This window comes from Pomacea canaliculata, linkage group LG2 (assembly GCF_003073045.1).
Source record: "Pomacea canaliculata isolate SZHN2017 linkage group LG2, ASM307304v1, whole genome shotgun sequence".
NCBI classification, from domain to species: Eukaryota; Metazoa; Mollusca; class Gastropoda; order Architaenioglossa; family Ampullariidae; genus Pomacea; species Pomacea canaliculata.
In genome coordinates, this window is record NC_037591.1 from 17,599,912 (window position 1) to 17,672,000 (window position 72,089).

The window sequence follows — 72,089 nt, forward strand, 5'->3', positions numbered from 1 at the left end:
ACCGCTTTTCTCTTTTTTATCGGCTAATTCAATGTTGCAGGAGGGTTAACAGCAAAAACAAACCTTCCCAGGCCCAGCTTGCGGTAGCTTAGCATTGGCAACATACGGATGCTGTCAGAAGCGAGTTGAGGGCGAAGGCTGCCATCATGCGGACAACACACAGGGCCAGTGGGTGACGTCACGACCACCCAGTGACGTGGGGCGCGAGCTCTCGTGGGAGATAATATACACAACTGACAGTTGTGATTAGGGCATGTGGCTACAGGGAGACAAATTAACCTGTGCTTTTTGTTCGAGATTGGAGAAAATTGTTGTTCTTGGCACTGTGAAGGACGAGGATCGCTTCTTGTCATTTGCACGTCACCAAACTGCGAGCTAGAAATAGCACACATAAAATGCGAAAAAGAATGTAGATGTGTCTCTACCCGCGTTTGTGTGTGTGTTTTCTATACAACAAAAATGAATCTGTGCCTACACATATAATACACAAATGCATACAGACACACAAACAGTTTCACGAGGGCCTACTACCCAGTGAAAGAAATCTCAGATTCATTGACATTCTAGAGAAATGTGTAGATATAATGTTTGACATTCTACAGAAATGTATAGGCATAGTGTGCGGTTTATATGTATATGCTTGCTGCATACATACCCCATGCATACTCAAATATACAACCGTGCCCACATCCACGTACATAAATCAAGACGTGTGTAATGAGAAGAGAAGAAAAAAAAATATGAGAAATGTTTCCCCTTTGACCTCCTGTGGAGAAAGTACTTAAGTGAATGTTGAGTCGATAAATTTCAGTCTTCCACATCAAAAGGTAATTCTTTGTTTTTAGCTTCTTTGCCATCAGAAATACGCAGACACCGGATTTTAGCAGTCGCAGTAAGCCACATTCAAAATAACTCAGATGAGAGAACATAACGGAGCACACAACATCAATAAGGATGCAACTCGGGTACCCTACTGTGAGGATTACCGACATCACTAGGATCCCTGGAGCTGTGTCAAAATACTATTTACATCAAGGTGAACATTGAGCAAAACACAGGAGACTGTAAGAGAAACATGAGTTCATGAGAAGAAAAATGCGTGACAGGTTTATAAACGACGTTTGCAGACACTTCGCAAGTTGTCAGGAAAATGCGAGCTTTTAGCTGGAACAAGTTGGAAAAATACCGAAAGCCGACAGAATGATAAATATCGCTCGGGGGTGCTTCTTGTTAAGGGGAACTTTGAAAAGCACGTGGAAGAGCAGTACGGGTGGCAGCTTCCACTAAAACTGTGGGTATATTGTCTTTACAACACTTTGACATCCTCCCCTTTTCGTTCCAACTCCCCGCAAAAAAAAAAATGACGGCTTGTGCAAACTTCTATCTTGTTGTGAGGGCGAGAAGGGACTGTTTCTTCACCAAGCTAGCAACAAAGACTGCAAAATGACAGAGCAGCCGGCCATGTAAACAGGTGACATATACAGAGAAAGAACACCGTGGCAGAGACGAGATCCGAACCACGGACAGCCAAATTCTTACACTATTGGTGACAGGCGCTAACCTTTGCTCCGCCGGACCGTCTGTTGGGAGTCCAGAGAGAGAGAAGACGTGACTGATAAGGAGTGGTATCCACCCTCAGCGACTGGTTAATGACCGGAAGAAAAAGAAGACCATTCAAGTGCCTGTCCAATTGGGACAGATAAAGAAAAGACTGAAAACCTTTTTTTTTTAATTTAGATGTGCACGATAGCCATCAACTTTGTATGTCAGACAAACATTAATCAAACAGAGTTGTGTGGCCAGCTCCACACCGTGACCGACCCGTGACACTCGCTGCTCCGCACATGAATGATTCAGACGACCTGATGCTCGCCCCTCGTCGCACTCACCGCGCAAACACCGATATGCATTTTATTCCAGTAAATCAGGTCTTGACATTTAACAAGGCCTCGAATGTTCAACGAAGTTTTCACAAAAATATAAAAGTTTCAGGCGTGTAGCTGTGCCAAATAGTCTCTCAACTTCATCCAAATGTTCTACATTTTACTTGCCGTCTGTGTGTGTGTGTGTGTGGTTTTTTTTTTTTTTGTCTGCATAACTGTAAGCAGGTCTGTCAGTCTGTGTGCCGAACAGGTTATCCAGCTTTGACTTCCTTCTGTCTGGGAATGTTTGTAAAGAGATGTCTGTAAAGAAAGTATGTTACGGAATGTAAGACAATGTATGCAAGGGAATACGAAAGTATGATTTCAAATTATACTTCCGTTTGAAGACAGGTCAATCAACAGATGAATTAGTTGATTGAGATGTAAACGGATGAACAAATTAGTGCAATCAGCCTGTTTATTAATTCGTTTGTTTATTTTACAAACTATCTGTAGTTAATAACATATGATGTTGAAGACGAACAAGTCATTGCTTTGGATGAGAACAGCAGAAGAGTTGAAGAAGGAAAATCAAGAGAGAAACTAATGCTGCTTAGCAGTATACCTCCCTTCTTTCCTTTCTTCATGGTGTGCGGACACCCATTTCACATGTCAGCAGCACTGCGCACCGCAGCTGACCCCCAACCTCTCCTCCGGCCTGTGGGAGGAACTCAGTCCCACGTGAAGCAGCCTCCACACGCGCGAGGAAGGCCAGCAACTCTGCAGCATCTTTACTGTCCTCGCCCCTACGTCCTCTTACGTCCCTTTGTAGAGCTTGCTTCTCTGATCATCCACAGAGCGGACTGGGAGTCACGCGCCTATGTGGATGAGAGTTTGAATCCAAAAGCTGCACTAAAGTTTCCATCCTATGCGACAACATCTGTCATTGGAGTTACCGTTATCTGAGTGATGAACAATTTGTTGCATGAAAAGAAAAAAAATCTTGTATAGACGGGCGGAGAGAAAAGCAGGCAGACATACAGTGAGTAAAATACAGAGCGTGTATTATAATTATCACTGTACATATCGTGCAATTATGCGGTCTACATTCGTCTAAAGATGCTTTCGAGATATAATCTTCACATAGATAATCATACCCAACACACACGCACGCACGGTATACTTCTCTCTATATTTTTAATCAGAGGTATACTGATTAGGAAAAAAAAAGAAAAACAAAAACAAAACAAGACAAAAAAAAGATCCTACAGCATTCACATGATTTTTTTTTCATTTAACGAAATGTGGCTAAAAGATATTTGCGGGACAAATATAAAGAAACAATAATCTAATTCAACCGTCCATCTGACGTGGGCCACTGGCAGGGGAGGGACACTCAGGTTCTGTGTTGACTCACTATTTGTCGACAAACAAACCAGGAGTTTGACGGACTCATGCATGTAAGCATCTCTTCATCAATTCTTTTGACACCTCAATGCAACTCGTGCTCTTCCAGTGGTGCAATTATTCCTGATTCCAGAGAGTATCCAATACTGTCCAGGGAACTATCTGTTGGGGGATAGGGGCTGATGGGGCAACGGGCTGCTTTTTATGCCAAAAGAAAACGGGTACACGTACAACAATGAACAGAAAAATTAAATTCCCTCGTCCAATCGCGGTGGCACGACACTGAAGAGACCTTTTCTTCACTCGTAAAGCACATCGTTTCCACAACACCCTTCCTTCGATCAACCTTTCAACCATCTCCATCCACCGTAAGGGTCGCGCTCGACCAGCAGGTCACCATTCTACCAAGCGCAAAACTCCTCCAAAATAGGTGGGGGAGGGAGCGTTCAGGTCAACAAAAGAAACTAAAAGCCTTCATTTTTTTGGGACTCATCCATGTCTTCCTCTGTGTAGGAAGAGTTCGCCAGGGACAGTGGATCGATGGTTCATTTCCTAAGGAGTCCTGAGGAGGAAGGAACAACACGCTCTTCCGACAGGCGTGGTTGGTCTGTCAGTGACACTTCACAGTTCAAGAGGTAATCATCATCCTTCTTTCCTTCTCATCCACCACGTCGTCCAGCGTCGTTTCTGGAACATTGGTGTTTTCACTTTAATGTCCGGTCGCGTCTTTCCTGTACAGGACATTCGGTCAAAGTGTTCAGTGTTCATTCTCAACTTCAGTCTGTGGACCAAAGAATGGAAAATCCTGCCTTCCTCGGGCCGCTTTTCTAACTTGACATCACGTGTGCTTCCGATCTGCGTATGTCTTGGATACGAACCCTGACCAATGTAACCCTAACCTTAACCCTGATCTCACTAACAGACAGATGATTTGACCAAAACAACGGTAAATAGAAACTCTTGAAGAGCTTGATATTTATGAATGATTAGTAATTTGTGTGATATACAGTCCACAAGCTCACGTGCACCACCCCAGGACAAGCAAGTGCACGTGTACCTATCAGTGAGCTGGTACTAATGAGTGGTCACAATATCTACCAACACACATTTGATAGACACTAGAGACACGCCTGATTACAGCCACGGGACATACTTTCCAACTATTGGAGATAATAAATTGCTGATCTCTCAGATCTTAACATAAACCTTGTTTCTATATTTGCTGGGATTGAGGCTATGATGGATGATTATTTTCCGACAGAGCCGCTGGGGGTGGAGAGGTTTTTGGTGACACTGCCGCGTCCGTAGTGAAGGAGAACAAAGCGCATAATTAAAGCAAGAGCAGGCCTTGAGCAGACGATTCATCATGATATTTTAAAAAGTGGACCAAAAAGAATGGTTGTCAAATATTTTTTGTGAAGTCATCGCTAGCCGCTCCGTGACTAAGTCGTGAGAACAAAGTGGAGCTTGTCTTCAAAATGTCGGGAAGTTTCTGTTTCGGGTTTTGGAGTCAGCGAGTCGGTGTACACTGTGTCAAAACAACATGTTTGTGGCACGTGACTCATTGAAGACTATGAAACCCTTAAAAGTGAACATGACTTTTAAAAATTAAGTTTTCTGACTGGTTGGAGCCCTTAAAGGTCTGCGAGAATAATCATTTGATTACTCTTATATCGCCTGACTATTGAAGAAACTATAAGACTCTTAGAAATAAGCTCTTGTCGGAATCAATAATTAATTCCCTCCCCCCTCTCAGTTCTCGAGATACGAGCCGACATGCTTACTGCCATGCAAGAGCTCAGACCGCGACAGTCACGGAGGTCCACGATAAGTCTAATTAACACATGGTCATCGCTCTCCCATTCTCTATAATTTTGGATATAGTCCTTGAAAATGATAGCGAAAACACGAATATTCCTGATGACATGGTTTTGACATCTGCTGATGACTACCACTCTTTCAAGGTTTGTATTTTTAGAAAACGGGTTGGGGGAAGGATTGTTGTTTACTCAGATGTTGGTAAACATAACCACCATAACTGAGTTACACTCTACGTCCAGTCGTTTGACAGAAAAATGTCCTGAACTAATAAATTCAAATGCCCAAGATAGAATCCCCCGTAGCCTCCATTTCATCCTCATTTTTGTCTGCATAAAATCCTACCTGCGTCCGCACAAAGACTGTGCCACCTGTCTGTTACTCGCTAACGATCGTCCATCGTCACCTGGACAAGATACCTGCGGCTGACCTGGATACCGACTAATGATAAAGCAATGCCTTGAAGGCTCTGCTGTGCATTCACCTGCTCGAGGGAACAACAGATGAGATCAACTGAACAAATAGTGTTAAATTTTCAGGTCAAATGGTTGAGTGGTTACAGGCTATAGAGTTAAATGCAGAAGGACTGAGTGTATACTCAAGAAACAGAGAGAGAGCTTCAAATACAGTTTACATACCCGAGCCTTATTACAATGAGTGGACTCGTGACCAAAAAAAATCAGCTAAATTTTTAAACAACTCATCCTAAGTCTGCCGTCTCTCTCTCACTCACAAAAACCTCAGTCTCACTTAAACAATGATATGCACAGACACAAGCAATCACCATCTTTTTACCTCTTTCTGCCTCCTCCCTCCTCTCTCTCTTTCACGTACTCCTGTCTTGCTCGAGCATTTCTTATCTTGCTCCAAAAAGAAAACAAAACAGATTGTTCATTAAGTCAACATGGAGCACTAACATCATCTAGCCGCGAGATCCGCCCTCCTCAAGTCAAGACGAGATGAAAGCAAGCTTCTCGGGTTACTAAACTGCTTGCAGCTGAGGCAAAAAGCTCTTCTTTATCGCGGAAATGGAACCTTCTTCAGCCATCTTAGACAGACTCTCAACGGTGTGGGGACCCGGATGAGAGCCATACGTCATTACAACGGGGCCCACTTAAGTGTCGTCTGCAGCGACGCAGAGAGGGTGAGCACGCGTCCACTGCTGCTGGCAAAGGTGGACACTCCGGTGAAGGCTTACATCTGAAGCTAATGTTTTATATTTGTATATATATATATGTGTGTGTATCACTTTTATATCTTCTTTCATTAAGTTTAACTCTTGTATACATCCACGTCCACTTACAATCTTATTCTACTGCTGATTCTCTTTTTCTCGCCCCCTCCTCAGGTCTTTCTTGTGGCCTTCCATTTTTCTTTACTTTTTTGGACTTTCTATTTTTTTTTTAGTTCCATGCACGTTAGCTGCATCATGCATGCATCCGTTTATTACTTAGTACACTCTGGTGTATAGTACAGTTTATTCAATAATACGTAAGGGAAGAGCAGTTGAGAGGGCAGGTGTCAGCAAAGAAACAAAAACATAGTATGTAGATTTTGTACTGGGTGCGATTAAAGTTAATACGATCTGGAGTACAATACAGTTTATTGTTTAGTAAGTTTTGTGTACAGCACAGTCTCGTGCAAATATAAGGACACTACTCTAAAACTATGGTGAACCTCCGTATACGACTTCGTTGCTGTGATATTTCGCAGATGTCCCTTGTCACACTCTTTAAACATTTAAGTTTAGAAAACGCTGTAGCTGCCGGTCAACTAAAACAAGAAAAAAAAAGTACGAACACGCCATGTAAAGCATGTCAAACAAGACTTTTGACAAAAACAAACAACAGAAGTGACACTGACAGTAATGCTTATTGTTTAATCTTGGGCGTCTGCCACTGTTCCTGGAAACTAAAAAATGTATTTTTTTAAATGTAGGGCCTTCGGCGGCAATGTAGTTGTGATGGTTTGAAGACATCAAGAATTTTGCTTCACAAACTCTTTTTTTGAGGAGGTAGAGGGAGATGAAATTGAACAGGGACAAATCCTTCAATAAGCCTACAAAAATAAATTTCTTTGCTCTGAAACATCAGGAAATCACACCATGTAGTTCTAAGATTCGGGTATATTGCGTGGTCAGTTGAGAAATCCGTGGTATCATTGTAGTTGTCAAAAGGGTTCGTGTAGAGAGAATTTTATTCTATGTGCAAGCTATTTTATTTTGTCACTTAAGATGGCAAATCACAGAAATAAAATGTGATTTATGCAGCTTGTTTTTATGCATTCATAAAGTGTGTTCAACGGTATTTCATCTCCATTTTTTACCTCTGTCAAAAACTGTCAATGTGGAGGACGCCTAAAAAGACATGGAGGAGCTGTAAATAATGTCAGTCGTCAGCCCTATACACTGGACTAAACACAATATTTTCTCAGTAGTCAGCCTATGGAGACAACCATTCTGGTCACTTTGCTGGAACACTCCCCGACTCACATGATGTCAGTGGTCCTCGATGTACATCTGATGTCTTCTTGCATGCGAATCTGTCGGAAGTGGTGGCGAAGTGGTCTCAATGGTCTGTACGATGCAGCTTATCAAGTCACGTGAGAGAAACGTCTCATTAGGTCTCGCCAAATGAAAAGAAAACGCGAGAGGCAGACGTGTCCGCTTCGGTGGAACAAAATGAAAGACAGATGGTGTGACCTCCTTCCCGTGACAGCGAATATTGGATATGGAAGACAACAGAGCAGGATGTGACTGCCTTGTGAAACGTCCTTTTACTGTCAGACCGCCATTATGTCGAATGTAGTTATTAAATGATGGCAGTCAGGACTGGTCATACTTGCTACAAAACGGATCAGAATGTGTCTTACTCTTGGGAAGGTGGCACACACACACACACGCACTTACAGCAGGAGATAATACAGACACATGCGCGCACCACACAACAGCAAGAAAGGGTACATTCACACCTACCATGCATGTAGTTGCAGCAGTCAAGTGTATCCAAAACAGTGGCAGGTCCTAGTCATTGAGGTCCACACACCATCCAGGGGCAGGGGCACCAGGAATGGCCTCTATGAGCTGCAATAAGAAGCGAAAACATGTACAAGAGAGCAAGGTTGTAAGTCGATTATTCTTTGTATGACGATGGATATGATTATTTGATTATATATATAACCGTACGTCCAAGCGCGTGTTATGGATGCATTGCATGCAAGTCAGTTATGCTAAGTAGCTTTGGATGAAAATAGACATCGAATGAAAGTAGATTCATCTTGTGCCTCTTACATTGCTAGAGGAAGCAAACTAACGCAAATAAAAATGTAATTAAACTGTCTATTTTATTTTTTTTAAATTATAGCAAATATACTATATTATTTATATTATTCTCGAAAATTCATGCACTAACACAAAACTAAGAATGCCACCTTCTTGACTCAGGTAAAGCAATAAACTAAAATGAAAAACGTGTAGCCAAGCCTTGCCTGTTTAACTTAATATTAGCAGGTGATGAAGAATTTGTAGAGAACTAAGCAGGCAACAAATATGAGAAGGGTTTCCTTTTAGAAGTTTCTTTCTCTTAAATTTTGCTAACACATAAAGCAGGCATACAATATTCAGTAGAACATATATAAATCAACGCAGCTCCCATGCTTCACCGAGCCCACAAGATCCCCGAGGACTGCGATGTTCTGTACATCGACAGTTCGGTGAGTTTTCCTCCGTGGGCAAGACAGGGGAGGGATCACATGTCACGCCCCGTTCTTCTGTGGAGCTTCCCAGAAGTAATTCAGGCTTGATCAAGCAGCACTGCCTACAGTTCCAGCAATCGCTTCACGGTATCTACCCGTCCTGTCAGTCGGAGAGCCCCGTTGACAAGTCTCTTTTTTCACTGCAAAACTGGAGTGAAATATTCATCAGCTCGCCACGAACCGCCGGCGATGGTGTACAAGACAAGCAGCCATGACCAGCAGACGCCACGCTGCAGTCAGGCGGCACGTGCGTGTAGACATGAATCAGAGATGCGAGCAGACGCTGCTAATTAAAAGAAATGAAAGAGAGAATGAAAGAATAAAAGGGTCAGGTTGATGGATGAATGGATGGAAAACGCTATTCAATTAATAACGTTTTCAGTAAATGAAAAATTTATAAAGAAACTTTTGTCTACATTGTTTGTATATGAACTGATAAAAATCCACATTTTAGGGAAACATTTAAAGTTTACATGTTTTCCCATTTAAGTTAGCTAATGAGAGTTGCCTAGATTATTTTAATGCTTGCTGATCGTCTCAAGGATATGTTTATTTGTTTACTGTTATAAAAGGTGTTCAGACCCTGCAGATGATGATTTACTCCTGGAGCCGTAGATATAAAGCATTGACGAAGGTATACTGAAGCAGTGTACGCAGGTTCTATAACTTCAGAAGCAAGAAGCTTCTCCTTAAATTCCCCATTTTGCTCTGGGAAAAGAGCTCACTTTTGCTTCATCACTATGGACCCTGATGGCAGGCAACAATAGCGACTTGCAAGACCATACCCCTAAAATTGATAGACAAAGCATGACTTACCACACAAACACTAGCACTGACAAGGCCGTGATCATTGGCAACGGCAAAGCAGAGATGGACATAGAAGGAGTACATTTCGAAGAGGTGAGCACTCATCATTAAGTACTCGCAAACCACACTTTACCAATATGGATGCTCAAAGGCAGAAATTGGATCGCAACAACGACAGCGACAAGATGGTGGTAGTTACGAATAAAAATACTACACAGAAGAAATTGCGACACATCTCTGAAAGTAGAACACATTTCACAATCTTGTAATTTGAGAAGTTACAGAAATAGAGACAGAGACAGAAAGAGAGAAGATAATTTGAGAGAGGACGAGGCAGGAGACTGAGCGAGTCTGAGAGAAAAGAGTAGGAGCGAGAAACATATTTGCATGACGGATGGCACCCCAGTAATTTTTATCTCCTTCACACGTCGCCGATCAAAAGCCGCCAACCTGTCAATTAAAGAAAATGAAGGACATGGAATTCCCGAGTACAAGAGCATCACCATATCTCTACACTCACACCAGGTATCAAATAAGTTTGACTCAAATGAAGTGACAGGTCCAAATTTGATAAAATCACAGTTGGAAAGGTTAGCGGTAGAGATCCACCCGGACAAACCCAAGTACCTGGGTAGTTTCTAATAAAACTCGGGCAGAGATTGGCTGCAGTTCATCAGACAAGACTATATCAATGCCTAAAATGCCAGTGTCACTACATGTCACAGTGCCACTGGAAGTACATGTCAGTGTTATTGGAAGAACATCACACTTTATATCACTGAAAGTTCGTCACGTTTGAAGAATGAGCTTTCTGGAACTACTTGCAGCTTGTCAAAGACTTGCTGGACATTTAAATTTAACATTCCTCATTCGGTGGTGTAGTAAGTAGTGTTGGTTGCAGATGGTTTTGGATAAACTTGTCTCAATGAAATTTTACTGTTCCAAGTATCCTCTAAAGCCACTTCGGTATCTCAGCAAGAACTTTGTCTATGATCTCAAATGCCTTAGAGGAAACCAAAAATGTTAACATTTTACTCCATATTCTGTTACAAGAGCGGTCTTTCTGGACAAATTTCATTGGAGAATTACATCAAAGACTTTCCGTGTGATGCTTTTTACTTGCTTGCAGTCTCCGCCAAAAGATTTTTCTCAGTTATTTTACTGATAAGAGGAGAAGAGTTTCTGTGGTTACGGTTGGCCTGTTGTCTCTTAAGCAATGTGTCCACGATCTTCTACCAGCGTAAAATTAGACACTTTCCAAATTATTCAGTAGATTGCACGCAAATTTGAAATCTGTCAGTACAAAGAAATTTACAAACCAGTGACATTCAAAAGTAATTACCAAAGTTCAAGACAAGCTCATACGCACCGCTTCGTCTGGAAAATGATAGGCAATTAATTAATCCAACACGCACTTGCTAGATTCATCGGTAAGACAATGTCACAAGATGGAGACCCTCTTCCTGAACTCAAACACTTCTCGGAGTAATCTGAAGGAAATTGGCTTGCACCGCACGCAGTAAGAATCTCATTGACTTTAATTATTCTTTCTAGACGCGAGGGCTGTGACGGCAAAACTTCCTTTTAAAAAGACTAATAAAACAAAGAAAATGAACATTTTTGTCTTTAAAAAACAGACTAATTTTCTGCAACCCTCTTTACGCAGCTGAGATAAATGACTTCGTAAAAATCTTTGCCTTCCCGTGCAGCAGTTCGGCGGCTGCTAAGTCATGCAAAGAAACTAGAGTGTGTCGTCCGTTTTTAGGTTTTTATTTCCCTTAGTGCAGTTAATCACTGTTGTTTTCTACAAAAAAAGAAAAAAGAATATTTTTCCTTCTGAATTAATACGTCAACTGAGTTCAAAGAGAGCAACTTGAAATATAACCATCACAATCATTCATCGACATTTATCAACAACAACATTAAAACAGATCACTGTAATTTTATTTTTAAGTTTTAAAATAATCTGATGGTATGTGCCAGAGTTTTGCTCGCTGCTTGCTATAAATTTCAGGAGGACAAAAATGAAAAGGAAGGGTGATAATTAGGTAGAGGTATAGAGGGGTAGGAAGAGAGAACCAGCAATGTGAGAGTTTAATATGCTTTGGGGATCTTTCTAGACCTTTAGACAAACAAATTGTAGAAATCCCATTTTCTCCGCTACTTACCTCGTGACGTAGGCGCGGAATTGACAGGCGGAACAATTCCAGTGGCACAGGTCGGGACAACTCTCACCAGCGCCTAATGCGGTTACCTCCCTTATGCAAATGAAGGTTCCCCACCCAGCAAGTGGCTGCTTCTTCAGGTTTAGTGACGTGACAGTGACAGCCACTCTTTAATGCAAGGTGTGACCAGCTTCTCAATCAGGACAAGGACAAGATCGGGGTGGAAAAAAGAGCTCCAAGGGAAAGGGAGGTAATCAAGGGGACATTCGTGTTGGCATGGTTGTTGTCGACAGCTGTGTTCGTTTGGATCCACTAACGTAAAACAGTGTCTCAACTACCAAAAAAAGATTATGTTTGTGTTTACGAATGTTATGCTGTGACTAAAGCAGCATATCACAATGACACGTGTAACACTTTATGATGTCACGACTACACTGTTTACACTTTTGTTCATTTAATCTGACGGGCGGCATTTGATCAAACGATTAGAACCAACTTGTTTATGAAGGAAAAGAATAGATTATAGTCACATGAAAACTCAGGAGAAATCTCATTTAGTATCTACAGGCATCATTAAACGTGCCTCACAGATATTTATATACCTGACACAAGAGACAACAATATTTTTCAGTGTCGTGTGCACTTCTACAAACGTTTGTCTACCACAGTCTCACCGGCACCTGTCCCATGTCAGTCAGCTGACTTCCTAGTTGTCTTCCCCCCAACCCTACACCCTTCCCATTCCCGGTCATCAGCTGTCCTCTCCGCTCTATTCTCACCGTCATGTAGACATCATCCGGAAAGGACAATGGTTCGATTCCATTCTCACCTTCGCGCAACAACGTCACTGCCCTCTACACTACCGTCGCTAATGTGAGTCCTCACTGAGTTGTCTGCGATACAGGAGCCCCTGGCGGCGAGCTGACAGCAGACTTGGCTGCAAGCTGTCACGTGACCACCTCACAATGAGTCCCTTGTATGATAATAACAACAATAACAATGCACACGAATGACTACAAATGAACTGACAGTCCAGCACCGACAGACAATAAACATAAGAGTCAGCCAACAATGAACAGCAGGACAGAAACCTGAATGGATGATGAATTGAGGAGTGAGTGGAACTGTACTCTTGATTGTGCAAGATCGTTCTTAAAGAAACAGCTCGTGGGGCTGGATTTGAGGGCTTCAAATGTAGACAAAGTTTGAAGAGAAAGTGGGGAACCTGAATTCTAAACAGCAGAGTCTGAGAATTTTTTCCGTCTGATGCGTTGCACAAAAAGAAATAGAAAAATGGTTTATCGGATGGATTACACATTCTTTTCAAGTACCTTGGACAGAAAAGATAGATTGAAAACAGCTTTGGAGGTTACTAGGATGGAGGCTTTGCTTCTTTACAACTGGGATGACGACAACATTTAAACACCAAGGGTACAGCACCAGTCGACTAGAAGTGATTGATACTGTGTGATAACTGGAATCATCAAGTAAAGGCACTCATAAAAATAGATAAATCGGAATCCAGTGGGAAGCAGGATTTCCTGTGGGAGCCGACGATGCTCTTATTGACTCTACGACAGGAACAAACTCCATTAAATGTGTTCCAGAGAAAACATTGAAACTCGGGATTTGAGGCTGTTAGTCCAGCTAACACTAATGGTATCGCTTTTTGTGCAGAAAGCATTTGCAGAACATATCAAAACATGTCATGCGAGGATGTCTCTGAGAGCAGAGGTCGCTCTTAGAAAATACGATTAGATGTTGACAGCAACATGGCGATGATTGTTACAAGCCTCAGCCAATGGAGGAGCTCTCTCTATATAAATATGAAATAGTGACTTTTGGATTTTATTCAAGAATATCACAACAAACTATACTGGAATGACATTTTTTTTTTTCAACTATGAAGAAAAAAATCACATTTTCAAATTCCAGTACAGACCACAGAAAAAATTTTCGATGAAATGCAACCAAAAAAGGGTAGGAAATAAAATAAAGAGTAAAAAAAAGAAGAGAGAAAAAGGTGAGTCTGATGAAAATAGCGAACTATCGCTTTTAAACTATTTCTGATATAAGGGAGAGGAGTTATAAAAGTTTAACGATGTCAAACGAATGCTTTAGTCTCTCATGTTCCAAATGCCAGAAGAACTAAAAACTGAACCTCTTACGTTCAGATATTTTAAGCCTAATAAAAAGCATGGAATAAGATTCACCATAACACGGGTAACTGTATTTATCCCAAAAAATATTTTAAGCGGAACACCAAATTTCAAGAAATAGAAAATTTTGAAAAAGCAAATCTTCCGGGAAATGATATTAAGCAAAGAGGTTGAGGGAGAGTTTGCTTTTTATGGATTTGAATTTTTGGTATAGAAGCTCCACTAGCTATCTTGCATCCTGCAGTTAAAATAATAAAAAAAAGGAAATAAAGGAAATAGAGAGAGACCGAGGTTGTCCTTTTCTCTTGCATTGTAGTCATACGAAATAAGTACTCTAGTAATACAATCATATAATAATGTAATAATATGAAATACAATTTGTGAGAAAATGTTCAGAGTGTGGAAGTAGTGGACAAAAGGCATTGCTTACATTCATACACATTGCAGAAGTACCAAATATTAAAATGGAAAGAGGATTTCCCTCTGTTGTAGAGTTAGACTTCACACACAGTGCTGAGGTAAGTATATCCTGTAGAGGACTTTTCCTGTCTTTCTGTCAGGCGACAAATATTCACAGTAGAAAATTTCATTCAAAATATACATTGACTGATGAGGTCTTCTATCAAAAATTTGCTCTAGTTGGTCGTGTATGGATCCCAGAAATGGGTTTGTGGTACATGGAAAATCACATTCGCGCAAATTTAGTTTTGTGTGTGGGAAATAATGAAAGAAATATTAAAGACAGTAGTCTTATGTATGAACAGCAATGTACAAACCCAATACACACACACACAACCCCTGCTCGGTGTTTCCAGCAGCCAGGAGCCTGTTGACCCCAGTGAACCCCACACCCCGCCAGGCTCTACCATCTGACACATAATAAACCTCGTGGCCTCAGTGCTGGACATCTTAAGCTCTATGAAAACCACGGAGGAAATTGTGGAAACACGCTTATGTCAGCGGCTGTGGTCGGCCATGCATAAAGAATAAAAAGAGATCTCACCCTGGTTTTTTAAAATTGCTTTTCGTGGCTGGTGTAACTGCTTAAGCGTTTCTATGTTAAATAATATATTTATTTTTTATATCCAAAACAACGAGGGACGGTCATCTGGCAAAACCATTGTAAAATATGTCAGCGTGTATTTTGATGAAAATGTTGGGAGGTGAAGGGAACAAAATGAATCCTTTATCTGTGATGTCCAGTCTGACCATGTGTTCAGAACAATTACATTCGACTTAACAATATTATTCACTAGTATTCACTGCCATGTTCTTCGCCGTATCATGGTTACTCGCATCCAGTCTATAGATTTGTTGAACGCAACAGTTGTCTGGCTAAAGCAAGCGACAAAGTTTGGACAATCGCCATGGAATGTTCATTAATACCCGTGCTTAGCGCTGACGTCATCAAGGGCCGGTAGCCCGGATGCGATAAATAGCGCGGTGATAAAACGGCCGGATGTGGAGTAGACGTGGTCTGGAGCAGACAATGGGTCAAAGTGCAACTCTTTAGAACCCGCTTGATTTTGAGGCTCTCATGGGCAGCAACTGAAAACCACTGCCACGTACAGACTCGGTAAAAAAGAAAAAAAAAATAATAATGAACAAGCTTTTTTTTTTTTTTTTTTTTGTTCCTGGAATCCTGAGTGGTCGATTGGGAACGTATAAAAAAATAATCAGAACGTTTTCGTGTAAAATTGTGTGACCACCATGATTGGAAGCCGTTGCGAGGTCTGTTCAATTATAGATTGAGTAATAAATGAATTAATTGGTTTAAAAAGTAACCCCCCTCCATGGCCTGGCGCGGCTACCTTTACCCATCAGCCCGTGACGAAAGGCCCCACGACCAGCGGCAGGAGCAGCAAATCGATGGCAAGTGTCGGAATAACCAGGTGATTGATTGCTGCAGCGGCCACCGCGCACTTCAGCCTCCCGTTAGCCCCAAGTGAGCAGCACGAGGAGGTGTTGGCTGTCCCTAGTCCCCCCGTGTCAAGACTTCTAACTGCCGTGAATGTGCACACGGGGTGTGTGAGTGTGGTGACTCAGAGCTTACTCTTATAATGAAAACATCTTAATTTTTACACACATACACACACATGGAATAATAATTATGCTCAAAGGCACAGACAGACCAAGAAAGAAACACACAGATTAACGCATCGAGAAGAGTGTGTGCAGTTCCTGTCATTCGATTTACCATATTTTGCTTCCATGTCAACTTAACATAAACAAGCTAAAATGCATTTTGAAATATTTTATGGCTGGTACAGAAAACACTATTAATTACTATTAATAACTGTCAGAAAAGCCTAAGGGTCAATAACATCCACGTTTTAATCATGTTCTAGAAACCATTATACCTTACAAATCCGCCGTATCAACACTTAACGACCTAACAACGGCATATAAGTTTCATGTTTATTTTAATCACAAAGTATTTCACATTAAAATAGAATTTAAAGATATATTGCCATTTATAAATCACGGTGTTGAGATGTCCAGTTTATTTTCATTCACTGCTGTCTTCTGCAAGGAACCTGTGACTGTAGTTCTTGAGAACATTGGGGTGTGTGGTCCTTATTTAGCTATATCCTGCTGGAATAAGTCTTCTTCAAATTTACTTTCGTAGTGGCTACAATCTTAGGGGTAAAGTGGATAAAAGTAATTTAATGTCTATAAGCAGACATTCATCCTGAGAAAATGTACTCATCGAAAAGTATACCACGTCCTCAGTCTTCTCGACAGACAGACAGACAGACAGACAGACAGACAGACAGACCAGACAGACAGACAGACAGACAGACAGACAGACAGACAGACAGACAGACAGACAGACAGACAGACAGACAGACAGACAGACAGACAGACAGACAGACAGACAGACAGACAGACAGACAGACAGACAGACAGACAGAAGACACAGACAGAAACTGTTAGAAGCAGTCAATATCTCCCAGAAAAAAGTTTTTCTGACATGTAAGTAATCGCAAACTGGAGGCAATTCGAACTTTAGAAGAGAAACAGTCTCTTAAACCTCTGATAAAATCTTGTCGTCTTCTGAGTCTTGAAACCGTCTACACATCTGTGCAGAAGACTTTAGTGAATACTTCAAAAGAAAACTTTATTCTCCGCCAAATGTCCACTAAAAGAGACACAAAAAACTGTTAAGCCTGAAATCCATAGGGATATCCCCATTTGGCTGCCTCGTCACTTCATCAGGATCTTAAGCTTCTTAAGCTTTCTCGTAAAAGTTGTTTGCGCGCTCTCCATTACATCTCAATTTTGCATAAAGACAGAAAATCTTCGTTTATGAGACAAAACACACGAGAACATGCAGGTCGGGAGTGTCGGGCTCTCCACGGATTTATGCTTAAGAACGAACTGACGATCTTTCTAAATCAGCGCTTGAGCACACAACCATGAGGAGCCTTTCTCCTCCTCTCTTCTCCTCCTCTCTCTCTCTCTCCGACACTCGTTTTCTCGTTCGCTCTTATAATTACCGATTTAATCTCTTGCGCGCGGCACAAGCAGCTTTGTGTCAGATATTTTCATTATAACACGGAATATAGCATACATGATTGCTATCCAAGAATGGGATTCACAAACACACACAGAAGCAAGCGACCTGTCTACAATCCTGTGAGTGACAAGTTCAAAACTGTCTCCGACTCATTAGGAGCTCTCTCGCCATACTACAGCCTTAGTTTGGTGCACAAAAATAATTGAGTAGGCAAGCTAACACCTGCACTAAACATTAGCACTCTGTCACTCTCCCTCCTTCCAATTCCTCATTTCACACTCACTCAAGCATTCCTCTGTAATGTTAATGAACATGTTTAGAGAGGAGTTTGCGAAGGAAGATACAAACATTTGGCCAGAGAGAGAGAGATGTAGACTCTCAGACTGTGCAGAAGTAGTCAGCGGGAAAGAAAGAAACAAACAAACACAGTTTTGTGTTGGATTGACAAAGCATGTGCAAGGTACTTAGCTGCTTCTAACTAGCTTGTTAGTTGTAATTAAGCTACTTCATGATGTCGCGGTTCCAACCTATCATTAAAGGGTTTTTCCTCACACATTTACGACAGCAAGTGAGAAACAACACCCATTAATGCCTAGTTATTCTAAACGATGCTGGATTTACTGCCCACTATCACTGTAATTTCCTGGACTTGCCTGATATTAGCAGTAGGTTTGAGAAAGGTTGGCAATAACTGCCGCCATTATGTGAAGTGGAGGCTGCACAACACAACAACAGACTGACTGTGATGTTGCATCCTCAGGACAATAAGCAGACGATTTGCGTTCCATGCCAGCTTTCAGAATGAGTAATGTTTGTTGGTTTGTTTACAACTAGTTAATCAGTACATGTGATTAAAAATACAGTTTCCCCCTCCCAAGCATGATAAAGCTGTTCAACCTGTTTACTCAACCCATGCGTGACTGTCGTGGTGAGCTGTCAGTACTGACTACTAATTCCAAAATATTTGCTGATTAATTAATAAGACTTCAAAGCTGATGAACAGATAGTATGAAGATGATGAGGAAATTTCTGTCGCTATGTATATGTGTATGAAGCTAATGAGAAAACATTATTTCCTGTATGAGCGAAGTTGTTTGTCCTCGTGTGTGTGTGTGACACGTGCGTGTACATCCGTGCGTGAAGTGATTGCTAGATAACAGTGTGTGTGTGTGCATGCGTGAGAGAGAGAAGGAGCAGCGTGAGAGACTAGTTATCCTATAAGAACTGGACCCGGCAGCAGAAATTATTTTCCTCGTTTAGAAGTCTTTAATTTCCGTCGAGCTGCAATCGGAATCAATGCACGTGGATTACACAATTCTCTGACCCCAATACCGAGCTGGAATATCAATGAGGTCGGACTAACAGCTTTGCCCAACAATTGGCAAGATGAAATACTCGGCAAATTTCTTCCTGCATTCTCCCTGTCCCCTTTCTCTCTTTCACTCACAAACACGCACACACACACACGTACACACAGAGTTCCTTCCCAAGTATTGTGGTCCATCTCATTCGAGGTGTATATCAGAGTCTCCATGGCGGTGTCTTGTCCTTTAGAAAAGTTATTTTTCCCCGCGTTGTGCCCTCCATTGTGCTCCGTTGTGCCTTCCATGAAAACTATGTCCTTAGGTGATGAAATTGTAAGATACAAAAATAAAATCCTAGACACCTCTAGAAACCAGGATCTTTGAATATTTTTGACTTCCACAGAAAGTGTCCCGTCGAGCAAGCGGCTCCATCCTGGACACCGCCATGTTTGCCAGCACCAGAACCGAGGAGACCGAAGCATCGAGGTGGCTGCATTTCCTTTTTTTATTGAATTATTTGCCCTTGGCTGTCTTGTTTCATTGACTTTCTCATCTGTGTGGACAGCATCATAAACCTCTTTCATGATCCGTCTCGTGAGCTACTGTCGTCTGCTGGAAGCCGAAAGCTTAGAGGGATCGTCCTGTTTCCACAGACCATCCACAGCAGTGTTGGTGTAGCCAGAGCACGGCCCAGAGATTAGCTGGACAGAGTCGGCTGCCCTTGACGGCTTTTTTATTCTGTCTTTTCTATACTTCCTTTTTTTCTACTCCTTCCTATTTCTATCTCTATGTTTTCGATCTCTCTCTCACACAAACACACATGAGAGAGAAAGAGAGAGAAGGAAACGAATGCTATGACACACTCATACTTTCAAACTGTTGAAAAATTTTAGAAAAGAAAATAGAAATTAGTTTTTAGCAAACAATCAAAAACCCATAAATTTAACCTGTTTAATTAGCAGGAAATACTACGATTTATTTATGTAATATGTCAGTCAGTGACCTAGACAAACCTGGTATATTCACCTGATTGTACAGAGTTTGATAAAATTCTTATTGTCTTTAAACAAAGGCCAATAACGATTCTCTGATTTGAATCTTGTCACAATGCCAATGAGATATAAAGAACACAAGATATATATCTGACTATAAATAGCTCGGATGAATCACGAAAACCCTGTTATTTCAAGCGTAAAAAATCCCCTCTTTTTCGAAAATGCAATCGCAGTTTTAAAAAAAAAAAAAACAACAACAGTCTGACCTGTAATGTTAGAACTGAAGCCCGGAATGTTTGCGGATGCCAGAGTAAGTGGAGTAACGCTGATTACTATCTCGCTCTTTCCAGGCAAAAATTAACTTCATTCACCACTGCCACGAGTACCACCCTCTTGCCCCATGTTTAGCAAGGGTCGGGTGTGTGTGTGTGAGGGGGAGAGACTGACATTATCACGAAACCCTCTTTCTTCTTCCCCTCTGTCTGCTGGATTGTTTACTGAGTGCCAAGGAAAGCGAAGAAAAGAGGAGATAGAAGCGGAGATTACAAAACACAAATAATTCGCTGAGCAATAAAAACCTGATTTTAAAGCCTTCTTTACCTTATAAATAACCCCGAGTAGTATAAAAATATCTGAGAGATTACACTACCGACGGAAAGAGAACCACGACCATAAAGAGGAGAAAATGTTTCTAAAACACTACAGACATTCAAAAACTTACTCATCCAAACTAAGAAAAATGTTTTAAAATACTTTGTCAAAATTCATTTTAAATCATCTGATTCATAAATTGAATGGGATTTGTCTATGTCAGAAAAATTATGTCTGTTCCGCTGACCTTTCAAGATGTAATGTAAAACTGATTTTATATTAATAACAAGCAAAACATTAAAAAAGGAGTTCACATTCTAATGTCGAGGGCTTAAAGAGGATTCTAGTAATGAAGCCGATGTCACTGTTGTATAGGTTTTATTTGCGACATTGACTATTCTTTAACTCCCTTACTCTCTCCCAGGACTTTGACTTTCTCCCACCCTCCTCCTCCTCCTCCTCATCATCATCATCATCGTCGTCGTCATCGTCGTCATCATCATCATCATCAACAAGCAACGAAACAGCAGCAGCAGTAGCAGCAGCAGCAGCCGTCTGTAAGCACGTGCGCGGCTTTAATCTTTTCATCGATGTGCACAACAGCCGCGGCTATTTTAAGATTTGCCCTAAGAAACCGTCAGTGGTCCTTATGAGCCACACAGATTACGGTCAACTCTGCTTTGTAAATCGTATTTAATTACATGTGACGTCAATAACGGATAAAACATGTTCAGCTTCTTGGACGTCTGCTCAGTTCATTTCCTCGTCTGTCAGTAATTTGGTATGGAACTGACTAATTGAAAGCCGCATAGAAATTGTACATAAGGTAAAGAAGTCTTTATTCTGTTTCACGTAACGCCAGTGTGAAGGACCGGGGTCACGGGGTCATCCGCGGTTGAGTGCTTTCACACAGGAAGGACATCATTGTTGATGACGTCAGGCACACCAGGTCAGCGTCATTGAGGTCAGCATCAAAACTAACGCGTCAAACGGAAACTGGCGCTCGCTATGCTTCAACTGCTGCAAGTCACGTGATCTCCTACATTACGTCTCAAGACGATGGCAGTGACAACATGAAAGGAGCATATTGAACTGACAGTGTCACGTGTGCTTGCTTTTTCTTTCCTTGAAAATGTTATTACGGGTAGTGCTTTTTTTGTTTTGTAAAAACCTCGCTTATTTATTTATGTTGCAGATGATGTGATGTCTCAGCATTAATGTTATTTAGTAAGTAGTGCTGCTGACCTGAGCTTATACGCAAAAAAAAAAAAAAAAATCGAAGTAAATCAATCAATGTCTAGTTTCGCCTTTCAAAGGTTTTAGTCCATTTTGATCTGTGGGATGTAGGTTCAGGGAGAAGGAAAAAAGAAGAGAAAGAGATAGCTACGGAGGCAAACAGAGAGTACGACGAAGAGCGTGAGAAAGAGAAATGCAAAGCAGTGTAATGTGATGGCATTATGACATCAGACTAACGGCATGTGGGGCGCCCACGACTCGCAATCGATTGTCCGGCTCTCCCCCTCCTAGTCTCGGCTAAGCCGCAACATGCACTTCAGTAGTTGGCGGGGCCAGACTCGGCTAGCCCAGCAGCTGCACTCAGCTACATCAGCACCCAGGACAAAACCCTGGATGTATGCATTTGCCTTTTCAATCGATCAACCTCCCAGATACCTCCGCTAACCGTACAGCATGCAGCACCGTACAGCTATGATGTACAGCTGCTGCACACACAAACCGCGCTGACAGACAAACAAACACCCACGCACGCACACACACTGTGTACACACTGCCCACACAGCCACACCCAACATATACTAAACAGCAGCACTGAAAACTTACAGAGATGCTTGCAAAGATTTAATGTCTGTGGCATGAGAGGCTGTTTTCAAATATGATAACCGTTATATTTATTGCCTCACTATACCTGAACATGACAACAACGCGAAAAGTAAAACACAACGATGAAAGGCAAACTTGTCCATTCAATTCACATCGCACGGACACGTGAGAACTGCTGGCAATACTTTCATCGACAAACACACGCTTGTGTCCAATGCGTGCAGTGTGTTTGTGAGTGCGTTGTAAGTCTGATTATGCTTATGTGGTATACGTGTGTGCGCCCGCGCGTGCTTCAGCATGCCCACGTGCCTGTCTGAGAGCTGAGAATGGAGAGTGGGGAGGCATCCACATGTAAAATCAAATGCCGTGGGTATTACATTCTACCGCGGGGCCTTATTAGCCTCTCCTCTGTCTCCCTCCTCCCCGGTCATCAGCAGGCCGCTCACCGCCCTAACAAAATCATTGCACGCAGCGAAAGGCACAGCACCGAGGCCGCACCGCCCCCTACACACAGGCCCCTGTTGCCTTCAGAGTCAATTAGCCCTGGTCGGCGGGCGTTACGCAATCAGAGAAAACTGCATTACTGCCTTCCACAAATACAGTTAAGCCTGCCACAACGGCCATCTCGCCCGCTTCTTCTCCATTACCACACGTCGCGGCGCAGCGAGACTTGCTTCTTCTTTTGTGTGCCAGACTGTGGACTGGCGAGGGCGCCTCTCACCTCAACTTTCTAGACCTGCTGATATGGACAGGCCCTCGGAGAGGTTCTCCTACCGGTATATTATATTATAAACGCATTATCTTTGACGTCACTGTGGATGAAATCCATCCTCAAGTGCATTAAAACCTGTTAATTTTGGCTACTTGCAGACCGCTTCCCAAGGATTGTCGTACGATGAAATGACCGAACTCTACACGTAGAGCACATTATGTTAGAGGAGGAGGAGGACGACGATGACGATAATGATGATGGAAGTACGAGTGACCTATACAATGTCATAAACCTCACCGGACCACCCGACCTGTCGGCTATCAGTTGTCGACAGACCTCTATACCGTCAAGTGGTCTGTGTCTCTGGTGTGTTACCAGGCATGTCCCACAGCACCGATGGGGTTCTGAGATACCGCGTATCTCTGCAAAACATCTTAATGAAATCGCTTTCTGCTCCCGCTTGAGACACAGCAGATTGCCGGCCTGGAGTTGGAGCAGAGATAAGCTGGGGAAGCCTCAGACACGAGACCTAACTCCGACCTGATAATCTGTACAGGTTCCTGAGCATCCAACTTCTCTGCCAGCATCAGCAAGTATGAACTTCATTAGACAATGATGGTGGATGAGAAGACAAAAGATTTTCTTCTGAAGCAGAATCAACCGATTGCATTACTAATACTTTTTCTCAAAACGAGACAGAAAGTATGAATAGTTGATCCTATGCAAAGTACTCCCAGTAAACGTCTGTGACTTGACATTTGCCCTGGTGCCATCGTAGAATTAAAGACAGACTTATTTCTTACTTTCTCTTTCTCTCATATATATATAATAAAGCCAGGTGATAATGCCAAGAGCAACTTCCAGAGGAAAAAATTCGAATGCAAATTTGGAACTCTTGCAACAAACGATACACGCGATCAAGGCACGAGGCATCCGTATCTTACCCTTTCAATTACAAGACAAAAAAAGGTTAGCACGGGAATCAACGAATCCACGTATACACCGATTGGTCCGCAAGCAGCGCAATGGCCAGGAGAGGCGGGTCTTGTCTGATTCCCCGAAGGAGAGACCGCAGGTGGAGCCACAGGACAAGCATGATCTACTTAGCTGCCACCGATGACCTCGTGCAGGTCACTTCCCCAGTATGTCCCCAGTGCGATATCCTTTTAGAACTGCCAGAACAAGATGCCCCCGCTGCTAAACCAATTTTAGAGGAACAATGAAAACCTAACTCTAACAAAAAAAATTAATGTTTTTTAACTTTTCAACAGAACAGCTGTCGTATATTGGTTCTTATCTAACAGTGATGACACAAAGAACGATGATTCATTTCATACCCTTCTACAGCAAACACAATTGTTATTGTCTCGTCATTCTCGTAATAATTTTGTTGTATGCTAATTGTGCTCATAGATTGGTGATGGTAAAGCGTATCAGAAGGAAGAAAAGAAATAAATGCAACAGAAGAATGAAATAAAAACGAGAGAAATGTAACTGAATGAAAGACTAAACAAACAAAAGAAGGTAAAGTATGTCCCCGTGATGGATGAATCTAATACAGGTCTTTCCCATTGCCCGTGTCCCTTTCATGAAGCCAACGGCCTATCTCCAGCACCAGACACGTAGGTGACAAGAGACTGGAATCTTCCAGAAGCAAATCAATGGAAAGTGTGTCTGGACCGCTTGTACTCTCAGATTGTTCTAACAAGACTTGAAATTGCTCCTAGCCTTCCAGACCATTTAAAGCCTCGAGGCAAGAGCTGAGTGAGGCGACAGCACCAGACACTGTTTGCTGTGCACTGGTCAACAGATCGCATTGACCTCCTGCCCCGTGGTGACAATGGCGGAGTGTTTGTGGGAGGGCGCTCTAACATAATACTGAGTGGACCAGCAGCGTGTAGAGGGCGCCTCCGCTTTGTCAACCAAATCATTTTATGTTTAACCCGTCAAAGGTATCAAGCTATATTTTTCTCTTTGAGTCTTCCCGCCCTCAATCACGTTTTCGTCGGAAAAAAATGGCGCGTGGCAGTGTAGGTTGGTTTCTCTGGACGTAGATGTCGCTCCGAGAATACAACGTTCTTGCTTTTTAACCCTCGTGTATTCATGTGCAGACCTGTGCCCCTGACACAACAAACATGTGAAACTTCCACGACTGTCTTGGAGGTGTAAACTGATACTTGTTCTATAATATTCTTTTTAAAGAAAAATATCATTCTGTTATATTTTTTTAATATCCCAGCGGTGTCATTTTATTTGTACACCTCACCTCACATCAAAGATGTTTTGTTTTGTCGGGATCTTGATTTTCCTGCTCATTTGCTGCAGAGACCAGGGTAAATACTGGTAAAGCCTTGTAAAATTTGTGTCTAAAACTGGATGAAAATAGTATTTTTTGATTGGTTTATTATTATTATTATTATTATATTATTATATTATTATTATTATTATTATTATTATATCGTAGAGCAGCAGTAGTGGTGACAGTAATAATAGTATAGTAATGGCGGTTGTGTGAGATACTAGCAACAGTCACCATAACTACCGTCAGTATCATTATTATCAGCAGCATCTTGCTAAATCAAAACAAAGCTATATATAGACTCTCTTGTCCAGTTTGAACAGTACAAAAGTGACACAAGGCAAGACCTGTCCCTTTCTCGTGCAAGGTGCCTCCATGACACTATAGTGCACTCCCTGATGTGGTATGGAGGCTTGCCACTGCCGCACTCCCTGAAGTCGTATGGAGGAAAAGGCAGACAAAAGGTTTGTGTACCAAGCAGCCTAAGTGGAATCTATCGATTTTGAAACCCATCGCCAAAGAATTGTATGTGGCAGCACTGGCAGCTTGTGACGTGCGCCCACATTGCACGCCGCCTCTCTCTCTCCCCGACTTCTCGTGCATTCTCGTGGTGGCGTGAGCGAGCGAGCGAGCAGGCAAGTGAGCCATGAACGTGGCAACACATGCTAGAACATGCAATAACTCGCTTGAGTAGACTGCAGATGGACAAGGACGGAAGTTCCGCCTAATGCGAGCCCCGGCGCCTACAGAGCCCGTTAAAATGAAATAGGCGTTACACGGCGATCCATTCTTATTTGGCCCTGCCAGCCACCGTCCACGTGCCAGTGACGTCACCTGAAGCTAACAATGGACCTCAAACACCCGTCTCCCCTTTCCTTTTCCTCCTGGGTGACGTCACCGCTGTCTATATTGAGGTCGAGGCATTACATCTTAATCATGGACTAGGGAGGGACTGGAAGTGGGGGAGTTGCTGGAGCGAGCGGGCGGACTGGGGGAGTTTGCCGAGCACCAGGCACCGTGAACAAAGGTTCAACAATCTCTGCAGAATATAACAATCGAACTTGGGTTTAAAAAAAAAACGGAAAGATGAAAATGAAAGCATGAACTAGAACTGTTTGTCGTTTTGGATTTTTGAAGAAAGAGAGGAAAATAAAACAATGATCATTAGTAAACACTCATGTCATCATTTGCGGGAAGACATCCACGCGTCGTTTATTGAGCAATGCTGGAACAATCTTTGTGGAAACTTTCAAATTAAATATAAATTAAAACGAAAAGAAACATCATGGCCGTGGGTAAGATGCAATATGCACACATACACCTATGTTAGATATTCTTTAATGGCGACAGGTGCTGATGGTCTTGTGCCAGGCGCTAAACTCTTCCAAAGGTGCAAATCAAATGGCTACTCCAGAGGTGAGCTAAGGTCTCTGGAGAAACTTTACAGGTAGTGTCATTGGAGTTAAAATGATATGGGAAATTTTCAGTCATGAAATCTTGATTTCATCTCCTAGATATATAAATCAGCAATAAATATTAAAGGAAAAAAAAACTGTTCTGCAGTTTCACAACTTTAAACACTCGTCAGTTTTGCCAGGAGTCTTGACTATGTAGTAATATGAAGATAGGGAAATGTAATCCCCTGTATCTACATAACCAGATAAAAAAAGGTTTGCAACAGTCCACCCCTATCCTATGAAAATTGACAGGATCAGTATCAACAACACCTTTCAGCAAAAACTAAACTTTATGAGCGTATCACATGCACCGTACTTGGAGGATCAAATAGTTTTGAACCTCCCGGCTGTTTATAAGCTAAATTCCATTGCTTCAGGTGAACTGCAGACAAATTTCGTAAGGAATACAGTTTAAAAGTGGACTTAAAATATTGAATTTGTTGTCCCCATGGCCACAGGCAGGATTCAAGGTCTTCGTTCTAACTGAACGTGTTTTCGCAGATGTCATGGATTTTCCGCGGGTGATGGGGCTGTATCCGTTACAGAGAATTATGGTACAGGATCTGTATAATCTTCTTTGAATAAAAATCCTTTTCGAGCGAAAATCGATTTTTGTGTCCAACAGTTGGCGTTGGGAGACAGTTGCTGAGACAAAGCTGCGCGTTTTAGTTGCGATAAGACGCACTGTAGCTCGTAGCGCCATCTTACTTTACCTCTGACCTTTTCAGGGTGCTCGCGCTTCCGACAGCGGGATGGCTTCTGATCGTTCGTGTTGTGCTGCCAAAACAGTTTAACTTTCAGTTTTTTCTGTGAAGTTTTGTTAATGCATATCTACCTATACTTCAGATCTCAGAACATTTTTGTTTTTGTTTTTGTTGATACATATCTCGGCGTGATCAAAAGACTTAACTTTTTATATTTTTCATAGCAAGTGAGTAAACAAACAATATCAATAGAGGCATTGATATAAAATCTCATTGAGTTACTGCTTGTATCTGGATGACAGCAAACTGGCAAGCACCACTGACCAGCAGAAGTTCACACCTTTATTTGAACTTCCTTTTGCCTGTACTGTAGGCGAGAAAAACAACTCAGCTTCTTTGCATCTCTGTTCTCTGTGTTGTTTTATCATATTGTGAGTAGTCAAAGATTTAATTACTCAATTCAATTTTGCTGGTCGAATTTGTATTTTGATATTTCTATAATGAATAAAATTAATATTTAACTAATAAGAAACATATGTTGAGCAATGTAAAGACCTTTGCAGCAGATGAGTGAGATATAGTACTACGGTTGTTCAAAGGTTCCATTGTTTACTCCTTACTTCACTTACAGGATACTGTTATGTTACTGCTGGAACTCTAAACCGATGTACAAACGATGTCTACAATGACCAGAAGGTCACAGAGTGACAATAGCTTCAAGGGGTGGATGAATGAACTTCCTGTCTACCCAAGTCATTAGGTCACTCGGACAGCTCACAACAATCATGTCTCAGCCACCAGGCCATCAGGTCAGTTTACATTGGTCACTAGCTCACTGGGCATCAGGTCTCTAGCATCAGGTCACTGGATTATCGCCACCTTCATAGTCAGTCCTTTTTTTTATTCCACCTTCGTCTTTCATGCAACCCTGATGGACATTTTTAACTCGAAACAAAAAAATCTGTCTGTCAAACCAAACTTATTATACATATACATAACGTACGTAAACCTGTCCCACAAAAATTATAATAAAGTGTATCGCTGGATAAATACATTAAAAAAAAGTACTGATGTATTGGTGTGTATTTAAATAGATATATAGTTTGGAGAGATACTATATCAACTATTTTTTCATTTGGTTATCTAATTTTCTAAATATATTAAATAACTTTCTCGAGCTTCTAAACCTTGGTGTACAGCTCTGTGGCTTCCAACCCTTTTATACAGTTCTTTGTTTCTGTTCGCACTGGGCACCTCGTCTGCCCACGGCGTGTCCAGTGAAGCGTGTCGAGTGAGAGTACAGCCGAGAGCTTTGTGCTATTTCCGTCGCGCACCCGACTGCCAGCCCTTCGATTGTTTCATTTTTTACCATTAGTTGGCCGCTTAAATTAACACAAGAAGAAAAATCAATGAAAATATCAGACTTACAGGACTCTTCCTGCAGGAATCACCAGAAGCAATACAAGCATCCACTGACTCTGGAACAAGCGAACAAAAGACAAACTAAATATAAAAATAAGATCATTAAAGACAGAAGAACCAAGATTCAAAAAAAGTTATGATTTAAACGAAGAAGCATGTAAGTACAGTCAAAGAAATCAAGAAAGAGATATATGTACATATGTGTATGTTTTATGTATTTAGATGTGAGTATTCTGTATGTATATACACATTTATATACATGCATTTATTACTTGTACTAGCGACAGTGATATCATTAAAGGGTGTTGCAGAGGACGGACGCCTGGTAGCCACAAAAATGCCGTTATGGTTCGTTACAGTGTTGGTCTGGCATCAGAAACACCATGTCTTACTATTGATCTTCTTGATTGACATTTTCCTTAGGCTCACCGTCTCTGCTTGTTCTCCCTATACACATGCTGCGCTCATGAGGATCGAACAGAAGCCAGCTAACAATACAAAGCATCAGAAGCTTTGGGGGCGTTCATCAGGAGGGAACAGCGAATACTATATAAAATAAATACGAAAATCTATACTTTCCAGTCATGCATTGCGACAGGAGAAAGAAATAATGAGTTATAAATACGCAGGCCTATTCTTTGCAAACACTGTTTACGGCCATTGGCATGTCGGAGCCATGAGCCTGAGCCGCCACCGGCATGTGGGAACCATGAGCCTGAGCCTCGCAAGCAGCCGTCACTGGCTCAGTGTCCTCAACAAACCTGTGTCACTAGAACTACTGTCATCCAGTGTCACTAGAATTACTGTCATCGTCATGGCGGACTTTGCAATCGTACTTTGTTTCCTAAAACCTGATGCCAGACAAGCACGCAATAGCTAAGGGAAGAATGTTTTATGGAGACCGGTGGCACTGCCACCCCACACTCCATCCCCACCCGGAGGAGAGGCTGTGTGCGGCTGTTTAGTTGTGTGAGCACGTGTCGATAGCTTGGCTAGCCGGCCGGTGGCTATGGATCGCCATAGAGATGCACACAGCAGTGAACAAAGTGTCAGCAGCAGCAGACCACACGGTTACACAAGAGAAGTCACTACCAGGGGCTCGATGAGACAGACGTGGCATCATTAACCTCTAACAAAACAAGACCCCGGGTCTCTATATGGGCTTTTCATCGATTTGGTTTGATACAGAAAGCGCCGTTAGACCAGATACAGAATCCAGTTACAAACGGAAACCTGCTGATTCAAAAAAAAATGATTAAGACTGGTATTCATGAAACATGTTTAACTATTCTTTTACTATATACGGTGTGAGTAAATCTCCTACCTTCAAAAAATTCTGAAACTTCATATTTAAGGCCTCCCGGTAGGCCTACCCACAACTTCTTCTCATCTGATAATTTACCAGAAGGGGTCCCCGGCGATAAAATAAATCTAGCCGCCAAAAATGGCTTAGATAAAATCGAACAGAAACAAACACAGAAAGTTTAGAGACCTGATAAACAACCTGGGCAAAGATGACTGAGAAAGTTGTTTAATATACCGCCATTTGTTGATATATTAATCTGAAGTTAACAGAAACATTAAAGCGGAAGTGAACATCGCAGACGACATTTCTCCCTTTGAATTTTTCCTACATAGATTAATCTTGTCTTCAATTATGTTTTCCTGTGGGCCAATTTATTTCAAATGAAAACAAATCAATATCCTTGCTGCCTAAAATTTTTACGAGGGTCATCACTTGGTCAGGAAGAAGAAACTGAAGTTTGTGCAATTTTTTTTTTTTGCGTGTTTTTCCCTTTTATTTTCATTTTTTTTTTGCACCGTTTTGTGGAGTTCCTTCTGTGCCAGACTGTTCTTCACCTCTTCAGCGGCTCATGTTCTCTACCCAGGCTAGGGCAATGTAACTTATGGGTAAATGGCCAATTATCTTGAATACAAACCCACTGCTTTGGCTAATATTTGACTATAGTACGTTGACTAAAGTTCCGATGTCCCAAATATTCGCTCCAAACTATAAACTATAAAATATTCGCTGGCACAAACAACCCTGAAGAGCATGGTCAAACTGTATGGAAGCTCAATCAGTCCTGGTGCAGAGGCTGAATCATGGCAGACAGAAACACCGTCCCATCCACACAGCCCCTATACGACAAATGGTTATTGCAGGAGCAGCCTCCCGGAGAAGTACAATGTCAGCATCACACCTGTCCCACTGGACACGAAGCTTGCTGTCACAGCACAACAACAACAACAACTCTCTCCGGGACGATCACAAAAACAGAGAACCCAGTCTGAAAACGACTGCTGACCATACAAACTCCAGACTACAGCAACACAGCACACAAGGTGCAGTCAATAACATTATCCAGAAACAAATGTGTCCCAGAAACGGAAATCAATCCAATTACATGTATTGCCAAAGTATGAATTGATATAACAATGTAAGGCTTTTTACAGATATTGTCAATGTGTGACCTTGCATAGCAATATGATCATTTGAACAAATATTTTCAAAGTGAGGCTTTACATAACTGAAGGATCGTTACATAGACAGTCGGAGTTTGGCCTTATATATATACTGACAATATTATTATGTTACAGATTTTGTCAAGCACTGGCCTTAAATAACAATGAGATTGTTATAACAGATATTGTTGAAGTGTGGCCATATATAAAAATGTATTTGTTTTACTGCAGATCTTATGAAAGTCTGGATTTATGTAACAATGTAGCTATTTCTACACATGTTAAAATGTGGTTACATATATAATGTGAATATTTTTCACATATTTTCAGATAGTGGCCTTACATGTAAATGTAATTTATATCATTACGAATATCGTCAACGTGTGAATTTATACTAGATGGGATTATTTTACAATATTGTCCAAGCATGGCCATAACTAACAATGAGAAAAATATTACACATATTGTTAGCATGATTATTAATTACAACATCACAAGAAGGCCTTAAGTTACAATGTGAATATTAATTTTGACATTTTCGAATTGTGGATTTAGACTAAAATTAGAATTTACATAATAATTTTGTTATTATTAGGAACAATTTCAAAGTGTTAACAATGTGATTATTGTAAGATATCTTTGAAAGTATGAATTCACAAAAAATGTAATTAATATTATCAAAGTATAGTACTACAGATTAATGGTGTTGTTCTTACCGATATTGTTACACAGAGTAATATTTTAGAGATGTTTTGAGGAAAAGAAAGATTTCCGACAAATATGGAGGGCCAGTTCGTTTCTCGTGAAAGGATCAATGACAGAAGATGAACTTGGACAAAATGTACGAAGTTTTGTCCGAGGAATGCCAAGCCTGAGGGGATCATTAGAGGACTGGAGTCAAGAAAGTACAGTTTGCTTAATCGAAGCCTGACATCTATCCTCAGAATAGATTAAGAAGTAAACAAGACTCGCACGTGAAGTTTTAAAAGGAAGTTGTTTTGATTAGTTGGCAGAAAACTGCTTTGAGATTATAATTGGGCAACGGGTGAAACAAATTCTCATTTTATGTCATAAAGGCTTGCACCGAGGAGAAAAGGGGTTGGTGAGTGTTTTTACCATCAGACTTACTGACTTGGTTTTGATAAACTTGTGAGATTAGGAAACCCCCTTCATAGTAGTACGAGGTGCTTTATTTTGTGAGGTAGATAGAAGTTGATGAAGTGCGTTGCTGGGCTACCCTACCTACAGTAGGTGTACTTGAAACCTTGAAGTGTTTACAGTTCACTGCCTCTGCCATCAGCTCGACTTCTTACACATTTTATTATAGTTGCTTGTCTCATCGATATTAAGTTCCATAACAGCCACAGGGTTGGTTGAAACTCTTGACCTCTGGAGGCCAACACGTGTGCAGTGTGACACAGCGGCCACGACCACCCAAAAAAGGTAGCACTGCAGCGAAATTTGGGGAAAAAAGCGGTCCCGTGTTCAGTGGCTGCGACAGCGGGCAGACACGAGAGGGAGGGGGAGTCTGTTTGCAGTCATGCAAGTGAGAGGGGTGCCGGGGTGCCGGGGTGCCGGGTGGGGTGGGATGAGGGATAGAGAGGCTGTTAGACCTGCGTCCGCGGAGTGAACTCCCATGATGCTCGGCTATTGACCAGAAGATAGGTGGACAGACAGAGAAGGAAATAGGCAACCGGCACTTCTTCGATAAACACAGGCGCTGATTCCAGCGCTGGCGTGCCGACCTGTCCGTTGGGCTGCCCGTTATTTTGAAATCCCGGATCACAACGTCGATAACACCGTAGCTGTAGAGGCATCACAGCCTCCACTCCCCACAGTCTGAGGAGGACATCAAGCAAACTGTTCGTTTCGTGACAAACAATTACAGTCATCCCTTCCAGGTCTGCTCAAAGTTTTGTTTTTGTTTTTTTTTTTTCTTATCCGCTGATTCTACCCACGCCAGACTAGGATCTTCTTAATATTTTCAAACCTTCAAAAGCTACCCCCCACCCCAGCCCTTGATGTGTCGATGACAAAGAAGAACAGACCTGCAGAGTTTTCTTTCGCAATACTGAAGAAAAACAAGTAACAATAATGATATTATAACGGATACAAAAGTGTAACATGACACAGGACAACAGCTTCCTTGAATGTTTTTGATATTTTATGCTTGACAGTTATTTAGCTATGCAAATGTGTCAGGATTGTTTATGGATACGTGTAGGGTGTCGATGTTCTAGCAAGGGGATGAGCAGGGATCGTATGTTATTTAGGCGTGTAGACTGTCGGCACTGTAGACAGTAGACATGTAGGAGTCGTGTATCAGACGGGACCTCGGGCGAGGGACGTGCATGATTGTAGGCATGTATCTCGAGATCGGTAGAGTTTAAAAAATAACACCAACCGTTAGAAAAAAAATCATTATAAAAATATCGCACTTTCTATTGGGATATTTATATAAGAATCATCAGCAAAGGCGTATGCTTTAATTTACATAAACGAAAATGTTTGGATAGAATGCATAGGTCCAGGTATGACTTATGTAATTTATTTCAGTCTCACAAATGTTGATACAAACGAATTTTTGTAATGCCAAATAGTGCCTGCCAGTTCATAAATGTCTTTGTTTTTATTCGCGTTCTCAGACCTTGTACTGACTTTAAAAGACAGTAAGTAAATCAGTTCTTATGACCGCATTGAGGATCCCGGTCTACAAAATCACGACATCGTTCTCGTTTATTTACACAAACATTTAATTTTTCTCCCCGACAATAACCTTCGATTTTGATTTCTGAAAATTTTCGTTCGAGTCATGGCAGCTCACTTGGGAGAGCTTCATACCTTTTCCCTCATTGATCTTTCCGTCAATAAGAAATTTATTTATTTTCGTGCATATGTGATGGATGTTTGACTTGCCTGTTTAAAACTCATATAATTCGAAAACTTTTACTTTGATTTGCAAGAAGTAACAGGGAAGTTTAGTGCAAGGGAGTTTAGTCGATAGTGAAGGGAGAGCACTGCTAGATACTCTGGCCAGCGCCGAGTTAGCCGGAGGACCACTCACGTGCCAAGAGGCCCGCAGCTCGGGGCCCTCGCTCTGTGTGGCTCTCAGCTTCTGATACTGTTGACACACTCGGCGCCCACACACTAGAGTGGCACTGGAGCGAGTGTGTGTACCAAGACAGAAAACTGTGAGATACAAAGTCTACTTTGGACAAGCGGAATCACCTAGCCCTCGGGATAAAGTAATCACCTAGCCCTCGGGATAAAGTAATCACCTAGCCCTCGGGATCGTAGTGACTTCGGAAACTAAGTAAGGCTGAGTGAAGCCATGTAGCCTAAGACAGTAAGGGACGTGACATGTCTGTGACATAAGAAAAACGAACTCATTTGATGGCTTTCACTGCTCAGCTGATGAAGTCTCGAGACTAATGTCCAGGCCTTGAGTGCTTCAGGCATCCGGGCCCTGGTGACTAATGCTAGTGGTCGGCGAATCACTTGGAGAGTCACTTGGAATTACTTGGAGAATCACTTAATACGACCGCGTGTCTCTCAGTGTTTCTCTTGCTGAACCACTGTACCTCTAGAGTACAAAACCGGAAACCGGACAATGACAAGGAGACAGACAGAAAGATTATGGGAGTAGGTAAAAGTATAAATGGCACTGTAGTCATTCCAGTTGACCTCTCAGCATCTTGTAAACTTTAGTGAGAGTAAACTGTAAATATTAGGGGTATTGTATTGCTTTGCATGTACCACCATATCTAAGTAAAGAAAAATGTCTTTAATTGTTCATTTTATGTGTGACCGTGCTAGGTTCCAAATTAAATTTTATTCTGGAACCTTCCGTCTGTCCGTAATAATGGAAACAGTGTCATTGGCTATCGCCTATGAGAAGCAGTTTTCTTGCATAAAACTTTTAATGACAACGACTGTCTCATTATCTTCAAACAACACTTGTCACTGCAGCCAGGCAGCTGCCATACTGTCTTCCAAGAAAACCTCGGCATCCTTGTCGCACGTAAGCCGTTCTTCCAGTGCAGTGCCAACCAAGGTGCAATGGTCCTTGAGCACTGCATTCTGGATTCAGCTTTTTCTCTTGCATTTTTTTTTCTTTTTGTTCTCTTTCGTTCAGGCTATTTTCAGGCTTTTTGCAGAATCCATTTTATGACTCTTTGCGTTGTTCAGCAATTCATGAGGATTATTGTGACTGTAGTACACTAGCTGGTGGCTGTAACTACCTTCGTGGTACACTAGTTTGTTATGCAACTTCTGTATGATGCAGTCACTATCCATTGTAATGTAATCAACAGCAAATTATATTATTAATTTCTATAAACACGTTCTTCCTAATTACTTCCTAAGGGAGAGGGTTAACTGAATGGTTTCTAAATTTCTAATGCATTTAAAATCTTTCTTTTGTATTTTCGTATAACCAACGATTTTTAGCATCTGTTGATTCTTATAATATGATTTCATTTCTTTTCCTTTCTTTCTCTCCCTCGTTTGCTTCTGTACACCTCTATTTCTACTCCATGGTAAGCACGCACACAGGAGAGCTTTTATACATTCCTACTCTGCCTGTGTCTTGGTGAACACAAACTCCAGAGAAGGAGAAAATGGAGGCTGCACAACAGCAATGACCACAGCTCACTAATGACCTAGCAGCCCTTCTATTATCTCATTACCAACATGCTGGGGTGGGGCTGAGAAAGCTCCTCTTCTGTCCACAAATGCCCTTTTAAAGCAAATACATTCCCCATCCCGGACCTTTCTTCCTCGGTTCCCTTTTTTGTGGACAGGACTGTTTCCGGTTTCTAAACGCAGTACAATCTCCAGAAGGGAAAATAAAATGCAGTGAACTTTGTAGAAAGATTTGCTATTTATAAAATCAATAGAAGCATATTCAAATCGCATCGTAAAACACGGCCCAGAAAATTCAAGAAGACAATCTATAATTTTAAAGTTCCCCAGTGAAGAGTTTAGAACACATGACGATGTCCCTTTAACTTGAACATGCAATAAAACTCTGAAAAAATGATGTTCAGCGACAAAGTTCATTTTAACTTTTTTCTCTTGATATGGTGTTCTGAGAAAAGTGTCTAGACTACTTGGGTGCTCTCTCTCTCTCTCAGATGTACATTTTATTCAAAAGTACTGTCTTATTCCTGTTTTCTAGAGTCAGAGTTTTGCAAGAATCAGTAACTGTAGGACTAGACTAAATTATTAAATATTTAAACAGTTTTTTTTTTAAATTTCCTTCTCAGTCGATGTGGTATCGAGTTTGGTTTCGTTAATCTTTTTGTGACTACAGTAGTACAATATCGCACTAAATACCGCTATGAATGTTTCGAATTAAAATGGTTTAGTTTAGTGAAATATATATATGTACATGGTGTTGATGGATGTATTTGTAAGTGTAAAAGTAAGATCGCGGGTTTGTCGGAATAGTGTGTTTGCTACAATTTCTAACACTGAAGTTTATTATTTCCCCGAAGTTTATGTCATCATCTATTATTCCACAATGTAAAATTCCTCCTTTCGTTGCTAAGTGTAGATGTCAATGTGTAACCATTATTTCCACCCCAATGTCTCACAGCTTACACGGGTATGTGTACAGCTGTGTTCGTCTTCAGTCTTTGTTTCCCTTTCTTTATCATTCCCAAAGAAATAATACGCTTATTTCAGATGAATATTTTGCATTAACTAAAACTGAAAACCCTGTAAAGTGATGTAGTGCAAATAACCTATACACACGCCCTGTTCATTCTGAAATGTTCACTCAGCAGGCGACAGGATCATTGCACGTGGGAGGAGGGGGAGGAAATTGCCGCTTGTTGCTTCGGATGACTTATTTGGGTAGGAATGATTACTGTTAAGTGTGATTCACTTTCCATCCACCAGCTCTGAAAATTACTACTATTATTGATTAACTATCGATTTAACTAAGTTACAGTATGTATGCTTATGATTACTAAGTATTGAAACACCGGCACCTTTAAGGGTCAGGATAAATATTATTATTCTTGGCCAAGAAAGGGTGACAAGCATGCTGGTTATGGTTTTCTGAGCCACGCACGGTTAAAAGTGCATTTGCAGAAACAAGAAACACGAGTTTCTTGATTTTGTTCAATTTCGTATGATAAACGTGTTTATCGTCCCTATACACATGTCAGGGCAATTATCAAAAGTGTGAGCAGTGAACGAAAATCAATCTTAACAAAATCAATCTTAACATATTTTGTTTATCGTAAGGTCAGCATCATACCTGTGTAGACTGTCCATACAGACATACAAAATAGCAATAATACGGACATGTCATATAGGGAGGAGAAGGGGAGACAACAGAAAATAAAAATGAAAGAAACAAAGTGAAAAACAAATTATACTTACTTTTACTGTAACTATTCATTCGACGAGATGCAAAGTGTTCTGTTTATGTTCTTCTTTTATATTCCTTCTGGTATATATATAAGAGTTCCAAAAACAGGGAGAACACAGATAATGAGCTGTAATAATCTGACATCAAAAGTCATCAGGTTGCTTGTCCAGGTATCATCTTGGATGTTCAACGTTTTGAACTGTTGAGTCTCAGTTTCTCCCACCTTGCACAATTCCAGGGTAGAGTTCAGATTCAAAACAGTTCTATTTTGACAGTTCAAGAAGTTTCGGGTCCGTCGCACCACGTGGTATGTACGTCACAACATCAAGAAGAGGGTGCTAGCGGCACGTTTGCGGAACCAGGGTCAAGTGCGGGGCTGCTGGGATTTTCAATGACATCAGACACTGCACGTTCTACTTTTTGAAAAATGATTTTTCAAAGAGAAGTATGAAAACAGTACATAGAATACTAAGTTACTCTTCTAGCACATATACACAGTCGTTTCTAGTTTCTCCACATCACGAAGAAGACCGTAAGCGACTTTGCGCGGATGAGTCCTAGATGTGATCACAACAGTAGCTTTAGAAACAGAAATAATCGTAAGATAATCCCTGGGGATGTTCTCTTCCAGTATGTCTCCGGAATAGGGATTCCAGCTTATTCAGCAAGGACTGCCAACATTTCTGAGCGGCCTTTCTCGGGTGAGACATGTCAGACTGTCAGTTGATAAGGCAGTGACCACAGGCGTTGTATGTCAAACATCGTTAGCATGAGTGGAGACAAGACCTAAATGTCGTTATACGTCCAGGAACAGATTTGTCGATCACTAAATCTCGATACCTTCTCCTGGTGGACTCAGTAAGCATGTCTTACAAGCCCAAACAAACCACGACAATATGAAAAATCGTCATCACAAAGAAAAGTTTTAGGCTCTTGGTAGTTGTACAACAAGAGCAGCATCCTTTACTGTGCTGAATATACAATTTAAATTATAACAAATTTTTCTTCAGCAGACTGCAGACTGAAGCACTGTGTTCTGAGACTCACTGTACAAGACAAACGAGTGTTTAATTCATTGTCGTGAAGGAACACGACAATTGTCTGGAACAGTCAGGACAACACCCACCAAACGTTTGCGTAATTCTCCACTCTAAACACAGAAGACAAATCCTCTGAATTTTCTAGGGGCTAGAGGGCGTAACAGGGATTACCACTCGTTGCTGAAGACGCCCACAGACCTTACGAGAGGACCGTTGGCCCGAGCCATTAAATAAAATTCTTCTGTGGTCTCTTGCTGTGGTGACTGACTAGTGACCTCAGCTGACTGACTAGTGACCTCAGCTGACTGACAGTGACCTCAGCTTTTTTCATAGAAGATGCAGATCTCAGCGCTAACGGCTAACCGGAAGTCTGATCATGACGATTTCGTTGACGTCAGTCTCCGGGTCTTCTCCCAGAAGAGTGTCGATTTGTTGGTTGTCTCACGTGATTAACATCTACTTCTGGCTTTAAATTGACTCAATGTCGTTGTTCTTCCGAAATTTGCAGCCCAACAGGCATCGACGTGTATGTCGCTTTAAAATAGGTGTTGACGCTCGTGACAACTGACTGACTGATCACAAACTGATTTCCTCTCATTCCTGAGAACCGAGCTGCGTTTGGATGGCGAATAGCACAGTCACTGTAGCCAGACCTTACCTTTGATATTCCAAAGAATCACTGACCAGCAAGAGGAAACTTTGCCAGTGTTTGCGATGTCAGTGCTGTTACAGTCACAAAAAGCACTTCTTTGTCATTTATTTCGGAAACACTCATCATTTGCACATTTTGCCCAGTTTGTCGTCGTGCAGGTGACGGACACCAGTGTAAGCACTGACTACATTAGCTCTTTGGATACGATGGCATAGGACAAAATGTTTTAGTAGATAACTATATTATCGAGGTTGTCCACAAAATTGTCTCCCTTTCAGCATGAGGGACAGTATATCTCTCTCGAAGAGACAAACTTCCGTCCAACCAGACAGCCAGGACTCATCGCGAACATTCTATCCCGCTTCAACATTTCCGCGGGTGAAGTGTAGTGGTGGTCGTTGCGATAGCTTCAACGGCAGTGCCCGCGGCATCTACACAGTCTGCATGCGGGGGTTGTAGCTGTGCTGGTGGCAGTGGCGGCGGTGGTGGTTGGAGTTATGGTAGTCTAACGGTGAAGACTGCAGCAGTAGGCAGGATGTAGTTGCCATCTGATGGTGTCAAAGCTTTGTCCTCCTGATCCAACTGTCGCTAGTGAAACGAGGATGCGAGGGACGGGGGGTATGATGAGGATAGAAGAAGGGAGGGACTGCTCATGATGTTCACTAAAGCGTTGCGGGGAGGTGGATGAAGAGCTAATCAATGTGAAGGAAGTGCTGACTTAACGTAACATTCCCGCTCCACGCACATGCTTGCGCACGAACTGCAGTAACCGCTTTCTTGGTTCATGACGAAAAGATTTCCTTCTTTCAATAATCCGAGTGTGAAACTAAGGTTATTACTCACTGCCAACGACACATTGTGGCTAGCACCAACGCAGAGCCGGCCCACCGCTGGGCCTGGAACCAGCGACCGAGGGGTCTCCATGGGAGGGTGGGGAGGACTGGTATGGAAACGTAGCCACCTTGTACAAAATGGCAGTGGTATAATTCATCACTCATTCGTTCATCGTATCTTCCGGTCTGCATTGCCAGCTAAGCTGTCGTCCCCTGCAACAGCAGGCAAACGGACAACAACTAGCGTGCGGTGGTGTAATTATCCCAGCTGGAAGGCCTTCCTACCTTCGTCCTGCGTACAGCTCTTTCTACCTTCGTGGTCCTCTCCTACAGGATAATGTTGTTAAAATTCAGCTCCATGCTTCCCTTCAAAGTGTAGATTAGCCCGCTATTCCCGTACAGTCTGTTGTCCACTAGCGAGCAGCAACCTTACTTTTGCCAAAGAGGGCTAAGAGATTTTGCCCGCTTGTGCGGAAGGGTAACTATAGCTCACTTTCATCTGCGGGACATTTTGCACACCGCCATTCCGATACTCGGGGTAGGGACACGGAGGTGAAAAAGCTCTGTGTGGAGAACACTGGCATTGTCGTCTGCGCTTTTCTGGACCTGGACGCACCTCGTCCGCGTGCACGCGCGGCACTGTGGCGTCAGAGAGCCACGGAGATTGGTAAGGTCCCAATCGATCAGTCCTCACCATCCTCCCGGTGCTGCGGCTGCAGAGCTGGGCCCATGCCGATATTCGCACCGCCTGCCACACACTGGAGGAAACCTCCACAGGGAGGCCACAGCACAAGAAGGGAACCGCCCAAACGGGTTCTGCGGGCATTTTTGACAGAAGCGAAATACAGGTAATAAATAAATAATAAATAAATGTTGAGGTCATGGTGGGTGTCGTGGAACGGGGTGATATTCTTGAGGACGGCTTGCATGATGTCTGCTTGTCAGGGAGGGAAAAAACTGTTCTTCCTGCCTGACCACTACATTTTTATTATCATATGCAATAATAAAAATATTAATCATTCTGCTTGGGACACTGTTTATTTTAGTTTGGTTTGTATGTTCGATAATGTTATGCCTTATTTCTGCCACTTCGACCTGAATGTCATATCATCGTCTTATTCATGAAAAAACGATACTCTTTAGAAACTGCTTTAAGAAGTCAATCTACTTTTATGTTTAGAACTCAAGAAGTTTTATTACTTTTAAGAAATATGTTTAGTGTGTCAAATCCTTGTGAAAATGCCGCGCTCTCAAAGTCGTGATCAGGTGTGTCCCCTGTAGGGACTGATTGTATTTGGGGCACTGGCGACTGGTGTGAATGTCCTTGTATTATTATAATAAAAAAATTATCTTGATAAAGGCAATGCCCATCGATTAATAACAGCTTGTCAACGTTTAACGACCTTTCACCTTGATTAACAACCGACATCGGCGTTCAGCCTGTCTCACACAAGCACCCTGGTGACTGTTGGCGGGTAAGTTATAGGATGTCCGCCGTGTGCTCATGCTCTGCTGGGTGTAGTCAAGGCGGGAGGGTGCTTGGTAAGCGATGCTGCAGTCTAACAGAAAAAAAACCTGAAATATAGTTAAAATGGAGTGATATATCTCACCTTAAAAACAGGAATTCATTGACTGTTGGATAGTAACTGTGGGAAGCTGTTTACAAGCTCGTAACACACACACACACACATTCGCCCACGCACATACATACTCGCATGGTCGCATGAGGACGAATATTTGCACAGAAACAAAGAGAAAAGGACCTCTAATACAGGACTGCAATACATTAAACACGACGCGCACATATATTGTCCTTAAATATATATATATCCCATGTTCTAAATAAGTATAATATGTTGAACTTAAGAGACAAGAGCAGTATGCTTTGCCTGTATTACACCTACCTGGATTAAAAATGTTTTGGACTAGGGTCGACTTATATGAGCGTTTCCATGGGTAAAATAAGCCATGCAGGCAACAATTAGACCTGCCCACTACAGTAGTTCTTGTAAGATGAAATCACTTCTAAAGAGTGAATGTAAAATTTCTCTATAAGCCATTTCATTTAGCGTTGTATGAAATGACGGAAGTGAATGTTTGTTTATTTATTTCGTAGAGAAAGGATAAAAAGAAAATCTAATATGTAGCTTTGGTTGAAAGTGTAAAAACATTGTACCCGCGCACCTGTGCACGGACATCTTGCACACGGCCATTGCTATCCAGAAAGTGAACACACAGCAAAGCACCGAGTTAATGCAATAAAGATGTAAAGGTCAAAAGTCGATTTACAGAGTTGGCTTTTTGATTAGATACGTCTGTGTTGCTAGCCAGGGATGCAGGCGCCCAAGAAATTTAATGATAGCTTACTAGTAACAGAACCCACAAATCGATGCAAGACACAAAGCGAAAAATGGCCACAACTCCCAGAAAACCTGGCACTTGACGCAAGGGAAGTAATCCAGTCCCTTGTGCTCTTGGGAGAGAAAAAAATGTCCTCGCAGCTGTTTGCTAAGCCTCGGTTAGTCGTCTGACTTACGGACGGCAATTGAATCTCATCGTTGATGCAAAACATTGTTACTGTATTTCTATAGAAAAATTGCCTGTTCCACTTTCTTTTGTTTCTTTTGTTTCTTTCCTTCTCTATCGTTTATCACTTTGTACAACTACACTCTACCCTGTCCTACTTATCCATTTATGCTCTTTCTCTCCCGGCGAGTGAACGCATATATATAAATGTGTGATGACACCACAAAATGAGTAAAATAATATTTTGCAAATTGTATATGTTTAAAATGTACAGGTCAGGTTTTAACCTTTCTTTTGATATGAAAGTTGTTCTTCTAGTCTTTTAAGGTAGTTATCGCCACTTGAGGTAGGATGGCGGTCGTTTTGAGAAAAGTAGGTTCACAGATTTTCATCAGGTCTACTAGGTTTTTCCTGAGCAACATTTAATTATAATTATTCAAAATGAACAAATTTTGCACGATGATAAAATACAGCAAGCTTCATTATTTCAAGTAACAAAAAATATGTAATCGTGTCGGTGTAATGCAAACTACCAAATGACAGCGCGCTCCATTGCAGTAAGTATTTGTAAGAGGCTTGAGACTGACAGTCACAATCACTGGTTGTACCAGCAAACTCTGTCATCAAAGTCATTGTCTCACCAGAATTTGTTGTTCTCGTTCTTGTCTGTTAATCAAGTAGACATCGGCCTTGTCTTCTGCCGATCTCAGCCTGAGTGTACAAGGAACAGGAAAGGACAGTCTATACACTACTGTAACCAAGGGTAACGCTGAGAAGGAGAATGACCTGAGTATGTTCTGTGTGCATCATACATGTACACCATTATCTATGTCCGTTTCCATATGTTCCCCTTTTCCGCTCAAAATATGAATCGGAACAAGTTTATCCGATTATTCGTCAGTGTGATCATCTGGAACTTGCTCCTCGCACTCAGATTTCTCGTCTTTTGTTATATCGTCTTCTTTCCCGATATCTTCTGTAATTAATCTTCCGAGTTCTGATTGTTTGGAATGCGGAAGAGTTGCAGGTTGATCGCAGTTGAATAAAGCTAACAATGCTTGTCATTCAGATACGTTGTCGTCTTGCTTTCACTTTACACAGCGCGTGAACAAAACATGGAATTGCGTCAGCCAATCAATCATCGCCTTTCTTTTCGTTACCAATGACGTCAGTGTCTTATTCTCCCATTGGATAGCTTCGAGATCAATGACCAGAGTTGTTTACTCCTAAGCTTTTGCAGATAAAAATGTTGATTATTTTAATATTTCAATCAGTCATTAAAGACATTGAAAACTATAGACTGCAGACTGTGGCAAGGTATATCACGATGGGCTTCTGACAGGTAAATGGAACCGAAGCAGTGTTTGAGGTTCCTAATTTTCCTGGGGAAATCGGCACGGATAGCAGTGGGATACCTCGATTAAAATGTATTTTAAGACCAAATCTAAGTTTAATTTTAAAATAGCTGTGTATTTTCCTGTTAGTTCAGCAATCATTTTTAAAGAAAAATAAAACTGCACCAAGCAGACCCTAATCACCTGTCAGCCTCTATTACGAAACTGATCTGTGCCACTTAAGACTCATTTCGTAGTGGTGGGTCGTATTTATATATAGAGAGAGTATTTTGTGTATGTAAATATGTACACACATGCATTTACATACACAAAGACGTATGCATGTTTTTGATTTCAATATCTTTGTGGACATATTTAAGTACTTACAAGATAATTTCATGTTCTTTGTCCCTTCCCCCTCTATTCGTTTTGATTTAGACGACCATCGTCTTTACTTTCACTTTCGACCTCGTTATCATTATTGTTTACTGTGTCCTCTTTCATCTTTCTGACAGTGTCACGATTGCGTGACTACATCAACGCCAATAAAACCTCTTACTTCAAGTACAGGTTTCATAAGTTTCATACTTAGCTATTTACTTAAGTAAATGTTTTTTTAATCGTTTAATTATATCAACACTGTGACTTTTGACTGGTATTTTTAGTGAAAGCTGAGTATAAAGTGTATAGGAAAACCACAATGTGTAGGACGACTTAATAGATTCTCCAGCACATCGCACACAACACACTATACACTACATACACCACACTACATATACACAGCACACATCACACTTTTGTCCCCTGATTTCTCAGTTCAGACTATATTAGTTCAAGTTTATAAGCAACAATCCAAGCGGCAGTAGAGGATGCTAAGTGTAATCATAAGACCAGTGTTTCATCATCGCAAAAGCTGTAATATTCAGGACCTGAGCGGCTGATGCTGCTGAGGGTTAGTCTAAATTTAGCTCAGTTACCTCCCAGTGTACACAACAGATTGTAAAGTACAGACAGAAAAACCGATCACATTCCACTTTCTTGTCCCTGGGCATTTCCACTGCGCAGTATTTCAAAGGTTAAAAGCCAGCAGGCTTTCTCAACACCTCCCTAGTCAATGACTACTAATACCTCAAGTAGACAGCTAAATGAATAGCTGCTTTTACACCCGCCCATTACTGGTGTTATGTCGAGCAATGCTCCTGGTCATCTCTGGGATTGTAGTGTATGTGAAAATCAACAATGGAAGACAGGACTGGCGCCTGTGATGTGAGAAACAGAGGAATGAAAGACAAATATTCCGACAAAAAAACCTCACCACATTCTTATTAGTTCCGCAGAATTCCGCGATACATTCATTAAAAAATGGAGGTGCCAAAAAGAAACAAGAACCTCTTTTGCATTTCAAGGCTGGTAACACTTCTTCAGCTTCTCTGTCTTTGGGAGATTAACAACAAAATGATCCATGGCCTCCTGGTGGCCTTTTGTGATGGAGAATGCATTTGTTTTAAATTTCGTCTGGTGCTCTTGGAACCGTGTGCATGCGGGACGTATTTCCAAGGAAAATCTTGGAGGGCCATTATGACTGTGTGTATCCAGAAGTATAAGAATGATTTTCTCCACAGAAAAGTAATTAACCAGTCTCTATGACAGGGTTGGAGATTTTGTTAAAATGTGAAATAGAAAGTCAGTGGAACGATTGCATGTGGGCACATCTCTTTTCAGTCATGATCTTTCCCAAAGTCCTAGCTCCGATAAAAAAATTGAAGAAGGAACAGCTGGTGCGAGGGTAGAGAACGCTGGCCACAAAATTACAAAAAAAGGTTAGCCAATAGGAGACAAAGAAGCAAAAGCCACCGTACACAGTCTCTGAGCATGACTTCCAATTTTGCATGCATTTACTTTCAAAGTAGTTGTGCTTCGCGTCCACAAGATCGGATACTAGTTTCTTTAGGATAGAAAATTAATATCATTTTGATAATCATCCGTAGCAGCAACAATCGGAGTATTCAATCCGAATCAGAATCATAGGACACACATTACATGTCATTCAAGCTTGAGTTGTGTAACCAATTATTTCTGTTATGAACTAAGTGTTCACTCAAAATGTTAATCCTTTTTTCTATCTAAATACAAGATTGGATATGATTTATCTAAGTGGCAAATGTTTGTCCGCTAACATTTTCTTTTGATGTTAGTGACTTTCATCTCTCGAGACCAGCATTCCTCTCTCTCTCTCTCTTGCTGCCCGACCTCCTCCATCCCCCGGTGCCAAGACTGTTGCCAGCAGCCGAGTCACTGATGCATGGGGAGGGATGTTCTTTGTGCCACACTGGTACCGACCCCGACTCACCCTGTGTTCAGACGCCTGTGTTATAACCACTCATCTTTCCCTATCTCCTCAACAAAACCCTTTTTAGATGCCTTTTTATCTTTATTATCTATTTTATCTTTAACTATTCCTTTACAGTAACATCTGGCACAAAGGTTTCGTCCTAATTAGACGTCTAAATGGCTCACATCCCGTTGGTAATGCCTCCTAAAATCCCCATCTCCCTTTATGCCACAAAGTCAGGGAATAGGATAAACCGAGAAATAGTTTTTAGTCCAGCAGGCATCCAGTATCAACAGAAAATATAGTGCCCTCGACGACAGCGCTTCCCCTGTGGGAGGAGAAAGGACTAAGATGTACTTATTGCTCGGCTGGCCTTTCACACGTCCTTGCGTCTGTCCATCAGCATGCTGTGACCTCGCGTGCCACGTCCCTTGTGTTCCTCCTATTTCTGCTGCCGCAAGTTCCCAACGAAAAATAAAATACTGGAAACTTTTTTACGATTAGCAGTAGCTTTTCCCCAAGTGTCGTAATGGTTGCTTGGAATACAGTGCATTCATGTGACCATCCATTACTGGCGTCTTCTGTGAGAAACTTTTGAAACTTTCTTATTGAATTTGGCTTACGTTCTTCTGTATGTCGGATACACATAAACTTTTTGCGTATAAAACTGAATATAGTCTATGTTTTTCAATATTGTACTTTCTAGTTTACAGATTCCTTAATTGTTTTTCTCTGCTTTTTTTCCCTGAAGCCAGCGATTACCCGTTTCTTGATGGTTCATATCAATTTGTCAATGGCTGGCCCCCAAATCATTCCAATCATTGGTCAGCACGTGTGGACTCGGAACATCCTTGTTTAAGTAATAAAGTTTCAGCATGCTGCTGATTACTGCCACAAAGGCTATGACAAGTTTATGTTCTCGCATGTGGCGAAGGTAAATCGTTGCTTTGTCTGTCTTCTGGTGTATTTTCTAGAACCTTTCTGAGCGGGAAATTATGAGCTGTAACTCTGATATCTACATCGGCATCGTTGATTACTTGTAGCACTTAAGCTCTTCAGCAACAAGCTGCTCTAATAGCTGCTTTAATAAAGTAAACGAGAAGTTTGTGATGGATGTCTGCGAGTAGACGTTTCATTCGATGGAGTGATGATTACAGTACACAGCGGGAAACATTTCAATCTCATAACGCAAAGGAGAGGCTAAGTCACGTGACCCTAGTTTCAACCTTGTGTTTATCTGGATTTATTTTACAGATGGTAAGCAGCGTTGACTGATGCTCTTAAAATCTTTTTGGATTTTTTCCAAATTGAAGATTGCTGATACTCATGAGATGGCGGTCTGTCGATGCTCAAAAAAAAAAAAATAAAAAAAGGAGAAAAACTGTTTAGTTTGCAGATAAAAATACTAATTGCCGTCTAAACGACGGTCTAAAGTGCCGTGAGATGCAATTTGTTTTCCTAATGGCTGCTACAAGAGACATTTCTCAAATCTGGTTTGAATCTCCTGTTCTTTCCTTCTTGCGATGCACGCCTACCGACATCGCCACTCCCAAGAAGACCTCACTACTCCATTCATCATCACATGATTACATTGATATTGTCAAGTCGTTAGCCAATGGGAGCTCAGAGACCTCACGAAAACTAGTCGTACAATCGTGACGTCAAGAGTTTGACCTCCTTCTGTGCATGTCTTGTCGGCGTGTATCTCAAGACCGAAAGAAAAGAAAGATACTAAACCAAATTTGTGGAAATACTAGAGGTACATTGCACTGACAAGGTTCCTGGACACCTTGTACACAAACTAACATGTACACATCATCATGCTGTCTGCTGGACATACAGTGTGAACACTCAGCTGTATGCGCTGCAACGTCCATCTGGCGAGCAGTTGAGGCGAAAAGACAAGAGAAATATTAGCATCATATCACGCGATGTCCGTGGCTGGGGGTGAGGGTGTGGAGCGGGGTCAGCATGGACTCACCTTACCGCCATTGTGTTTGCTGACGACGCCGTCGAGACCCTCGGCAGACGCGGAAAGACTCCCCGGGGACGTCTTGGATTCCAGACGTCGGCGGACCTGATATAAACTACCGCCCAAGACAGCGGTATTCTTCAGGTGTCTGGAACTGCCGCGTAGGTGCCCTCTCATGGTAATGCGATTCCTATGATGGCTCACTCTATTTTCTGCTGGGAGATTTTAGTCTTGTCATAATAGAAAAAGATCACTTTGTCTAGGATTTCACATACTGGCGGGTGCGACCGTGCACCGCTGGAGAGACAAGTGCACTTGCCTTGATGGCTGTTGTCATTGTTTCCTTTTGTTGAACTGTGTTGCTGAAAAAAAGAAATGTTGCTTCTTTAAGAAAGAAATAAAGCGTTATTTAATTTTATAACAACAAATATATGGAAAACAAGAAGACGGACGTTAATGTGATGACGATGCCACAGAGAAAGAAAGACAATTAGTAACTTTTTTCCAGTGTGGATACTTTTATAGACATACAATGTATTTTTTGCATGATCTGTCAAAATTTATTGTTATTTTCAAGATGAAAACGTGTGTGTAAAAATGATCTCGTTTTAGGAAAACGCTTATTACCTTTTAATTTACATTCAATATTGTCTACGACTTTTAGTCTGATGCTTGTTATATACTGTGGTGAGTCATAGCAATTAAAAAAAAAACTCTAAATTTTGTTTATAGGCGGATAACCTGGGGACTCAGAAGACTCAGAAGACTGGTGAACCAAAAAAAGAATTCATTTCATATAGGGTCCAATTGTCAAAAAATTAATTGCTTATCTATGACAAACATCAACACTAAACATGGCTGGGAAATGGCGAGCGATGGGAGCTTTGGTTAGTTCTCTTTGCAAACAATTTTTTTTCTTTTGTATACTTTTAATGAGCCTGTTACACTGGAAGTTGAGGATGTTTGTAGACAGCTGAAGAGGATCAATGTTAATAAGTCAGCAGGTCCTGATGGCATCAAGCCTAAGGTACTGTACATCTGTGCTGAGCAGCTGTGTAAGATTTTTCATACATTGTTTTGTAGGTCATTGTCTCTGGGCAAGATTCCGTCTGGCTGGAAGACATCATGTATTGTTCCTGTACCTAAGAAAGCTCATGTTTCTTGCTTAAACGATTATAGACCTGTAGCTCTTACCTCGCACATTATGAAAGTTTTTGAGAGATTGGTGCTACCAGTACTTAAGACCCAAGTTGCTGCTTTTCAAGATCCCTTGCAGTTTGCATACAGAGACAAGGTTGGGGTAGATGATGCTTTACTGTACATGTTACACTCTGTGTATTCTCATCTTGAGAAGAGCTCTGTTTGTGTACGAGTAATGTTTTTTGATTTTTCTTCTGCATTCCAAACCATTCAGCCACATCTCCTTGCTCAGAAACTGCATAGTATGTCGTTGCACCCATGCACAGTGAACTGGGTATTAGACTATTTATCGGATAGACCTCAGTATGTACGCTGGAATAGTACTTTTACATCTAGTATGATCAACACATTCACTGGCGCGCCTCAAGGCACTGTTTTATCCCCGTTTTTGTTTACACTATATACTTCTGATTTTAAGATTAATGAAGAGTTATGCCATCTTCAGAAATACTCAGATGATTCTGCTATTGTTGGATGTATATTTAATGACAATGAGAACTTGTACAGAAAGCACATAGATGAGTTTGTGACTTGGTGCGATTCTAACTTTCTTGTTTTGAACGCCAGCAAGACCAAAGAAATGATATTTGATTTTAGAAAGAAAAAAGGGATTGTCCATCCTGTTTATATCAAAGATGAAGCTATTGAGATGGTTATAGGGTATAAGTACTTGGGAGTATTGTTAGATAATAAATTAACCTGGTCTAACCATGTGGATGCTGTTTTTAAAAAAACACAGACAAGACTGTTCTTCCTGCGCAAACTGAGATCTTTTCAGGTTTGCAACAAGATGCTGTATATGTTTTATCAGAGCATGGTGTGTAGTGTGTTAGAGTTTGCAGCGGTGTGCTGGGGAGGGAGTGCTTCTGTGCGGGACACTGGCAGGCTGGACAAGCTGATAAAGAAAGCGAGCTCTGTTGTAGGTTTGAGCCTGGAGCTATTTGAACCCCTTGTTGAGAGAAGGCTGGCCAGGAAGGCGAGAGTTATTTTGCTCGATGCAGAGCACCCACTCCACGGCACACTGGCTGTACTACAAATGCAGCGGAGTGGAAGGTTTTTAATGCCGAGGTGTAAAACAGAGCGATTTCGTCGTTCGTTCATCCCGGCCGCTGTTAGACTTTTAAACAACAGTACGTCGTCCTATCTCTGATTTTATGCTTTGAGAATGGTTCTGCAGTGTGTGTGGGAATGAGTAAGTGTGTGGTAGTATGGGAATGGTGAAGTATGTGTACTATTTTATTATTTTAATTATATTATTTTATTATTTTATGCCCCTGTTGTGGACAAATTTTATTTCCGCTGAGGATTATAATAAACTTGTCTTGTCTTGTCTTGTCTTGTCTACTTGTAATTCAATATATCTAACCAGACGATCCACATGGCTTTGAGAGACTGAGACAATCGTAAAAAGCTCCAGTTATCACAGGTTGTGGGTCCTGTAAAGTGCAAGTTCCTCGTTCTCCCTGCATAGAAGTTAGTCAAGCTTTGCTGCACTTTTCTGAGAGGGATTGCTGGAACTCGGTCCAAACACATTAATAGCAGTGGTCGTGCAAAAACACGAGAACAAACTAGCCGCGTTTTCCATGACTGCATTAATGATTGATTCAGGCTTCCATAGAAAACAACTCCGGTCAGGCTTCATGATGACGATCGGAAGGCGTGACCGGCCAAAAGGGGATGATAATGTAGATAAAAACAATCAACATGGAGCTGTAAAATCCAGCACGCCCCCGACACATGCATCAGCTCTGCTATCGACTCCTGCGCTTGCCCAGTAAACAATCCGTGCCTGGCGAGCGGGCCTTTCATCTTCCTCTTGTATAAAACATGATAAAATAGTCTACAAACACTGCCATATACTACGCACATGTGTACACATGTCATACATTTTAGCAGACACTACCCACTACTTCTCTCTCTTATATATATACACACACGCACGCTCATGTATACACACGGACACGCGCACACACACATGGGGTGAGAGAAAGAGAAAGAAAAGAGAAGTACTACTATGCACCTTCTTGCAGGCTGACTTGCCAGAAGTATTCATACTCCGAGAGGCCAAAGGGCGCTCGGGATTATTTGCGAGCTGAGACTACTGTGGCTCGCCGTTGTAATGACGTCATTCTTGTACAACCTGAGTCTGGCGAGGGCTGCAAAACACGTGCGCAGCAGGGTGCGCGGTCAATTCATTTAGCACCCGTGCGTAAGAGTTGTTTCGCCTCAGAAGTGTTTTCCTGTTTGCTGTGGGATGTCGCAATATCACCTCCATCCCAAAACTCACAGCGCGTGCTGTCTGCGAATGTCGCTTGCATCCTCGTGGTAATAATTTACTATGCCAGACATAATTATCTAAGGTCTATTTTAAAACCTGCTTTCATAATTTTTAAGAGGGGCATTGTCAACACCCTTTGCTGTAAACATGGCGCAATAATTTTCACAGACTTCGTAAACAGGTCATTCACAGCTTCCGAAAATACAAAAAGCTTTGCTACATACTGTTTTAAAGCTTGTTTATTGTTTGAGTAATCACAGTTTTCAAACTTATTTGTCTCAATCTGTGGCATTTTCTACCATTTATTTATTTTCTTTAGAGTCACTTAACTTTACTGATTTGACAGTGAGTAGTACTCAGTCTATTAAACTCCCATCTACATGGGGGATGAAGAGCTCCCCTCGTTCCTCTTATTTTTATTAATAACAATTATCCACCTTTGATTTTTTTATTAGAGAGAAAAATCTGCTATCTACATTAAACAAAAAAGTCGCAATATTGTGTCTTCGAGTTTATGTATTGAAAGTCATGGGTTTCAAGAATGTTCTTTATTTCAAATAACAAGAACAATCTCTTTTCTTAACATGCTCAAGCTTGTCTACTTTCACTCCAGATTCCATTCCACTGCCATTACGGTTGCTAGTGTCCATGGTAACCGGTGTACTACACCTCACCTCGCCGAGCAACGTTCTAAGAGGTGACAGACACTTCCCACTAACAACGCCATCAACCGCCGCTGTCGACATGCGATGCGCTGATTGCGAATTTGTTATCTCCACGATTAAGCCCAAGACATCCAACAGCAGCCAATGGTCTCCGCTGCATTTGAAGGGCAGCAATTGAACAAATCTGGCGTGTCTTCTCTCCCTTTTACAGCCGCCATTTTCCAGCTTCGCATCAAAGAGCGAGATTGGCGATCTGAGGGGACGCGAGACAATCAGCAAGGAGAGACAGCAAAGTGACTACCGTTTGACTTCCACCAATCAGCTTCCTGCGCGAGTCGGTTGATGGTTGTTAAAAACAAGGCGAAGTGGCAAGATTGTCGTCGTCTCGTTGTCATCAACCATCGTCCATCACAACCATGTTTTCATTACCATTACAGCCATGTTGTCATTATCATTACCACCGTACTGTCATTACCCTTACAACTATTATGTCATTACCATTACAGCACATCTTTTTTCGTGGGCACAACACCGTGTGATCGCCTCTATTCTGTGTTCCTGTGTGAAGGCAGTTGTGCTTTTTCCTTCCTCTTTTCTTCTTTTTTTTCCTTCGGCTTAAACATCGTTCCCTTCTTATATGGTCTCTCCTAATATCACATTATCCTCCCTGTCTACAAGCATTTACTTTGAAGGCAAGTCTTGTATGTTCTATTTGAGAGGCCAGGCCTGCTAATGTTCACATTTTCTTCGCCCACTACGTCTCTTAACAATTTTTCCCACATTATCTTAGACAACAAAGCCAGTCATACATTTGGTGAATAGATAAAGCCCCGATCTAACACAAGTACCTCGGTCCAGTCCCCTACGAAAGCCTTTTCACGTAGAATTTCCATCCGAATGTGTGCTGTCACGTGCACGCATCTTCGGGCCTGTCTCGGGTCGGTTTTGCGCCCAATCTGCAGTTCCAACCGACAAACAAAATGCCCGGATGTGGACATGTTCTGGGAGGGCACCATCAAAGTCCGAAGCACCGCCGAGTGAGGGAGCCACAGAGGGAGGCTGATGGAAAAATCCAATCCGGTCTCCAGCGCAGCGTCGAGTTTCAAAAGGTTGGAAACGGAGAGCATTGATTAACCTGCAAGAAGGACAACTCTTGCTAATTCCCCTTCGCCGGGAATTGCCACCCTTGATGCAGAAATGATGTCGGCGGTCGAGCAGAGACACTGGGCGGCAACGGGTCCATCTTTAAGTTTGTCAGGTGACGACACGAGTCATTCTATCTTTAGCAGCCGACCGGTACCTCCGTGCCAAAGATCCTCCTGTCTTGGACTAAAGTCCGTATTCCAAACTTCGTTAGCCTGAAGTCTTTTAATGTGGTCGTAGCTGACTGGTGTCAGCAGTAAGATCCGTAGATAGTACAATAAATAGTGCATTTGCTTGTGCATGTGCATGAGTGCGGATGTGTGTGTAGTTGTGCTGTTGAGTGTGTCATAGACTGATGCTATCTCTGATTCTAGAGCAAATACACATGATTGCAGTGTTCACTAGTAAACAAGTGTGAACAAAGTCCCTTCCAATGTCACAAGGATACGACGCTGATTGGTTGGTTTATTAAAAGTGTTTGTACCTAGTGAGGATGGATGGGGAAGTAAGCTGGAGAACCTCCCTTCCCTCAAACAGTCTTGCGAACAGGTGTCATAACTTACAAAGGGATGTCCATCAGCTGATTTTGGAATTCTGGCTCAATTCTGTTTTGTTTTTAAATGCTGGCTGACATTTTGTTCTCGTTATATCTTGTCAGTTAGTTGTGCACTTTGCCCCAAGTTTTATGTAACCACGTGTTAGGTTTTCACTTTTGTGATGGACCAAAAGCTCATTACAATTCTCTATCTCCATTTCTCAGTTTATTTCTCTTTTACGTGATATGCGATTTTGAGACACTCCTGCCAATTTAAGATTACAAGATAAAATAATTTAATTATTCATTTACGTATAAAGCTGACCATCTAAAAATGTACAACTGAAGTTTCTGTAAAGCCATTCAACATAAACTGCAATATTTCTCCTGAACAGCGCAAGCTAGTTACTTCAATTTAAAATAAATAAATAAATCTTCAAAGTGTAGTAACTGACCATGCACGTGCACCTACACCATTCTGATGAGTGGAGTCTACAGTGTTGATCGATGGATGGATGGATGTCTGACGTTTTTGTCCCTAATTGGTTCCTGCGTCCGACGTCATCACACCACAGGTCAACTAGTGCAAGTCTTGTGGCTGGCTTGGGGAGGGAGCTAACAGACAAATCACAGCCCAATATTTATTGCATGTGTTATTTTTAAAAAAAATCCGTTGATCTGGTAAAATAAATTATCTCAGCTTTTTGGCCACTTCAGCACATTTGTCACGGCCTTCCCTAAGGGGATGGGAAGGGAGACTGCCTGTATTTTAAAAAGAACTACAGTATCATACGCAAATTAGTTTTTTGCTGAATATGAAGCTTCTCTCAGGCGGAAAGACCTACTTTTTGAGTGGCATTGCTTTGAGGCTTTTGTTATCTGCACATATTGCCATTCTGCCATGCAATCACGCGTGTGCTGTCAGGCATGGCGGTGAGAGGAAAAAACTCGTGGAGGAAATTTAAATCTACAAACTCATAAGTACTACTGTTCCACTTCCCTTTTTATTTCTCCTTCGCCCTTTTTGTCCTCCTGCGTTCTCTCTTCGCCTTTCTTGTTTTTTTTTTTTTTTCTCCGTCTGTCAATGTCTTTCTCAATGTCTTGTTTTTCCCAAATGAATGTGTTTGGACATTTTAGAGTGCATTCTGCGTGTCTTTATGTTTGTTCTCAAGCAAAAAGGTTTTAACCATAAAAACATTTGCAGAATTTACGTCCTCAATAAATAAATAAATTTACAGACAACAAATAATAACTCTGAGACATTGCATAATAAACGAGTCACGTGATAGTGTTTGAATGCTATATTCGTGTGCGTGTAACCGATAATTCAAAAAGACTTTTGTGAATTCAGACTTTTTCTATCTGCAACATAATATTGTGATCTTAAAATATTTACCGAATTAAATTTTCAGCTGTAATTCTTTTCCAGCCAGTTTTGTCTTCTTTTGCTAAACGACATTGTGTTAACAATTAGTTCGTGTCAATGCATTTGCTCACTATCGTAAGAATAAAATATATTCGTTGACATTGATTAGGATCATAGGAAATTTTGTTTTCTGTATAAACCAGAACACAAGAAAGAACCAGTAACTGTTTACATAAACCTTTTCCTTCTCCATCCCGATATGTGATTTGTGCATATTTTTGTTCTATTTTGTCTCAAAGCTCGTATTTTTATCTGCAGGAGGTAGCGATGAATCACGCCTTTTCACTTTGGGGATAAAGTCCAAATCCCCGGATCAAACAAACACAACCCGCCTCTCGGAGTGTATGCCCTTCCTTTTCTATAATCTGTTCTTAATTACCCTGTAAACATTCATCTGTCTTGTCATTTTTCCTGCGAGTTGTGTTTGTCCTTCAGTCGCAGGCCCGGTGCAGGAAGCCGGGGCTTGTCCCCAAGTTATTTTACCAGCAAACAGTTAGCTGACCGCGAGAGCGTGTTGAGGTGAAGAGGACTGCACGGAAGCCAGGAGGGCGATGAGGGCCGATGAGGGTGCTTGAGGCAACTTGTCCATCCGAGCCCACATCTGGTGCCAGCCCCTGCAAGCCACTCTTTGCCTCCGGGACGTCAGGCACTGGGCTGGGGGAGCGACAGGTCAGTGTTTAGTCAGTGCTTCACTGGCCCTGCCATGTCAGATCAATGTCAACAGTTAGCCTTGTCCTGTGGCTTTGCTTTCGTAGTCCAACACATCCCACAAGTCCTAGCGTCCAGTGGCCATCCATTCCCCTTCTCTCTCTCCTCTGTCTGTCGCTCCTGTATCTGTGTGTCTCTGTTTCCCGATCTCTCCTCCTCACATGCAAGCTGTTGCCGTCGTGTAACTGGTGGCGATGAGAAGTTTTAGCATCGATACAAGAGATATAAACAAAGAAATATGCGTATGTCATCGTGAAGGATTCAAAGTATCTATAACATTAAACAAGGTAGATGATTAGTAAGTTGTAGTTTGAAGGCCTTTTTGAACTCTTGATTTATTGTTGAACAATGTATGGCCTTAATAACTGAGAAAAAACTTTTCACTTAAATGCTGCTGGCTTTCTTACTGCCTCATTATTCCAAAAATCGAGTTTTATTACAAATATGCATTGCTAAACAACAAATCAAGTTTTTGAAGAAAAAAATTGTAAGTTGTGGGGTAAATATTCTGGATTCTACATTGTTGCAAGAACAACAGTAACATATGGGGCTTTATCAATATCGAGTTTCGTGACTTTAAAAATTTTAAGTTCATCTGTTCACTGTTCAAAATGTGTAAATTGATATTATACAAATTATTTTGAACATATTACAAAATTCATGGAATGTAAACAATATAAAAACAAAAAACAAACAAACAAATGCGCAGTAGTTTTTATACCTGTTTCATATTTTAAAACATCAATAATTACATATACAAACTGACAACAGTTACATTAACACACTTTCTTACAAACCAGCAGACAATATTCTTATTCAAGAAATGTCCATACCACTTTGAAGTGCCTTCCATAGGTTGACAAGGATAGTAGAGTTTGTAGGGCTGAAAAGCAATTCTAGCTTGAAACTAGATGGCCATCTACAAAAGATAATGGGCATGAATTTCTCTCGGAGAGTGTACGGTGGGCAAACAAAATAAAATGCAGCTCTGACTCTTCGATGTCGAGACAGAACGGGCAGTTAGGATCCATAGCAACGGGGTTGATTACATGCTTTAGGGCATGTGATGTTATCTGTGAGACACTTTATCTAAGTCTAGTCAAGGCACTTCCAACACCATCATTTGGTAAACTAAATAAATGTACGCTGACCGAGAAAGACGATTTAAATGAGCTCCTAGTGTACTTTGGAAATAATTTGTGATCGCGAATCTTGTTGATAACAATCGTCAAACTTTTTTAAGCAGAAACAAGGAGGTCCGGGTCTCCATCTTCTTGGCTCTGACAAACATGTCCAGAGTATTAACTACACAACAGAAAACACACTGAAGAGGCCCATGTCACTTTGTTTTGGTTATGGATGTGTAGCAACATAGTGCATGGTTTATTAGGCAGGCTGTTTACAGGCATGCTTAAAATGCATGGCCAATATTTTGTAGGTTTTACAAAGATATTGATATATATATATAAGGAGAATCCCGACTTCTCACTGTAACCTAGTCTGTTTGGGGTTTGTGCTGTTACTCGTATAAATCGTTTTAGAACAAACAGATGGACTGTTTCAATAGGATTCAAATTTGTCATGATGCCTCATACTTCAGAAGTGTAAGTCGTCACGGATTGTTTTTGTTTATCAAATAATTTTAAAAAATACATCTGGGGAATAATCCCTGATGGACCAAAGCAACCGCAACATTCGAGTTAATCTCTTGGCGATTTCTCTTAAAGTGTGCGAGAAAGACAGGCAAGTAGACACAAACATACTCATTACTAATGACAGGTAGGTAAAATAAGGGAATATGTTTGTTTGTGTGTCTTTATGTGTGCCTGCGTTTGAATGCGAGTTATTTGTGTTATTTGTACAGATGTGCACATTAACAGTAGGCTGGTATCTAGCGAAATGATGGGAAATATTAGCTGGAGTCTAATCAGCCTAGTCATTTGAAATCATGAAATATTCATTCTTGTAGAAGTGTAATCTTTTCGTCTCTTTCTAAACATGGTGACCGTCATCCAAGCTTTTTCCTACCACGGTCGGTATGTGTACATGGTGAAAGTCTTATAAGACTTAAGACTGTGCAAATTATGACCAACAGTTCTTACACATTAATAGAAAACTGAGGGATGCCCGCTGTCACACGTGTCTTGAGCCAGTGACATTATTTTGGGAATTGGTGCACGAGATTCGCTTCACTGATCTCCGATGTTACCACAAGGGAACGAGAGTTAATGCACCGTCAACTCTCGCAGCAAAGAGAGTGGACCATGGCCACCGACCCACCACAACTACTTCCCCTAGAGGCAGCACGTCCAAAAAGAAATATAAACCGCTGCTAGGTCTTCTCCAAGAACTAAACTTCTCTTTTTTAAATACCCTGCTTGGCTTTTAAGAGATCTTGAAATTTGTAGGGATTCTCATTGGTAGCATCACTGATGGTGTGATTTGTAATGAACTGATAGTGTCAATCCGAAGCTTCTTCTCCGCAATTTTGCTAAGCTCCACACATCATAACATGATAACAATCTGCCCTGCATCACGGAGAGAAAACCCCACAGTATTTTATTTCTGTATCTGCCTATCTGCTTGGCTCTCCATTTTTCTGAATACTGCCTACCACCTACCATACTACTTTTATAAAATTTAGTAGCAAATTTTTATTTTATAAACGATTACCAATTTCGTGGGAATAACCAAATTTTCATTTGCAGTTACTTGACTAAGTTTTTGTTCTATTGCTAATTGAAACAACTGTTATAATGTTTTGTATATACATTCCTTCGAGAACCTTCTATGTTGTCTTCACCAACTACCTTGTCCCCTGTCGTAGAGCAGGTCAACAAATAAAGAATACAGACTTCTACTGTCTGTCTTCTACTTCTTTTGATCACCTAGCTTTCAGTCGCACTCATCCGGGCAGTCCACACAATCCACCTCAAGTCCGTGATATCTGATGTTCCTCCGCCTTTGACTCGGACCTCAACGGCTACGTCTGCACATTGATCACCAGTCAATCCTGGCGTGCCCCCTGCCCCCTGCCCCTCGACCCCTCTCCTCCCTAGCCTCATCACCAGCGCGCTCAGCCTCGCAATGTCCGAATAACTGACGGAATCCAAGGAAAGTAAGTTTAGGAGCGACTGACCAGCGTGGGCCGCGGAGCCCCGTGAGAGACGGACGAGACAGACGTCTAATTGAAATGGCCGCTGTCTTGGCGGTGGTACCGATGGTAGGATGCAGGCAGCTTAAAAGAGGATTCCTAATTGGGAACACAAGATGAGGCTCGCCTTGCTTGTTTCGGGACCAGGCGGGGGGCCTACAATGTGGTGGTACAGACACACACCGAGGAAATTGGCAGATCTGTTTGTGAGCTTGAACCCAAACATGACCCCATAGAGTGGTGTTGCTTAAAATAGCATCGGCACCATTTTGTGTGGATTTTTGCTTGATGGCGTGTTCATTTACTGGGAATGTTCATCCTTACTTTTTTAATATTTGCTTTATGCAGTTCAGTAATTCTTTTCACCTTTCTTAGAACATATCATTACGTATGCAATGTCACGTGAACACACGAGCTTTGTTCGATTTCTCTTGACACACATAACAAGCAAAAAATTACACATTGTGAAGGTCTAAATGTCATAATTCAAAAAATGTGAACCAAAGCAAATTCTACTTGTTCTACCTGTTCAATTCATGTTAATTATTTATTGAAAAACATCTCGACACAGAGCAAGGCTGATGTTGTTAGAAGTGGACGACAGACAACAAAATTCAATTTATCCGAAATATTTCATTTCGGTGTGAAAAACGCTGTATGAACAAAAGTGTGTAGGACCATCGAGCGGACCGGCCAGAAGGACAATGGACTGAGTAAATAATTTAGTGGCTGCACATTAGTGAAGCAGGTTTTATTTGACTAGAAAAGTATGAACACTGAAAATATGAAAATATAGAGGAATAGCACAAATGGCGGACTATATTAGCCCCCAGGCCTCCGTCCACATATTCTGAGCAGACGATGCTTGACAGCTATTTATAGCCACACCATTCACACAGCATCAGGTTCAGTGGGTGACTTCATACTTGAAAACCCAGGAGGTACCGCTATTCTCGACCTCCTGTCCCCAATACAGAGTTTACATTTTGGTTTGCTGCTAACATCTGGTCGGGGAAGGGGAGCATTTTCAATCGCACCCTCTCCACCTCCTCCCGGGTCCACTCGAGGTGAGAGAAGTCCTCTCCTGTGGCTGCACGCATTACACAGCGGAACACTGGGCGGGGTCAGGGGTCATTCATGGCTGGCAATATGGCGGACTTGCACTCGGACAGAACTTCTTGTGGTCTGCAGACGTCTTGTACCAGCAGGCGGCTCCTCAGACTGATTGAAGTGCGCAGAGAATCTGGAAGTTGTGGGAGGTGGACGGGGGAGGATTGGAGTGATACGTGGGTTGAACAGAAATCTGAGATTACATGAGAAGTGTTGTGTGATTCTTTTCATATTTTTTGTTTATTTTTGTTTGTGATGGAAGCGTCAATTCTTGATCATTTGGGTACATGCTTTACTTTCTGTGCCCCTGTTTTTCTGTGAAGATTTCGGAAAATATCAACATTGCCTGTAAAAAGCATCTCGGGTATAAGCGACACCTGGTGGTACGTACAAGTTCCTATTTACATCGCAAAGCAACCGATGCGTATTAAGCTTCTATGGCAGATTTTAAACATAAATAAAAATAGAAGTATTTTTGTCTCTGGAGAATGAAGACAAGAAACAAAGAAGATAAGCTGGCTAAAAAGAAAGGAAAAGTACAAAGAACATGTGTTGTTAGGACATATTTGCAAGATGTTTCTGGGATATTTTGTTTGGCATCGTCTGTCTTTTTTTCTCAGTCATTCTACCATACACTTGCGTACACGGGCACACAAACACTGTTTATGAGAACACCTGATGAGAATAAACTATCTTCTATGTGACAAAAGCTGACGAGGAAAAAAAAAAGGACAAAAACTGATGAGAAAAAAATCCTCTTTTGTGGCCCTGCATGCTACCTCTCTTTCTTCATAGTTTTGCAACAACAAACGCGGTTCTTTCTCATCAGCCATCCTCACCCTCCAAAGCCGCGAACATCAGCACCCAGCAATCAGTTGGCCACCCACCCAGCCTGGGGTACAAGTTCTTTGCCGTGTCACAACCGCTAGCCTCGGGCCATAACTCCTGTTTCCAGTCAACAAAGCTTCACGACTTCGTTTATCTTCCTGTCACGTGACGTGTAAAAAGTAAGACGCAGAACACTTCTCACTCTTTTCAGGCCTCACTGACTCACCTTCAGGCTCATGCACAAACCTACGTGTGTTTTGTGTTTTGTCATATTTGCATCATGTGATAGTTTTCCTTTAGAGACTTTCATTCTTATCGCGAAAAGAGCAATATATTTCAAGGATGTTTTCACATTTTGTGTTAGAACTTGCTCTTCACGCTTTAATTCATTGCTTTATATCTTGTGTTAATAAATATGATGACTTTTATCTTTTCCTCCAAATAGATGGATGCCTTGCTCAGTAAAGATGTTTCTCTCTTCTCTCTCTTTTCGTCCCTTCTCTGTCTCTCTCCTTACTTTCTCTCTCGTGCATTATATGTTCTTTTCTTCTTGTTTCTCTCCTTTAACATACCATTTTGTTACAACTCATGGTCGAAAACTCTTTTGTTGTACTCCAAAATTTGTTGTATTCTTGCGTGCTCTCAGTCTTCTGTTATTTTTTTGTTGTTGTTTTTTTTGTTTTGTTTTTTGAGACTGTGCTCGTTTGTGTCTGTATCTGCCCATGTATTTTTCAAAGGTACCGACTCAGAATATTTTATGTGGCATGCATCCATTGTCTTTCCCTAAATACATCTCTTATGTATAAGTGCCTGATAACCATCCTTCTGTTTTTCTATCAGAGCTCCAACAACAAGCCTTGGTTACCTTTTCTTCCCTTCGTCAGATTTTGCAAAATGCTCGCGAGGAATTCAGTCAACCCTCTGCAAGATTCAACCAATATTTTGTAATTTATATTCTAGCAATTTATCAGTCAAACGATTTGCAAACTTTCGTTGCTGTTCCACAAAAACAACTCAATAAAGACAAAAGTTTGCGAGTTCATCATGTTTGTCTAATAACGGTGAGTGAGCAATCCTCAGCTCCACAACGTTAAGCGCGCCACGGCCAGCAGACCGTGTTAAGGTCTTTGGGAGGGAGCTGGAGGGAAACAAAGAGTTCAACAATACGAGCCTTGGTGTGTCCATGTTGTTGGTCGATAGCTGCACTGGTGCACTGGTGCTGCGGATGCTGTGCTGGGGATGCTGTGGTGGTGCCATGCTGGTGCTGGGATGCACTCCATGCCCTCTGCTTCAGTAATGCCGAGTGCTGGCGCATAACTACAGCAGTCTCTGTAAAATAAAAGACCATAACAGTCACATCCAATGGTGACAAGTCTGGGGAGGAGAAGGTTGAAAGACAAACCCTTGTTCAAGGTAATGTGATTACCACTGATGTGAACACCGTCACAAAATACCCGGATCTTGCCAGGTCCAACTCTTTGTCAGGGGGAGGTTTCAGTTACCTTTATTTATTGGTTCTTTCTTTTCTTTTAATTCTTTCTTTCTTTTTTTCTGTCGAACGGTGAAAACTGTTTCAAAGCTATGCCTCAAAATAGAACCGAGCCTATTTTCTAGCCAAGGATATTTGCAAACGTGAGAACAAGTGGAAATTTATGCCTCTTTAATGACATTTTCTCCACAAGTTTTGTTGAAACACTCACTAAAAATCGTTTTGTGGCCCTTTAATGGATATTACAGTCGAAAATGTCCGTAAGATATTTTAATATATAATATGTTTATGATTGTATCGTTTTGAAAATACATAAATCATGGTGATAAAAAATTTCGAAAATCGTGCCCTTTACCTAAAGTTATATACACCAAACTTTTCGTTGTTGTTATTTTTTTTTTTTTTTTTTAAGTTTTTTTGTCAAGTCATCTTTATCATCAAAGTCAGGTTTCGCTGAAAATGATCTGCCTTTATTTCAGTGGTTATTGTGTTCTATTAAAGATGCTATTTGTAATTTGTATGTGTTTGTGTTCTTGTTAATTGCATTTGTCTTCAACTCAGGATATATTTGTGATCCCGTTAATTCTTGTTATCTGTCTTTCAGTGATGTTCCTCTTTCAGTGTAATTGATTGAACGTCCATTTACCAAAAAGGTTCCTTAAACAGTTTATAATGGCCGTGCGGACAGTTACCCAAAAAAAGACCTGAATTACGAACAGGTACAATCTATTGAACCTGCTATATCCTGCTCTCAAAAGTCTTATGTTAAAATTCTATCTATTTCTATCTTTTAAATTGACACTCCTTTGAGATTGAATACCTTTTCTGTAATGTTCTGTGTCATCCAACCAGTCCAGACGAATAACTAAATTGAGAAGAAATAAAACCGATGTTAATTTTGCTTAAAACACACCATGCATTATAAAATTATAAACAATCAGTTGCTTTCTCTTCTCGTCTTGGGACTAAAACTGGAGATATCAGAGTGCACTAATGCTGAGAGAAAATGTTTTAATAACACAAAAATATCTCTTCTCGGACCGCACTGGCTGCAGCGCACACATCTCCATATATTTGAACTATAAATAATGCATGATAATCCAGCGGCCGTTAAAAACTGTTGAACCACTCCATTTGCCGCTAAGAAATAATGCGATGAGTCTGGCAGTGGAAGATGCTGTCGCCACCTCCTGTGTCGAGCAACTGTCTGTACACCATTGGTACCGAGCTGGAGCTGGATGCAAGTCATCCTTACTTTATTTAGAACGAGCATCGTCTATTTCGACCTGTATTCGTGCAGGGACAGAATTTACAACCATATTGTCGTGGCAACGAACAATTTGCGACATCCCTTATCGATACCGAATACGGTTTCAGCCCCGTTTACGACAGTCGTAAAACTTTCGTGGCACTACGTTACCGGAAATAGAATTACTGGCGTCAGCTTCGAACGGGGTGGCGTGGAGGTAAAGGCTTGATCACAAAAGGAAGTGCTTCATGGGAGAGAAGTACACATGAAAGCTGGCTGTTTACTTCCCTTGGAATGTTACTCCCGCTGAAATCTTTTAAAAGCGATTTCCTTATTTAATGAGCTTGAAACGAGTAGTCTCCGCGGACCGCGTGCCGTGACGGTTACTGACAGAGACTGCACTTTGCTTGGTCGGCTCCCTGGAGAGAATGGAGCTGACGAACGGTGCTCACAAATTAACTGACTAAATTGGTAAAAAGTTTAAAAGATTGATCGTTGACTTGATGCATTAAAATACCCAAAGTGGAAACTTCATTTGTCTATTGATTACTTAAAGAGTGAATATTAATTTTAAATATTATCTCAGGAAACATGTTAGCTTCACCTTTGTTTCTTCTCGTTTTTTCCGTCTTAGCACGTGCCTGCTGCCTGAAGATCGCTCTGTAAGTAAATCTCTGCAGTGTCAACGGAGTGTCAGTCTTTAATAAATGAACACGGGAAAATTTCATTTTAAGTTGTAGAATGCAGATGACAAGATATGAATATATTTTTCATGCTACAAGTTACAGAAACCACTTAAAAAAGCATGGCCAAGATCGATACAATATATTCCTTCTTGCTTTCTCACATTTTCATGGTTATTCAAATATATTTTTTTCAGTGCAGCTAGCAAGAAGGAAAGTTATTGTTGTTGATTGTACATTTAAGACACACCAGGTTTATTTGCATGCCATGTTTACAGTCAGCATGAAAGTGTTTACAATCGTCCCCAATAGGATGTAAAATTGAGATATGGACACCACCCTACCCGTCCTCACCTCCCATGGCCACTGGCTGCTCACGTTCATCGCATCTCAAAGATCTGTTGACGCACGCGCAAGTAGGTCAACTGCCGCAGCGAGGTCTGGGTAAAGTTGTCCCCAGGCTTGCTGTGGTGATCACAGCATCGGATATTTTTTGGACATGGAATCAACACCTCCTGCAGTCCCCGACTTTTTAACTTTCTCATGACCTCACTGGCTCTCCTCTGCAGCAGTTTGCAGCACATGAGTTACTCAGATGCTCCTTGTGTGACTCCGACCCCGATGATAAAATACAATTTATTGGAATCCACATCACTGAGTTACCGGAAATAGAATTGAGACTTACAACTTTTCCAAAATATATAGAAACACTAACCATAATGTACACATCCTCTGCCTGCTAGCCCTTGTTTAGAACATGTTGTCGGATTTACATACTACAGGCTTAGACGATGACGGGAACAACAGTCGATGTAATATAATAATGTAGGTGGTATATGAGTTGATGAATATATAAATATGGGCTTACAAGAGTTTATGTGATTATACATGTGCGTGTAAAAGTTGAATTAATGTATACGTGCTTCAGAGGTATACTTTTCCCTTTATCAGCTGGTATACTGTGTTTAATATGATAAATAACCTGTTGCATTGTTTACTCTGTAATATTTTCACAATAAAATGGCGTGGTTATTATCCTGGTGTGAAAAGCCCATAAATTCAGCTGTATTGGTCAAGAGCCTAACAATAAAGAATATGAGTCTTGAGTGTCTCTAACCCTTTTGTTATTCGTCCTCCTAAAATTTGCAATGCGCAAAATTAATTGTCTTCACACAATTCGTTATTTCCACAATTTCGACTTTTTCGTTTGTTTGCGTGTTTGTGTTGCTAGCATATAATGTCATCGCATTCATTGTTATTTTGCACAAAGTGTGTGTCCAGTCACGAGAAGTACAGTCTACACGGCTCAGACATCTGAAGCACGATTTCTTCAGACTGGAATGTTTAGGAAGACAGGAAGACAGAAGTGGCGCCCGAGAGACTGATATACGTTCTGCTAGCGTTTCTTGTGAATCACTAAGTTGTATGTACACGTGTGAAGAAAGTCGAACAAGGAAGTTCAGGAAATTGTGGTCATTGGTACAGTCGTACAGACCCGTTAGTTGTACACAGAATAATGTCACACGAGTGCACTGTCAGTCCTCTCTCACGCTTTCTCAACTTTCTTCCTCCTTACTATCTTGTATGTCCTATTATTTTCTCTACATAGATTCTACCAGTAATCAGACATACTATTTTATGCGTCCTTTATCCTATTATTAAAGTTATTTATTTTTGTCAATGGCTAACGGTAAAACAGCGAAACTGGTAATGTTCGTAGTCAATGAAGTTTTTCTAGTGTTAAACAAGTGGTGAAAGCTCCTCTTCAAATGAATTTGTCAGAACAGAAAAGAGTGTGAGCAAGACAAATTGACTGACATCAACAGAGGACAGAACGGTTTTCCTCTGATACTCGTGAGATGCCAAGTTTTGGCTCCATAAACTTTTATGGCTGCAGCGGCTTCCACAAGTGAAGAACAGGTCCCTCTTCTGGTTCTTCGTGTCATTTGTGTTTGTGATTTTAAGTGAGTGAAATATGTTTTAATTTCTTTTTACATCCCTCGTCTCATTTAATCATTTTTCACTCCGTCAGTTTAGACATCTACACAAACAATTACATTCGGCCATAGCATTCGAATGGGATGCAAACGATCCTGTCAGCAGCACAATGGTTTTCTTCATCGAATAAAGACTGCGGTTATCTTGTCACGTGTTCGCTTCTTGTCCACTTGGTCACGTGGACGGGAGGAATACCACGGGCGGCAACGTCCGAGATGACTAACGTTGTCGTCGGAGTCCTCCACATCTCTGTGAGATGGCAAGTGATGACGATGCTGGCTCCACCACTCGGCGAAGAGCGGGTAAGACGCCAGTTGCCAGGAGGCGAGCTAAATCATGGGTGAGTAATCTCCCTTGTGCTGAGCCCGGCAGGAGGGAGAGCGGAGGGGCAGAAGATGGAGGGGAGGTCTTGGAGTGGCTGAAACTGGGTCGTTGTCGTACTCTTCATCGAAAGCTTACTCGTCTGCTCGCTGGTAGTGCTGCTGAAGACACGAAGTTTGTCGAGGGGAATAATTGCAAATTTGGTGAGAGAGAGCTGAGACGAGGTATGAAGAAGGAAGGGAGGGCTAGTCGCTAGAACACAAACTGGTGTACACCCACTGAAAAGAGGAAAAGGAGGATTGTTTGATAAGTTTTGCAGAAATTATAGCTTAAGCAAACGTTCATTAGATTTGACCAGCGAGTTCTATTTCGCCATCAGCCTTGCTTCCCTAGCCAAACCATTAATCTGATATGGTGTGATGAGGGTTCGAGTTTGTGCCAAATAAAAAGAAACATATAAAGCTATGTCTGTTTGCGTTTGAGTTTGTGTGTGTGTGTGTGTGCGCATGCATGATGTACTTATATATATATACTTTTCCCGGCATGTGTCTTCCTTATTTTGTTATTTTACACCAACTAATAAACTCCATACTAACGATTCATTTCTGAAACTTTTTTTAAAATGTCTTTTAATGTTTGGCTATTACTACTTTGCGTGTGTACTTGGTTTTTACTGGAGAAGCAGAGTTGACAACATTCTGTTGCTTCATAACATTAGTCACCAAGTCAAAAGTAGGATGTGTCTACAAACAAAACATCCCGTAGTCCACCGACCTATCACCCAGCTCTACACTACTCTCGTAGCATCAGTTGCTCACTCTTCAAGTTTCAGAGAGGTACCGATGCTGCTTATGAAGTAAGGTCATCATTCTTTATTCTCCAAAAAAAAATATTTTCGGGAATTGCCCTTGGAGAAAGTTTTTATCTCCTTCGATTTAGTGGGATTTTCTCCTTTTTAGCACTTTCATCCCTTTTTATATTTTAGTTTGACGTCAGTACCTTAATGTGTCTCCTTCAAGATCATCGCCATAAAGTAAGACTTGTGTGTAGAATCACACAGCGTGGCTTCACCGAAGATCGTTGAATGTTCCCATAAAAATGTCTAAGACCCGAAAGAACGGCATAAAAAGAAAACACCAAGCTTGGAAGAGGCAGCTCAAGCAAAACTTGTTTACAGCGCTGGGCTCCTCTCCCCAGCCGGCAACGGCCAAATGCTCCGCGCCCCAGGGGCCTGGGTAGGGTGTGTGTTGGGGTGGGTGGGGAAGGGTACATTGTGGATGAGGTACATTTCTCGGCTCCCGGTCCGAGATTCTCGCCAAAGTTTCGCTGCACCTCTTGGCTGCTGACAAGGGTAACGACAAGTGAATCTACGCACCCCTGCCAACGCCATTTCCTTTCTCTTGCCCATTATAACATCGGCGATAACAGAGTTGCGGAGAGAGGACTGTGCGGCCCCAAACGGTGTACAAGGATGTTCATGGGATTTTGATGGAACGGCGTCTGGGGACTAGAGGAAACACACAATTAATAATATTCGTCTTCACGCGGACACGACTCCCTCATGCATTGATTTTATGAGGTGGCCGCGCTTCCAACACCAGCAAGCGCAGCAGGGTCCGGTGGGCAGCGCCACTGATGGGCAGGCGGCCCTCACTCCTGGCAGCGGGCCAGTCTCACAGCCACATCACCCCCTCTTACCCTGTAACCCCTGCATCGCTACTCCTACCCCGCCGTCGACTTCATTACGTTCCTCTCTCTCTCTCGTCCACCGCAGCATCACGTCTTCCGTACATATTCGGGCTTACGTCTTTAGTACGTGTCTGAAACGTCGGATGATTTCGAGCACATGCGCAAGAAGTCGTGACGCGGGTCGGGAAGCAGACGTCAGGTCAGCCAGTCTGGAAGCAAGTAACGGCTGCGAGGCTTAAGGGCGTCTGGAAAACGTGATCCATTCTTCCCCTAAGTGCGGCAGGGGAAGGGAAAAGTGTCGAGCAGTCAAATCTCTCTTCCCTTTACAACTGTCTTTCTGCTTTGATACCTCGCTGTGCCTAACAACATAGTCATATACTTTCAAATTTTCTTCAAAAAATATATTTTTTCCTTCGTATGTATTAACTTACTACATTTTAACATTTTATTTAACTTACTACTGAAATGCGACCTTCAATTAGCCAGTGAGATAGAACTTCAATCAATTCTTTCGTGATTCTTGTTTTGGTATAGGAAAAACATAAGCCTACAGATGCATAAACTTTTTCGTTGTATGTTTCTCAAACACCCATATTTCAAAGGCCGCTGTAACTTAAAACTTTCAGCATAAACATTTATCAGGGCTTAAAAAGTTAGGATAAAATAACACCCAAAACCTCCACACGGCACACAAGTAAACATAATATCGACATTAATTTATTTATTTGCTTTATTCATTTCTTATCTCATTTATTTCTTTGAGCACCATGTGAGATACTCTACAATCTGGGTCTGTGCTGAACGAAAGAACAAATGCTAGATTGAAAAGAGAGGGACAAAAAGGGACTTAAATAAGCATTATTTCTGCAAGAACTGTTTTTAAGATTTACCTCGCGGCAGTTATGCAAAGTGTGTAGAAAGCTAGTCCGTGCATCGCATGAAAAGGGTAATTTGAGATAGCTATTAGTGTCCAGGGGGGAGAAAAAGTCGTGGTTATGGAAAAAATAGCGATGTTCGCCATTATCCAGAACAGGCTGAAGACCAGCCAGGCGGACTGAGCAGCTGACAAAGCACGGAGAGCAGCTAGCATGGGTCTGTAGTCCATAGCTACCATGTCGGCTCCCAAAAGACTAAATCCCGATGGTTTGTAATACTCAATATATATTTGCTTCTAAATATACATAATAGAGAAATTTTCCTATAAATAAATATAATACATACATTTGCCTATAAACCCTCCTGTTGGACCGCCACCTTGCCGCGGTCAGGGTACTTGTCATCTTTAATTAAAACTATACCGACGGGAGCACTAATTGCTGGCAGGGTCACCCATGATCAGAGAGTAGAAATCAGACTACTGAGACTGGAGACAGCCTATAAAACGATGACAGTAGAGAGGCAGACCAGGCAACTGGAGTTATGAAGGCTGGGGACCAAAACCCAAGGACGTTCCCAACCGGACAGCTGACCTGCTCTCACCTGAAAAAAAAAATATTACTGTTGGTCGCTGAAAAGTGAGAACACTGAACAAAACAGGAAAGTTAACACAAACACTACAAGAAATGCATCTATACCGACTTGATCATCTTCAAATTATAAAAGATCGTTGGACAGGCTCAAGAAAATAGACAAGGAATTCTTGAAAATAGTAAAACTCTTTTGTGGTCTGGAAGGAGCGACGACCGGACAGAGAAAGGGTTGCAATGATTATCCCAACACGACAGAAGAACACCCTGTTAGAATGGAAGCCAATCAGAGAAAGCCTGCTGTATACCAGACGCAACTACAGATTCATCAAGCTTTCCATCCTGACCTGCTATGGACCCACAGAAGAGACAGAGGAAGAAGACAAAGAAGATTCTACAACAGCTTATAGGTAGAAATGGAAAACATCTCTGGACGTGATGTGATAATGGTACAGGAAGATTTCAATGCTAGAGTATGCAGCAAGAAGGAAGGAAGAAAAAGAACAATGGAACAGAAAGGCAGAGAGTATATAGATGACAATGGCAGCAGATTGTGTGATTTTGCGAAGAAAACGACATTGTAATTGAAGGAGCGATAGAAGAGATAAACGAAAGTTTGCAACAACAAAAAAAAAGCATAAAAGAAAACAAAGCTGCAGGAAGACAAGGCATACACGTGGTTTACAAGACCACAAGAAAACTAACAGAAAGTAGAAGTGATAGTCAAGACCTACTTTTAAAAACGCAAGACGGGAACAGAATCACTTAAGAAAGAAAGTAGAGAGATGGAGGAGCACTTCCACCAGCTGCTCAACTAACCACGCCCTACAGTACTAACCAAAATCCCAAAGAATGGAGAAGACCTGGACATAAACCTGGGGCCCATCACCATGATTCAAGTAAAGGAAGCCATCCAACAACACAAAAATAGCAAAGCGCCAGGGCATGATGGGTTTTGCTCCGAAATGTTAAAGTCAGAAGTCGAAGAAATACCAAAGCTGCTTTGCTGAGATCCTCCAGAAAAATATGGGACAATGTAGAAACACCAGAAAGGCATAATCTTCAAACTGCCAAAGAAATGTAACTTAGGAGACTGCATTAATAGGCAAAACCTGTTATCACAAACAAACAAAATCGTCAGTAAAATCATTTTGAAGATGCTCAGCACTGTATTGACGACATCATCAGGCAAGAACAAGCAGACTTTAGAAAAGGAAGGTCCTGCAGTAATGAAATGCTCCTTGTAAAACAAATTACAGAATAAAACAGCACTCTCTATGATGTGTTCATAGACTTTGAGAAAACATTTGACAGTATACACCATGGAAAATCCTGCGTCACTATGAAATACCACAGAAAAAAATTAAATATAATAAAAACACAAACTTTCACTGCCTGGGAGTTTGTAGCAACAGCAATATCAGCAAAACTCAGACAGAAACTAGAGACCTTTCAAACCAAATGTCTGGGAAAATGTTAAAGATATTCTTGCATAACACAGCTATTAGTGAATAAATCCTTACAAGAGCAAGCTGCACAAATATAACAGACATAATCTAGAAAAAGGATGGAAATTAGGGTAGTGTGCAGAACGAAACCAGAGGCACCACCCAAAATAGCCTTTCATTGGACAGCTGATGGCGAGGGGAAGCGAGGTCAGCCAAAAGAAACATGGCAAAGGTCAGTAGAGAGAGAACCAAAGGACCAAAAACTGTCCTGGAACAGCATGGCTATACTTGCTGCTGACAGAAATAAATGGAAGTCTCTAGTGGGTGCCTTATATACCACCTTCCGTA

General features: G+C 41.5%; 1 long non-coding RNA gene across 1 annotated transcript; it reads right to left on the reverse strand.

Moving 5' to 3' along the window:
• Positions 1-8,059: 8,059 nt before the first annotated feature.
• LOC112558208 lies at positions 8,060-38,541 on the reverse strand. Its single transcript, XR_003098093.1, has 3 exons — positions 37,674-38,541; positions 28,821-28,870; positions 8,060-8,169 (listed from the first exon to the last, which is right to left on the reverse strand). It is a non-coding gene; the product is annotated as an uncharacterized LOC112558208 (long non-coding RNA).
• Positions 38,542-72,089: the final 33,548 nt, after the last annotated feature.